Genomic DNA, 72,089 nt, shown 5'->3' with positions numbered 1-72,089 from the left:
AATTACCACTACATATGCATAATGGGATACATGTAATTCAGTATAGTAATATAGATTGTTGTAAACACCACAAGCAACAGGAATACAGCATATTTAGACAACATACAGTGAAAACCATCTAAAGGGGCGCTAGGCAACATGGACTCCTTGTGGTTTCCCAAAACAACTCATTCATGAAAATAAATGTTTGCCCTTCTCCATCACAGTTCATTATGTTTTTCAACCTAGCTGATCAGAACATTGGCAGATACAAATGTGATCATACATACTATGGTACACAATAGCAAAGTTACTTAGGGCAAGTTTATTTTTGGAAGGCAATCCTCCTGTTGCGATGTTCCTCTAGGGATGTCAGACCATGTTTTGCAACTGGGGTTTTCTGCCCATAGACAGCGGAAGCGAGTCATCTATACTGACTCATTACAGCAATTTGTGACAGTTATTAATTAACTCGAAAATGTTGCCTAATGCCTCTTGAAATCCAAGTATATTAATGATATTAAAGTTCCACTTACCAGCAGAACTGTGTGAAGAGGTACTGGGGCGCTGCAATGCAGCCTTCGGTTGTTCCCTCAAAAAATCTTGCTCTTCCTTCAGCGCATTGACCTCTTCCTGGAGTTTCTTGAGTTTGGTTTGGGCTGTTAGAGCATCCACTTGAGTTTCAACATCTCCTGTGTAATGAAAACAAAAAGTACAGTATTATAAGTGTACATCTGAATACATATTTTTTATTGTTTTCCCAATTTCTGTCTTTTAGTCTTGCATGTTGTGCTTGTTTGTTGCCCATTCATGGATTTGTGACCTGTATTCTACTTTACACTGCTGTTACATCATTTGAACAGAAGATGGTAGTATAAACCCTGACATAAGTTTGCTGTAGCCAGCAGAGAGGAACAGAAAGAAGAATGTGAATAAACACTAACAACTAGGCTATTCAACACAGTGTTGAGGACTCTGCTTTATGCCAGTGTGCAACATTTTTGTTTCTTATTTGACCACCTCTGTAATGCATTTATAAAATAATTAAGTTCTTTCCTAGAAAAAAGCATTTTGTCAAACTGTAAAAGCACTTAGAGTTGTGCAATTGCATGAACTGTGCTATAAAAAATACAGTTGCATCACATTCCATGCACTTATGATTGAATGGTAAGCATCACAACAGTAGTAAAGTAGCCAAAATAAACTGTTGATTGACAGGTCATGGACAGCGGAAAAGACAGCTGCTAGCCAAGGGAAAAAAGATGTACAAAATACAAAAACATTGTCCATACTTCTCAGAGATCAGAGCTGACCAGTGACGAATGCAACCACACAGGGGTCTTACAAGTATTGTTAAAAAAAGGAAAGAAAAAAAAAACAGTCTACATATAATAGATAAAATTACACTACATTCACGGGAGATAAGTGGGATAACGGCCAGCGAGGTCGACCGGTTAGATGGTTAATGTCTTGTCGCCGGAGTTCTGATCTAGAGCCCCCACCTCGCCATTGCCATTAACTTCATCGAACCAGACACCCCGCCGGCCGTTATCCCTTACCTAATTCAGCTGTGCATGCTCCCTCGCCAAGTAAAAACCTGTATTTTGTCCCATATATGCACTACCTTGTGTAAGATCCTCAGGTTCATCAAGAGGTACTGCTGCTTCAGCTCTTTTGCGTTTTGGACGCATGGTGCCATGGCTGTAATACAGTAACACACAAAACAATACCCTTCAATAAAATGACCAAGTCAAAATCTTTAAATAGTAGACGTAGCTTCTTGGTTATACACGGTGAAGCTAATGAAAACATGAAGGGGGGGGGGGGCAATTACTCATTAGTTGTACAATTAAATGAATATACTGTGACAAGATACTGAAATTGTATGAAATGTGACTAGTATCTTTAACACATTGGTTTACTGTATGCTTACATAGCTGCTACTGCTAGCTAAGTCCGCTAGGTTGATATAGCTAACTTGAACAGGCTGGCTAACCATTATTGGTTACCATCTTATTGTCTGTTTTTCGGTTGTTAGCACAAAATGTTTTTTTAACAAGACATTTTACATGGGTTTCGGATCCTTCAATTGTTCTAAGGCAGAATACAAACAGAATTATTGAGTCGAATTCAAAACGTGGCTTCATTACATCCGTACTTCGTAGAAAGTTTTCCTCCTTACCTTTTCGGAACTTCACTGAACTGGTGCCGACTTGCTTCCTGCGCACGCTCTGTGGTTCTTTGTTTGCTCGTCGAATGACCAGTGCATGGTAGAAAACCAAACATTTGGCAAGAGTGACAATGTCCCTCACCAGAAGGCTCGTGGACGTTCTTAGAAAGAGCAATAAAAAAATTATTCGCTGGATGCAGAAACAGAAATTATTAGCCAGAAAAAAACGATGCCGTTTGTGTGGACGGAAAATGAAACTGAAAAGGAGTAACGTCAAAGACGGATATAAATGGTAAGACTTAAGGTTACTATTGCATTACAGCATGATTTAGGTAGGCGTACGTTTTACTGCATTACAGTAAGGCTGTTTACAACTTTTTTGTGTGCCTAGGGTATGTCGAAGACATAAGAAATTCATCTCGAAATCAGTGAGAGACAAATCCATCTTCTCAAGATCACACATGAAATTATCTGCTTGGCTAACATTCATGCTCAGGTAGGTGATCCTTTAAAGTTTCAAAGCACAAACCAAGCAGGGAATCACTCAATATTGAGCCCTACCTCTCAGAAAAGTAAACCCTTAGATATTAGGCTAAATTTTATCTTTTCATGGGACAGTACCGAAGATTTGACTCTTTGGTACAATCAAAAGGAGTCAGTGGGGGAGTGGGGGGGGGGTAGTAATGTGAGACACCCCCTATATCTAGGTATTGCAACAAATATGTGATCATAACCATATTTTTTTCAACCCCTTCCCATTCCCCCATTGCCAAAAAGGGGAAAAAATGGTCCTGGTGCTGTTGTAAGCATGGTTTTTTTTTTTTTGCACAATTAGGTCTTAAACATATTTAAGTGAAATATTACATTAAATGGTTTTATTGTTAGTCATATACATTGTAGGAAAGCCAAGTAATTACATCAGGAAGACAACCTGGGTGAAAACACCCTTCACAGAGATGAGGAGTGCAGCCACTGAGGTCACCTATAAGTGTCTTACCAGCCCTTCCAATATTAGATTTGCAATGTGTGGTTGTTAATCTGGCTGTTAGGATCTAAACATGTTGTTATCATAGTTTTAAAGTCGAAAAAGTAAGTTTATCAGCTATTCTTCTATACTGTGATGTAAATATCCGATATAGGCTATATACCTTTTTGTAAATAGCCCACTGTGTTGAATGTTTATCATGTAAATTGTAGCCTACATGTGAATAGTGGCAATAAAAGGCATTCTATTCTATTCTATTCTATTCTATTGAGGATGCCCCAGAAGTGTTCAGTGGGGTTTTAGACATTTAAGTAGCCTATGTGCTAGCTCCCATCTCATCTCACCTCATTATCTCTAGCCGCTTTATCCTTCTACAGGGCCGCAGGCAAGCTGGAGCCTATGCCAGCTGACTATGGGCGAAAGGCGGGGTACACCCTGGCAGTAAGCAAACCATTTAATTGGATGAAGTAATGGACCCTTTTTAAATTGACCTCAAAGTTGAAAGTGGGCTTAAAGGGTACATGGGCTTAATGGGTACACTTCCCTTACTTGATTCCTTGCGAAATATGCAGCCTACAATAAAAATGAAAAAAGTGTATTTGTGCTAAATATGTCTTGAAGCTGACTTTGGCTTTTTGGCTTTTTTTAGGTTTTCACAGGGCCTCAGACAACGGCAGATTGATCTGATTGATGAAAATGTTGCCCTGAGTAGCCGTAGACTGACAAAGATGTCAGCAAAACTGAGAGGTGTGTGCACCAGTTCAGTTAGGCGTTTGGAAAGGAGGACTGGTAGGAGAATTGGAGGATGAAATAGTTTCGTTGTTATTGATGAAAGTAAATTCTGCCACAAGAGAAAGGTAAGAGTAGGGGTAAATACTGTATCATTCAGTTCAAATGTGTAATGGTACATACTAATTAAACATCTTATTGTATTACCTTTAGGTACAGTATGTATTTAAAACATTGTAATATCTAGACTTTTGTAACAGTGTGTTTCCAAATTTCTAGTATGGACGTGGACGCTTTGGTGCAAGCTGGAGGAGGCGCGGATGGGTGTTTAGCTTACTGGAGGTGAAAGGCCAGCGTAGACGCCCTGTGTTGAAGTTTGTGAAACGCAGAACACAGCATCGCCTCATGCCTATTATTCAACGTTATGTGAGTCCTGGGAGCGACGTCCTTTCAGATTCTTGGCCTGCATATAGACGACTTCAACAAAATGGATACATTCACTATCAAGTGAACCACCGCCATTTTTTCATACATCCCACAACAGGTGCACACACACAACACATTGAAAGAGCATGGCGAAATATAAAAAATGATGTGTATCACTTCAGGGCCAACATGACTGAGCAGAAACTTAAAGAATGTTTGTCGTTTATTGAGTGGGATTATTGGTTGGCCAAGAAAAACAAAAATGGAGCTCTTGGCCAGCTCATCGAAGACATTAGATACACATATAGAGTGTGAATCAGAGAGTGTATCAGTATTACCTTCTGTACTTTCTTTTGATTTAATTATTTTTTTTACCATGTCTAAATGTGGGCGGCACGGTGGTGTAGTGGTTAGCGCTGTCGCCTCACAGCAAGAAGGTCCTGGGTTCGAGCCCCGGGGCCGGCGAGGGCCTTTCTGTGTGGAGTTTGCATGTTCTCCCCGTGTCCGCGTGGGTTTCCTCCGGGTACTCCGGTTTCCCCCACAGTCCAAAGACATGCAGGTTAGGTTAACTGGTGACTCTAAATTGACCGTAGGTGTGAATGTGAGTGTGAATGGTTGTCTGTGTCTATGTGTCAGCCCTGTGATGACCTGGCGACTTGTCCAGGGTGTACCCCGCCTTTCGCCCGTAGTCAGCTGGGATAGGCTCCAGCTTGCCTGCGACCCTGTAGAAGGATAAAGCGGCTAGAGATAATGAGATGAGATGAGATGAGATGTCTAAATGTTTGTATTACAGGTCCACCAGGGCTAATTTCATCTGTAACAAGTCACCCATGTACCTGTTTGTGTAATTGGGACAGGTTTCCTGAAAGACAATTTGGCAACTGTGTGTGCGCGCGCGCGCGCGTGTGTGTTATATTTCGAAATTTGAGTAAAAGGGTTGCGTATGTGTTCAGGCATACATGTGTGTGTGTGTGTGTGTGTGTGTGTTGCTGTGTATAAAGTTATATGGGTTACAAATATATTTTATGCAGCTGCAGCAATCTATCAGTATGTGGTGTGATCCATGCTTGTTACTGGACTCCAGCAAGATCCTGATGTGTTCCATATGTATTTCTCACAAGTACTGGTTTAGATTGATAGGGCTATAATTGATGTTTTGGTAGGTTTACACTAAACATTTTAAAATGTTCAATTACTTACTATTAATAAAGTAATAAAGGTTGTACTCAACATGTGTTTGTGTGTTGGATGTCAGTGCACGGTAACTATTTCAGATCAGAGGTGTAATAACTAAGTAATTGAGTGGAAATAAGTGATAATGCATTTTACGGCCCTGACGCTGTGTATTTTCCTGGAAATTACCTCCTTGTTTTTTCAGGTAATTAAACAAAAACAACACTAAAAATGTCATAAGGATAATTGATGGGTTTATCAACACAGCTAGGTAATTAAGTAGGAAGAGGCAATAGTGCATTTTACAGCTCTGATACCATGTAGTTTCCATGAAATTACTAAACTTGTTCCAGTGTAGTTACAGGCAAATAATGTATTTTTTTTTTACCATCTTACTACTACAATGACTTGATTTGTCTCTTTCTTGGTAATAACTAAGTAATTGAGTGGAAACAAGTGATAATGCATATTACGGCCCTGATGCTGTGTATTTTCCTGGAAATTACCTCCTTGTTTTTCAGGTAAGTAAACAAAAACAACAAGTAAATCCTGGACTCATCATTTCAATAACTACAGATTAATTTCAAATAATTACCATTTTATTATACTTGAAATGAAAGCTGTTTACATTGCTATTACCTAGAAACTGCAGAGTAGTTGCACTGGAAATTGCATGGAAATTACTCGATATAAGCAGTTACAAAGAATATTACCATGAAATTACATCAAAATTACCATAGAATTACCACCTTATTAGCGATCCGTAATGTAAAGTGTTACCGACTGTTCAATAAAGGAAGAATTAACAGCACGAATCCAAGCAAATTTGTGTGCTTTTGGAAGATTGCGTCATCGAGTTTTTGACTTGCATGACCTAACCTATACCACTAAAGTAAAGGTCTACAATCAGTGCCTTATGCCGCTACTAATGTATGGCAGTGAAACATGGACTTTGAACCATCAACAAGTTAGGCAACTCCGTACAGTTCAACAGCGTCATTTAAGGAGAATACTGAAGATAAAATGGGACCATTATATCAGCAACAAAGAAGTCCTCGCAATAGCATGTGTGGAAGACATAGAAATATTATTGGTAAGAAGTCGACTACACTGGCTAGGCCATGTGTCCAGAATGGAGGATGATTGTCCAGTGAAATCCTTACTATATGGTGAATTAACTGAAGGAAAACGTCCTGTTGGTCGTCCAAAGCTCAGATATAAAGACACGTGTAAAAGTGTGTTGAAATGTGGTGATGTTCTCGACCAATGGAAGACAAAAGTAGAGAATCGAACTGAATGGAGAAAGATGATTCGTCAAATATGTGACAAAGTCAACGAGAAACAGGGTTTCTGCAGGCTTGAACAAGTTCAATTTAAGACTTAAGACCTTTTTAAGACCATTACAGGTTAAAGTTAAGACTTATGCCGCACAAAAAAAAGAAAGAAAGAAAATTGGGAGAGCCTGAATTACTTTCAAAATAACAAAATTTATTATCATTCACCAATGAACTCATTACATCCCTAAGGTGCGCTCTTGCATTAATGAGGAACAGAAACATAACAGGAAGTGGAACATTATGGCATTAGATCATTGACAAACCGACTAAAATGGGGGTGGGGTGGGGCGTCAGAGAGGGAGAAAGGGATGTTAGGAAAGAGTTTGAAAAAGTTTGAAAACCACTGCATTACGCTAGATCATTAACAAATTGATTAAATGGAGAGAGAGAGAGAGAGAGAGAGAACTACATTGCCGCAGCGGAACGTTTGGGCAATGTTAGAATCGGGAAACATGGCCTGAAAAAGCTCCCCAATCTTGTCATTGCTTTTATGAGGCATTCGATACCGTACGGTTTGTGTGTTGTAACGTTACAGTTCGCATGGAGTTAGCTGATACACCGTCTCGAGATGTGCTTGGACCTGACAACGGTGAACAAAACTGAGTGATGGCATGCAATTGTTGCAGACTTTTATGGGCAGCCTGGTGCTTCTCCGCTTTCACGTGCGATTCCAGTGTCTTTACACCCAGGACACCAAGAAAACCTAAAATCAGCCATTTCAGATCATTGCAAACGACAAAATCACATAATGAATTGGGAAGAGGCCAGAGTCATTCACGCTGAAGAAAATAGATACCAGTGTTGGATTTTAGAGGCAGTGGAGATACGCAAGCGGGCACAAAGGACGATAAACCAGGATGAGGGAGTGTACGCACTGTCGCACACCTGGAGCGCCGTCCTGGGGGAGTGACCTGACAGCAGGAGGCGTGAACTACCTGTCAAATCGGACAGGACGTTCACGCCTCCGTAACGTAACATCAGCTGATAAGGCATGTCACCACCTGACATCTGGTGATAGTTCTGAGGAAGGCAGAAGATTCACGCTGAAACTGTCAACAAGGTAACAATCTTAAAATCCTTGTCTAAGAAACTAACTTAAAAATATTAAAATTGTTCAATTCTTGCGACCTAGTACAGAAGGAGGAAATGACATGAGAAGAAGAAGAAACCTTTATTTGTCACATGCACACTTCAAGTACAGTGAAATTCATCCTCTGCATTTAACCCATCTGAAGCGGTGAGCACACACACCCAGAGCACCGGGCAGCCACACTAGAGCGCCCAGGGAGCAGTCAGGGGTTAAGTACCTTGCTCAAGGGCACCTTAGCCCACGTTAACCTAACCGCATGTCTTTGGACTGTGGGGGAAACTGGAGCACCCAGAGGAAACCCACACAGACACAGGGAGAACATGCAAACTCCACACAGAAAGGCCCTCGCCGGCCGCTGGGTTTGAACCCAGAACCTTCTTGCTGTGAGGCGACCATGCCACCCTGAGAACAACAGATTTACATAATAATGAGTCCCAGGGTGGGTTATTAAATAAATAGAAATTACATTTCTATTTCACTTAATTTATTCTCAGCAGTAAGTCAGGTTGTTCACCTCAGATAGTACTTTGTGATGTTTTGGAAAGTCTGATATTTTTCGATTCAGACTTTCTTATGTTTAACCTCAAACTTTGCATAAAAACTGATCACATTACAGGGAAAGATTTCAGTGTTTCACAAGTGCATAGTGTATTGGAGCATGAAATGCATACTGGCAGCAGACTATATTTTTTTTTAAAAATCTGAAAAATATATCGACTGTATGGCCAAAATTTGTGGATACTTAACCTTCTTCCCCAAACTGTTGGCACAAAGGTAGAAGCACACAATTATTTTAAATATCTTTGTATGCTGTAGCATTAGCCTTCACTGGAACTAAGAGGCCCAAACATATTTTAGTATGACAATGCTCCTGTGCACAAAGTGAGCCCCATGAAGACATGGTTTGCCAAGGTTGGTGTGGAAGAACTTGAGTATCCTGCAGTGAGCCCTGACCTCAACCCCACTGAACATCTTTGGTATAAACTTTAACACTGACTACATCCCAGGTCTCCTCACCGAACATCAGTGTCTGACCTCACTAATGCTCTTGTGGCTGAATGGGAAAATCCCCACAGCTATGCCGCAAAATCCTGTGGAAAGCCTCCCCAGAAGAGTGGAGATTATTATAATAGTAACAGGGGACTAAATGTGGAATGGGATGTTCGAAAAGCACATATGGGCCAGTGTTGTATTCGAGTCACTAAACTTCGAGTCCGAGTCCAGTCTCGACTACCCACTGTTCAAGTCTGAGTCAAGTCCAAGTCATTAAAAAAATTTCGTGTCGAGTCCAAGTCGAGTCCACTATTGTTCTGAGTTGAGTCTGAATCGAGTCCAAGAACAAGACTCCAACCGCACTATTTGACGGTGGCTGTTTTAGCGCCATTAACATTAGTTTGTTCCTGAACATGACGTATGAACATGTGAATGTGCATTCTCTTTGTCAGGGAGTGCGAAGTATTCTGTTAGAGATAGTTGGGAAATGGACGTAATTGCAGAAGGTGTGTTTATTAATACAGGTGAAGACAGGTGAACAATCCAGAACGGCAGGCAAAATCATAAAACAGTGAAACAGGCAAAAGGTCGAGTGAGGCACAAACAGGCTATCATAGAGTTGGCAGAATCAAAGACGAGAAACAGGAAATCAGGGATCAGGAAACTAAAGGAAATAAGGCTTGGTAATGTGTCAGCAATGCAACTCAATACTTCGTAAAGTAACTGTGTTTTCACCGTTTTTATATAGGCATGGTGATTGTGCCTTAATCCTGTGCAGGTGTGAGTCGTTTATGGTGCGCATGAGAGTCCGCTTGGCGCGCACGCTGTCTGGAGCGCACCCGAGAGTCTATCTAATGCATGCGCCAAGGCACGCAGGTGTGACACTCTTGCATGAAGTTAGTATAAAAATTAATGTATACAGTGGTGCTTGAAAGTTTTTGAACCCTTTAGAATTTTCTATATTTCTGCATAAATATGACCTAAAATATCATCAGATTTTCACACAAGTCCTAAAAGTAGATAAAGAGAACCAATGAGACAAAAATATTATACTTGGTCATTTATTCCATGATATCATCTTGGAATTAGAGGTCTGCGCGGGACAGACTTTTCAGTCCCGCTCCCGCCCACTCCCGCCCGCTCCCGCATTGTGCAGTCCCGCTCCCGCCCGCTCCCGCATTGTGCAGTCCCGCTCCCGCCCGCTCCCGCATTGTGCAGTCCCGCTCCTGCCTGCTCCCGCAAAGAATTATGATTTTCAGTCCCGCTCCCGCCTGCCATATTTTGTCCCACTCCCGCCCGCAAATCCCGCATGATGCAGACGTTCGCGTTATTTCTCACGAAAGTTCTTGTCATTGGCTTGGGGAATTAAACATGCTGAGCTTAGCTGAGCTCTCCACTGACCGATCCTTCACCTAGCGCACGTAGCGAGGGTGCACGTTGCCAGGCGGCATGCACAGCTGAGGCTTTACAGAGATACCCAACACACCTACCAAAATCTACAGTGGATATTAAAAATATTGTACATTGCACATAGCTTATATGTCACTCCTCACATTTACATTCTAGGAAATACAAGTAGGCCTCATCTCATCTCATTATCTCTAGCCGCTTTATCCTTCTACAGGGTCGCAGGCAAGCTGAAGCCTATCCCAGCTGACTACGGGCGAAAGGCGGGGTACACCCTGGACAAGTCGCCAGGTCATCACAGGGCTGACACATAGACACAGACAACCATTCACACTCACATTCACACCTACGGTCAATTTAGAGTCACCAGTTAACCTAACCTGCATGTCTTTGGACTGTGCGGGAAACCGGAGCACCCGGAGGAAACCCACGCGGACACGGGGAGAACATGCAAACTCCACACAGAAAGGCCCTCGCCGGCCCCGGGGCTTGAACCCAGGACCTTCTTGCTGTGAGGCGACAGCGCTAACCACTACACCACCGTGCCGACAAGTAGGCCTATAAGAAATTAATATAATTTAAAGACACAGCGTGATGGTGCCCCGCCCCCTACTTTGAGTGGATTTGAGCATAAATATCTACAGCTTACGTTCAGGGGTGCGTTTCCCAAACAACCAACCACGAGCGAGAACAACTTCCACGAGTGAGAACAACTTCCAAATGTCTGATTTCAGGACTCTTGACTTTTTAATGGTAAATGTACCTCTTTTTAAAGCAGCACTTGCTTCTGAAGCACTGTGAGCTTCACTAGAGGAGCTCTGCTCTTCTGCCATGATCGGAGATCTCATACACGGAAGAGCGGAAAGGAATCGGAAACGTACGCGAGATTAGACCACATCCGCAAATTTAGGCATCTTAAAATGTTTTTATTAATGCCAAATAAAATATCCAGCACAAATTATATATGATAGACATAAATTAATAATTTATAAATTTTATTTTAAACACGTTTTTAGTTAGCGGGACTGCAGCTTATCACCTCCCCCTCCCACCCGCTCCCGCATTGTGCACTCCCCCTCCCGCCCGCGATGAGCTTTCAAAATTTGTCCCGCGCTGCACTACTTTGTGTCGGGTCCCGCGGGAGTGCAGGGCTCTACTTGGAATTAAAAAATTCAGCACCAGGTCATGATGGCATAAAGAGCATTTTAATCAAAGAAACTATTAATTATATCATTCAACCTTTAACCCACATTCTTTCCTTATTGTTACAATCTGGACTTGTTCCCCTTGATCTCAAAATTGCAAAAGTTATTCCTATTTTCAAAACAGGTGATGCCAAGGACTTCGGTAATTATTGACCTATATCCATCCTGCCCTGCATTTCTAAAATTTTGGAGAAATTAGTTTTTTCAAGAATATCTAAGCATTTAGCTGAAAATAACATCCTATATGCACACCAATATGGATTTCGAAAAAAAAATCAACAGAGCATGCATTACTTCAGCTAACAAACATTATTTCAACCGCCATGGATGAAAGAAAGTTTGTCCTTGGGGTCTTTTTAGACTTAAGTAAAGCTTTCGAAACTGTCAACCACAGTATTTTGATTTCCAAATTAAATAGATATGGAGTAGAGGATATTGCCCTAATGTGGTTTAAAAATTACTTAACAAACAGGGAACAATATGTATCTCTAAATGGATACTCTTCCACCAAATCCAGAATCATACACAGAGTTCCTCTGGGTTCAATTCTTGGCCCTTTATTATTTTTGATTTATATAAATGATTTAGCCAAATCTTGCAAACATCTTCTTCCCATATTATTTGCTGATGACAATCTTATTGCAACACATAATGACTTCAATCATTTGATTAATAGTGTGAATGATCTCATCTCATTATCTGTAGCCGCTTTATCCTGTTCTACAGGGTCGCAGGCAAGCTGGAGCCTATCCCAGCTGACTACGGGCGAAAGGCGGGGTACACCCTGGACAAGTCGCCAGGTCATCACAGGGCTGACACATAGACACAGACAACCATTCACACTCACATTCACACCTACGGTCAATTTAGAGTCACCAGTTAACCTAACCTGCATGTCTTTGGACTGTGGGGGAAACCAGAGCACCCGGAGGAAACCCACACGGGGAGAACATGCAAATTCCACACAGAAAGGCCCTCGCCGACCATGGGGCTCGAACTCGGACCTTCTTGCTGTGAGGCAACAGCGCTAACCACTACACCACCATGCCACCCAGTGTGAATGATGAATTATCTAATATTTCTAAATGGTTCCAACTCAATAAATTAACACTTAATGTAAAGAAATGCAACTTCGTAATCTTTTGCAACACAAATAAGTCTTACCCAAAAGAGCTAGCTAAATTATATATTAACGATTCTGAAATATTGCAAGTAAAAGGTACTAAATTTCTGGGAATTATAGTTGATGAAAGACTTAAGTGGTCAAATCATATCGACCTTGTTTGCAAAAGGTCTACGAAGATGCTGGGCATATTAAGAAAGGTCTGTCCATTAATACATCCCTCAGCCCACCTAATTCTGTACTACAGTTTCTTGTTTCCTTATATGAATTACTGCAATATTGTTTGGGCAGCCTCTTACCCTACTCATCTTAACAAATTATGTATTATTCAGAAGAAGTTCCGAAAGTTCATTTCATATTCTAACAGATATACTCCATCTGCACCACTTTTTGAAAAATATTCTTTATTGCCAATTCAAAAACTGAATATGTACCAAATATGTTTATTCATTCACAAGTTTATTTACAAAAACCAAGATCTCCCTGACACGTTCCAAAATTTCTTTATCTACACATCAGATGTCCATTCATATCGCACAAGATATAGTAATAATAATAATTTATACTTACCCTTTTCTAGTACATCACACCATCACAACATATCTTATAGAGACCCTAAGCTATGGAATGAACTACCGTACCTCTCCCATTAAGATCCATATCTTCCCTCTCACTCTTCAAAAAGCAGCTTAAAATACATTTTACCTTTTCATGAATCCTCCAGTCATCGCATCTACTCTCTGCCCTCTCCATTGCGTCACTTCTTCACTTTTATTTATTTTTGTTTTGTTTTTTGTGTGTCTTTTTGTGTGTCCTTTTTCCATGATTATTATCCCTCTTTGATGTCTCTTTTCATTATGTACCTTGTCTCCTTATTATTCACTTACATTGTTTTCTTTTGTATCTTGTTTCTATATTTTCCCTTTTACAGTGACTATTTTGTACATTGTCTCCTTACTTTTTAAAGTTAATTTGTTAGCCATCATCATAATGATTGATGCTGATTATTGATGGGGTGGAACTCTTGTACAAGCCCTTCGGGCTTCGTTCCCTCCTTGCACCATTGTTCTTATGAGTGCTAAATAAATAAACCTAAACCTATTTATTGAGGAAAATGATCCAATATTACATATCTGTGAGTGGCAAAAGTATGTGAACCTTTGCTTTCAGTATCTGGTGTGACCCCCTTGTGCAGCAATAACCGCAACTAAACGTTTCCGGTAACTGTTGATCAGTCCTGCACACCGGCTTGGAGGAATTTTAGCCCATTCCTCCGTACAGAACAGGTTCAACTCTGGGATGTTGGTGGGTTTCCTCACATGAACTGCTCGCTTCAAGTCCTTCCACAACATTTTGATTGGATTAAGGTCAGGACTTTGACTTGGCCATTCCAAAACATTAACTTTATTCTTCTCGAACCATTCTCTGGTAGAACGACTTGTGGTCATTGTCTTGCTGCGTGACCCACCTTCTCTTGAGATTCAGTTCATGGACAGATGTCCTGACATTTTCCTTTAGAATTCGCTGGTATAATTCAGAATTCATTGTTCCATCAATGATGACAAGCCATCCTGGCCCAGATGCAGCAAAACAGGCCCAAACCATGATACTACCACCACCATGTTTCACAGATGGGATAAGGTTCTTATGCTGGAATGCAGTGTTTTCCTTTCTCAAAACATAACACTTCTCATTTAAACCAAAAAGTTCTATTTTGGTCTCATCTGTCTGCAAAACATTTTTCCAATAGCCTTCTGGCTTGTCCACGTGATCTTTAGCAAACTTCAGCAACGAGCAGCAATGTTCTTTTTGGGGAGCAGTGGCTTTCTCCTTGCAACCCTGCCATGCACACCACTGTTGTTAAGTGTTCTCCTGATGGTGGAGTTATGAACATTAACATTAGCCAATGTGAGAAAGGCCTTCAGTTGCTTAGAAGTTACCCTGGGGTCCTTTGTGACCTCGCCGACTATTACACGCCTTGCTCTTGGAGTGATCTTTGTTGGTCGACCACTCCTGGGGAGGGTAACAACGGTCTTGAGCTTCCTCCATTTGTACACAATCTGTCTGACTGTGGATTGGTGGAGTCCAAACTCTTTAGAGATGGTTTTGTAACCTTTTCCAGCCTGATGAGCATCAACAACGCTTTTTCTGAGGTCCTCAAAAACCTCCTTTGTTCGTGCCATGATACACTTCCACAAACATGTGTTGTGAAGATCAGACTTTGATAGATACCTGTTCTTTAAATAAAACAGGGTGTCCACTCACACCTGATTGTCATCCCATTGATTGAAAACACCTGACTCTAATTTCACCTTCAAATTAACTGCTAATCCTAGAGGTTCACACACTTTTGTCACTCACAGATATGTAATATTGGATCATTTTCCTCAATAAATAAATGACCAAGTATTATAATTTTGTCTCATTTGTTTAACTGGGTTCTCTTTATCTACTTTTAGGACTTGTGTGAAAATCTGATGATGTTTTAGGTCATATTTATGCAGAAATATAGAAAATTCTCAAAGGTTCACAAACTTTCAAGCACCACTGTAGGGTGGGTAGGGGGGTGCATAGAATATTTGAGGTTCTGGGTGACTAGAGGAATGGTGAGATGAGTGAATGATTGTTTGAATCGATGAAATATTGTGATGGATGGTCAGATAGATGGAAGGTTCAGACATGCAGATTGAATGCTGGGCTGAATAAATGGGTGGAATGCTGGAATGGACAGACAGCAGTGGGATGTGCAGATGGAGGTATGAATCCGTGGAAGGGTGACATAAATGAATGGTGGGATGCATAGATGGAGAGATGAATGAGGAGTGAAAGAGATTTGTTTTAGAGACCATGTCCACATACACATACTTGTTGTGCTCCCCGGCGGCCGGCGCGCGCTAGCTTAGTAAACTAGTAAATCCAGTAAAGGAAAAACTTGAGACTGAAAGGTTTTAACAGTCATCCAAATGACTGAACATAAACATTGCTACAGTAACATACCAGCTACTGTTGTTGACATTAGCTAGTGCTAACAGCTAGCTGCTAGTGCACTGCTACAACTACACCGACCCTAATAATACAGTTCTTGGTCATTGCCTGGTAACAGCAAATTTATAACAGGCCATGTCTCAACAGACTAAGAAGTTATTTCAATGACATTTAATAACATTTTGTTTATCCTGAGGACCGAAAGTAAATGAAAATGTGAACAAACCTTAGCTGTAATAAGATGGCGACCACCGGCTCCAGGGACGACCCGCTGATGTAGGCATGTTACCCAGCCTGACACAAAATATTTTTAGGCATCCAAACTCTTATACGCTTTCAGATCAATACCTGTGTATGGCGATGGGTTTTTAACGACATAGGTATACAGATCATGTGGGCTGAAGTCAGGTAAAGACGAGGGCTTCGTGTACTTCCGTACGTCAGTGAGCAATCCTGGTGGAAGCAGGTAAACGTCGTTCTCTAAGCCTGCTAACCTCAGTTTTTGCAAATACCTCTCCCTCTGCTCGCCCTGTAAATGCCCTACGTCGCTGGATAGTGAAGGTGTTTTCTGCATCTCGCTCCTTTTTCTTTTATGTTTTTCGTTTGTCGCCTTCCTCGCATTCAAACTGATTCGAGCCGTGCCATCCAAAATGGCAGCATCACATGACTTGGTCACGTGGGTGAAATACCTCAATAGCGGATTCTGTTCCTCTACCAAAGTCTACCCTTGTTCCCAACCCATCATTCATGCAGACTAGCTCTCTATCTTCAATAAACTCTTCTATTACCCTCCCACTATTATCATCCCTATCTCCCCATAGAGTATTGTGGGCATTAAAGTCCCCACACCAAACAGTTCTCCCATTAACCTCCTTCCACATCTCTTCTAATTGCTCCCTCTGTAGGGCTCTGCATGGGTTATAAAAGTTAATTATTTTCAGATTTCCCTCGCTAGACCATATCTCCACCGTAAGGTATTCTAGGTCCTCCCCTCTCTTAACCTCTCTATGTTGGATTCCCTGTTGTATAAAAGTAATGATTCCCCCACCTCGCCCTACTTCCCTATCTTTTCTTATAGCACTGTACCCTTTAATCACAAAGTCCAGCCTTGGTATTAGCCATGTTTCTTGTACACAAATTACGCTTGGCTTTTCCCTTATATTTTCAATATATTTCTTAAACTCCTGACCATTTGAAAGTAGGCTCCTTGCATTCCATTGCAATATTATTAAAACCATTATGTGCAACCACTCCATTCTTGACTTTGAGTTTGCTGGTCCTCTTCAAATATCTTAAACATATCCCTCACTGACTCCCATGAAATCCTTCTTACTCCCAAGTACTTCTCAGCTGCACCAACAATTATTTTAATTCTCTTGACCTGCTTCTGTGTCTGTGCTAAACTGTTGATGACTTCTGCCATGAAGAGAACAAAGTCACTTTTCCTCACTATTAGTGTATCTTCCTTAATTTTGTCACACTTTGTACACTTACTCTCTTTCCTTTCATTCTGTACTGCTTGCTTCGGTGCCACCTCTTTCACCACCCGTATTGGCTGTACTTTCCTTACTGCCTGAGCATAAGACATACCTTCTGTCACTCTGACTCTCTGTACTTCTTGCATCCTCTTACTCACTTCGCATCCACGATACGCTGAGCTATGTTCTCCTCCACAATTGCTACACTTCAGTTGTGCGTCTTTACCACACTTCCCATATTCATGCTCCCCACTACATCTGCTGCACCTCTGTTTCCCCTTACAGACCGCTGCTATGTGTCCAAACTTTTGGCATTTAAAACACCTGAGCGGTGGAGGAACATATACCCTCACGTCGTAACAGAGATATCCAATGAAAACTTTTTCTGACAGTTTATCCTCATCGAATGTCAGCAAAATTGACAAGCTATCCATTAACTCACCATTTCTTTTAGTTTTCAGCCGTTTGGCTTCTTTAACCTTAGCATTACTTATTCCCTCAATCACATCAGCTATCGACTCAGTAAGCGGTATCCCTGAGATGACGCCTCTTACACGTTTCCTGTCAAACACAACAGTACATTTTACTTTGCTGCCATTTATCTCTATGGAATGAATTTGCTGACTAATTCATTCCATACACTTCCACCTCCCCGTTCCTGTCCATTCACAGTCCAGTCGTTGCCATTGCCAACCGCCTCCACTACGCATCCTCCACTCCTCTCAGCCATCCTCCTCCCCAACTCCAACAGTGTACAAGCTGCTTCTTCTGTTTGTTTACAAACGGTGTGTATTACCGCCATCTCCCTTCCTCACTCACAGCGCCGCCATCTTGCTTTCCCCTTTAGGTCAGCTGACAAGTACGTGCATTCATCCCGCCTAGTGAAAGAGATCCCGTGCACTTTCCAGCTGCTTCAGCTGCTGCCTCCTCGTCTTCATCTACTTCTAATAACTGGGTAGGATTTGACATTTGGCTATTACAGATTCTGCTGCTTGTGCTTTTTTTCAGTATGTAATTTTACACACCATTAAGTGCGAAATTGCTTTACATCTGGATACCTTTTTTTTTAAATATCTTTCTCTCAGGGGGAGAAGGTAGAGGGGATGCAGGCCCAGGCTCTGTACCTGTGGCGGGTGAAGAAGGATAACCACTTAAAGGTCCCATGGCATGGTGGTTTGTTGATGCTTTAAACGGGCTCGTGGAGGTTTCCGGATGTTATATCCGCAGCCTTTCTCGAAATGAACCCTCGGCATGTAGATATAGCCTCCTGGGAGAAAGCCACATTTCAGCGCTTTTCCCAGTGCGTCGTTTGCTAATGAGAAGCAGGAGGCGGGGAAGGGTAGAGGGTGGGGGCGGGTCTTATCATTAATATTCATGACATGTAAACGTGTTACCTCTGATTGGCTAACAGCACTGTGACGCTACCTCCAGTGGGTCAGAACAAGCGGATGTGGGTGTCTTACTATGGTGAGAGAGAAGGAACAAACCGCGAAGGGAAAAATACCGCGCGCTGATGTCATTAAGGTGCGACGCGAGGAAATAAAATAAATTCAACAAATGTTTGGGTTTTTACTGAACAAAAAACAAATAAAATGAACAAGTGACTTAAAAAAAAGAAGGTGGGTGTCTTTGTAAAAACTGTTTTGATTGGCTATTATAACAGAGCATGCTGCATGCTTTTTGGTTTTGTAGCGCAGAGTACCTGGCTAACTGCAGGGAGCGGTTAGCTGCACAGCTAATGTAGCCATTGCAAGGCTAACGTGGCACCGATTTTAAAACACGGCAAAACGACTTAACAGTTATACACTTACTTGTTCGCTGTTTGTGGCTGATGTGGCAGGGATGCTTGGTACGGACCCAGGCTTCAGTGACAGTTGATGTGCAAAACCTGCCCTGTACTGTCCCAAGTTGTGGAAACATTCATCAGGAAAATGCTTCCGACAAACATACACTGTCTTAGGTAGACTTGACGGCGTATTATTGAAGTAAATAAAATTAAGCCACTGTGTCTTCAGGGGCTCTCCCGTCGGCAGTAAAAACAGACTCCTTTCTGTGTTGTCACATCCATGTACAGCGCAACTTCCATGTTTGGTGGCAACTTTTGAGCTGGGCGGGCAATCCATACAGTGAGTGGGAATCCGGGGGGGGGGGGGGATCATCTCCCTTGCTGACGTCGGCAAGGGAAGAGCTTCTCAACGCGCCGTTTTGACGCGCCATTCTCAAATATTGGGCATAGTTTGGTTTACACATTATGAAATTTCTAGCCACTGGGGTGACTTAAGAAGGTCAGAGGAACTCATTTTAATGTTAAAAAACCTCAGAAAGTGAAAATTTCATGCCATGGGGCCTTTAAACTTTAACAAGAGTGATGTGATCACTGTACTGGAGCAGCAGGATATGTGGTGGTTTGGTGAAGTACAGGGCCAGAGAGGCTGGTTCCCAAAATCTTACGTCAAGCTCATTTCTGGACCCGAGCGCAAGTCGATGAGGTGTGAGGGTTAAGCAGTTTGTGTATTTGTATGTGTGAGAGGATAATAAGTAGAAGTAAAATAACCTACCAAAAGTTGTTGCATATATAGTGAATTAGACACAGTTTCTGCCTGTATGTGCCTAGGAGATGAGTTAGAAGTGTAGACTGTTAATAGCAAGAGATTAAAGGGAAAATAAGTTAGTTTTATGAGCACTATGAAAACCGATAAGGTTGACTGGAAATGCCAGTGTGTGTTTGCTGCTCTGATAGTGTGAACCATGTGTCTGTCTTAATGATGAGTATATATTTTGTTTCAGTATCGAGTCTGGATCCTCCGATAGTCCACCCACCATGAAGAGGCCCAGCCCTACTCCTAACAAACCCATGGAGCTTGGCGAAAGTACTGTTACACACTTGCAGTGTACAGAAGCAATTCACACACTCGTGCTGTAGATATCACACTGACGGTGCAAAATGAATTTCAGAACATTGAGATCTGTTACTACAGCTGGGTCAAATCCCACTGGGGCTCCAAAATAGAAGAGTGAGAGCTCTGATGTCAGTGTTGTTCACTCAGAATTATCCAAGGTGGATAAATCATGAATTCCTTACCTGGCCCAGTGCGGAACACTACCTCTCTCATTCATATATATAAAATATGCGCTGAATTGATGATTTGCTTGTCCTGGCATCAGGTCTAGCAATTACTCTGTAACCTTTTATAGAGTTTAGTGATTCAGTGCGCACACATCTAGATTTAATTATTAACTCTTTATCCCATAATGACAACCCCTTGTATATCCCATAATGACGACCCCGTGTATATCCCATAATGACGACATATGACGACCCCATGTATGCACCATAATGACGACACATGATGACCCCGTGTATGCACCATAATGACGACACATGACGACCCCGTGTATGCACCATAATGACGACACATGACGACCCCGTGTATATCCCATAGTGACGACATATGATGACCCCATGTATGCACCATAATGACGACACGTGACGACCCCGTGTATGCACCATAATGACGACACGTGACGACCCCGTGTATGCACCATAATGAGGACACGTGACGACCCCGTGTATGCACCATAATGACGACACGTGACGACCCCGTGTATGCACCATAATGACGACCCCGTGTATGCCCCATAATGACAACACATGACGACCCCGTGTATGCACCATAATGACGACCCTGTGTATGCACCATAATGATGACCCCGTGTATGCACCATAATGACGACCCCGTGTATGCACCATAATGACGACACATGACGACCCCGTGTATGCACCATAATGACGACCCTGTGTATGCACCATAATGACGACCCCGTGTATGCACCATAATGACGACCCCGTGTATGCACCATAATGACAACACATGACGACCCCGTGTATGCACCATAATGACGACCCCTTGTATATCCCATAATGGCGACATATGATGACCCCGTGTATATCCCATAATGACGACCCTGTGTATATCCCATTGTAAGACTCCCTACGTGTGGGTGGAGCACTGAGGACGGCAGGACAGAGATCAGGTTTGCAAAACGGCTTTATTGCCACACTTTTCAGTGAACAACGTTATATTGCCTAGACACAGACACACACACACAGCCAGCGTCTAGTCCGGAGATCAGCCCCTCTGCTCTCACTCTCCCTCCTTAAATAGGGCGCGGTCACAGGGAAGACACACACAAACACAGGTTAATTGTTCTCAGGTGTCGTGATTCTGCCACTTACCTTCCCTGACTCCGCCCTCCTGTCACAGACCGGCGCTTGACCACGCCCCCGCTGCCACATACCCCCACCGCCCGACTCAGGCCGGGCGGCCGTCCGGCCTGCAGCCGACTCCCCCCCCCCTTGACGGGAGAGGAAGTCCGCCACGACCATCTGCGCCCCCGGCCTGTGGACCACCTTGAAATTAAAGGGTTGGAGCACCAGATACCAACGGGTGATCCGCGCGTTGGCATCTTTCATGCGGTGGAGCCACTGGAGGGGCGCGTGGTCCGAACAGAGGGTGAAAGGGCGCCCCAGTAGGTAGTACCGGAGGGCGAGAACCGCCCACTTGATGGCCAGACACTCTTTCTCAATGGTGCTGTAGCGCCCCTCACGCACCGACAGCTTCCTGCTGATATACAGGACGACTTATGTACAGCACTGGGCGATCCTCCCCCTCCAGGGACAAAACAGCCCCCAGCCCTCTGTCCGACGCATCGGTCTGCAACACAAAGGGGAGAGAAAAGTCAGGGGAGTGTAGAAGTGGCCCCCCACACAGTGCAGCCTTTACCTCTGAGAAAGCCCGCTGGCACTGCTCCGTCCACTGGACCGGATCTGGTGCCCCCTTTTTAGTGAGATCAGTCAGCGGGCTGGTGACGTCCAAATAATTAGGTATAAACCTACGATAATAGCCAGCCAGCCCCAGGAACTGTCTCACCCCCTTTTTGGTCTTGGGCCCCGGGCAGGCCGCAATTGCTGCTGTCTTATTAATTTGGGGACGCACCTGCCCGTTGCCCAAGTGGAAGCCCAGGCACCGTACTTCCACCCGCCCAATCGCACACTTCTTTGGGTTGGCTGTGAGCCCCGCTCGCCTCAGCGACTTAAGGACGGCCCTCAGATGTTCGAGGTGCCGCTGCCAGTCATTGCTATAGATGATGATGTCATCTAAATATGCTGCCGCATACGTGGCGTGAGGGCGGAGGACTCTGTCCATCAGCCGCTGAAACGTCACGGGCGCCCCAAACAGCCCAAACAGAAGGGTGACGAATTGGTGTAAACCAAACGGTGTGGAAAAGGCCGTTTTTTCTCGGGATAGTGGAGTCAAGGGGATCTGCCAATATCCCTTCGTCAAATCCAGTGTTGAATAAAATCGAGCAGTGCCGAGTCGATCGAGCAGCTCATCAATATGAGGCATTGGGTACGCATCGAATTTAGACACCGCGTTGACTTTTCTATAGTCCACACAGAACCGGACCGACCCGTCGGCCTTGGGTACCAAGACCACCGGGCTGCTCCAGTCACTGTGGGACTCCTCGACGATGCCCATTTCGAGCATGGTCTGAAGTTCTTCCCGAACCACCTTTTTTTTGTGTTCGGGTAGCCTGTAAGGGCGGCTACGCACTACCACCCCCGGGGGTGTCTCTATGTGGTGCTCTATGAGGTTAGTGCGACCGGGCAGGGGCGAGAACACATCCAAAAACTCGGTCTGCAACTGGGCGACCTCCGTGAGTTGGGTCGGGGAGAGGTGGTCTCCACAGGGGACCGGAGAGGCACGTGATGCCAATGTTCCTTTTTGAACCTCCGGCCCCAGCTCCGCCTTCTCCGGAACTACCGACACCAACGCCACGGGGACCTCCTCGTTCCAGAGTTTAAGCAGATTGAGGTGGTAAATCTGTAGCGCCCCACCCCTGTCCGTTCGCCTCACCTCATAGTCAACATCCCCGACTCGCCGTGTGACCTCAAAGGGTCCTTGCCACTTGGCGATCAATTTGGAGCTCGACGTGGGCAACAGTACGAGTACCTTATCTCCCGGAGTGAACTCTCTAAGGCGCGTACCCTTGTTGTACAGGCGGGCTTGCCGTTCCTGGGCCTGCCGCAAATTCTCCTGAGTTAGGTGGGTGAGTGTGTGGAGTTTTGCACGCAGGTCCATAACGTACTGAATTTCATTCTTACTTTGTGAAGGTCCCTCCTCCCAATTTTCCCGCAGCACGTCCAGGATGCCACGCGGCTTACGCCCATATAATAATTCGAACAGGGAGAACCCCGTGGAGGCTTGGGGGACCTCTCGCACTGAGAACAGCAAGGGTTCGAGACACTTATCCCAATTATGTGCGTCCTCACTTACGAATTTTGTAATAATATTTTTGAGGGTGCGGTTGAATCGTTCTACCAAACCGTCCATTTGTGGGTGATACACGCTGGTGCGGATCGGCTTAATCCCCAATAACCCATACAGTTCGCGCAGTGTTCGTGACATAAACGTAGTGCCTTGATCAGTCAGAATCTCTTTCGGGATTCCAACTCGGGAGATGACGCGGAAGAGTGCCTCTGCAATACTGCGTGCTGAGATATTGCGCAGAGGCACGGCTTCCGGGTATCGCGTTGCATAGTCCACCAGAACTAATATAAAGCGGTACCCTCGTGCTGACCGATCTAATGGCCTGACGAGATCCATCCCAATTCTTTCAAACGGGGTCTCGATTAACGGTAGAGGGCGCAAAGGCGCTTTTGGAATGGCCACTGGGTTTACTAACTGGCATTCGCGGCATGCCGTACACCACCTACGGACATCGCCGCGAATCCCCGGCCAATAGAATCGGGCCATTATTCGGGCTAGTGTTTTATCCTGCCCCAAGTGTCCAGCCATGGGATTAAAGTGAGCGGCCTGGAATACCAATTCCCGGCGGCTTTTTGGAATTAAAAGCTGCGTGACTCGCTCTTTAGTTTTAGTGTCCTGCGTCACTCGGTATAATCTATCCTTCATAATCGCGAAGTAGGGGAAGGACGGGGTGGCGTTCGGCGGGAGCGTTTGACCATCGATTACTCTCACTTGGTCAAACGCATGCCGCAGAGTCTCGTCTTGCGACTGCTCTAATGGGAAATCCGCGAGGGATTCCCCAATAGAGAGAGGAGGAGCCGGCGGCTCCTCACTCTGACGCGGAGATGACGTAGACGGCTCTGTGACAGCTGCTCCCGCCAAAGCGACACCGGGACCTCCCCCTGTCAAATGGCAGGACCCACTCTCTACTAGGCGTGTCATTAAACCCCGAAATCCCGGCCAATCAGTCCCCAAAATTAACGAGTGGGTAAGGCGAGGATTAACCGCCACCTTCACTATAAATTTTTCCCCTCTGAAAATAATGTGGACCGACACCAAAGGGTAGCTGTGAACATCCCCGTACACACATAACACCTTCACCCCTTGTGCTCCCCCCAATGCCTCGTTTTGAACCAGGCTTTGGCGAATTGAGGTCTGATTACAACCAGAATCTACCAACGCCTGATATGTAGCCCCTTGGATACTCACCGGTATGCGATATGCTCCGGCCCGATCGAGGGCGGCCTCTGGCGCGTCGGGGATCCGAACCACCGCGCCCACTTCCATTGCTGTGCACTGCTGATGAAGGTGGCCCGGCTCCCCGCAGCGCCAGCAAACCGGCCCGGGCTTTCCCTCTGCACCGGTGATCTGGGGCTCACTCACCTGAGGTGGGGGAGAGACAGACACAGAAGGGAGAAACGGGAGGGCACCGTGGGTGCGGCGGGCCGGCTGGGGTGGAGCCGGCCCCCGCCTCCGCGGTGGGGGAATGGGGTGAGGACGGGACACAGGAGGAGGGGGAGAGAGAGAAGAGGAGAGAAGAGACGATGCCATCTGCTGTCCTGCCGCCGGGACAGCCGCCAGATGATCCTCCGCCAGCTCGACTGCCTGATCCAGCGACGCCGGGCGGTGGCACTGGACCCACTCCGCGGTTCCGTCTGGTAAGCAGGCGACGAACTGTTCCAGTACCACCTGGTCGACGATTCCCTTGGCGTCGCAATGGTTGGCCCTCAGCCACCGCCAGCAGGCGTCCCGGAGCTGCTGGCCGAACGTGAACGGCCGGCCAACTTCCTCCAGTCGCAGCGCGCGGAAGCGCTGGCGCTGTTGCTCTGGGGTGCGCCCCACGCGCTGGAGGACGGCCCGGCGGAGGTCCGCGTAGGCCAGCCGGCGGTCGGCGGGGAGCTGTAGCGCGGCCAGCTGTGCCTCTCCCGTGAGCAGGGGGAGGAGGCGCGCCGCGCACTGCTCCATCGGCCACCCCGAGGCTTCGGCGACCTGTTCGAACAACGTGATGAACGCCTCGGGGTCGTCCTGCGGGCCAATCTTGGTGATGATGAGGGGAGACGGGCCTGCGGCCGGAGCGCTGGTGGACCCCGCCGACGCGAGGAGATGCCGGAACGCCTCGCGGTCTTCCTGCTGGGCCAGCACCAGGGCTTCGAAGCGCTGCTCCTGCTCCTTTCGGAGCGTGACGAGTGCCTGGTGCTGGCTTTGCTGAGCCGTGGCGAGGGCGTGGACCAGATCGGTGAACGGGGAGGACTCCATGGGGCTGCTGATTTGGTGCTCCACGTCCCGGGTTTCGGCACCACTGTAAGACTCCCTACGTGTGGGTGGAGCACTGAGGACGGCAGGACAGAGATCAGGTTTGCAAAACGGCTTTATTGCCACACTTTTCAGTGAACAACGTTATATTGCCTAGACACAGACACACACAGCCAGCGTCTAGTCCGGAGATCAGCCCCTCTGCTCTCACTCTCCCTCCTTAAATAGGGCGCGGTCACTGGGAAGACACACACAAACACAGGTTAATTGTTCTCAGGTGTCGTGATTCTGCCACTTACCTTCCCTGACTCCGCCCTCCTGTCACAGACCGGCGCTTGACCACGCCCCTGCTGCCACACCCATAATGACAACATATGACGACCCTGTGTATATTCCATAATGGCGACATATGACGACCCCGTGTATATCCCATAATGGCGACATATGACGACCCTGTGTATATCCCATAATGACGACATATGACGACCCCGTGTATATCCCATAATGATGACCCCGTGTATATCCCATAATGACGACCCCGTGTATATCCCATAATGACGACCCTGTGTATATCCCATAATGATGACCCCGTGTATATCCCATAATGACGACATATGACGACCTCATGTATGCACCATAATGACGACACATGAGGACCCCGTGTATGCACCATAATGACGACACCTGACCAGGGCTCAAAATTAACTTTTTTTCTTTGTGTCCCCCAGTGGTCCCGAATTCTGTGTTGTATTGTCCCGAATGGAAGCAATAGTGTCCCCATTTTTTTTTCCTCTCTGAAAAAACCAGTGGTTAATATTATCATATGAAGTTACTATTATATTTGTAACTATGCGATTTTGAACCCTTTATATCATTTTTACAATAAGTCACAAGACACAAGCGACACATGTCCTATACATCATCTACTTCAAAATTACAGTTATTGCATTTTCAGTTTATTAAACTTTGGCGATCTCACTGTATGAATAGATACCCGTTTATTTAAAGGGGCCAACTAGTTCATTCAGAAAATGTTTCAACTCCCTACATCTGCAGTACACTTTAGTTGAAAATAAGACCCCTTTTATGTTCATTTCATCTACTTATACCTTGAATATCTGTTGGCACTTATAAGGCCAACTTATAATTTTCACCATTACCGTTATCCATAGCCCTGTGATGACCTGGCGACTTGTCCAGGGTGTACCCCGCCTTTCGCCCGTAGTCAGCTGGGATAGGCTCCAGCTTGCCTGCGACCCTGTAGAACAGGATAAAGCGGCTACAGATAATGAGATGAGACCGTTATCCATTTTTATGAACTTTCCGTTATCCATTTTATGAACTTTCCGTTATCCATTTTATGAACTTTCCGTTATCCATTTTATGAACTTTCGCTGCCGAAACGTGGGTGGAACATCAGCATAGTGCCAGGTCCGAGCCTAGTTGTGCTGCTGACTGACTAAACTTTCTGAACTAGAAAGACACCAAGAAAACTCACTTATTCTGTTGAACGGTATCTTCCGTCAATATCATCCACATCATTCCTGTTGTATTTTATAACGTGTCTAACAGTGTTCATTAAGTTCATTCAGTTGCTAGCATTGCCTGCAGACCAGGCGATGACACTTTGGATCCTGAAGGTCCCGGAGACGTTATGTCTGGGCTTTCAGTTTCTTCCCCGCGGTCGGTCCGCTTCAACCACTTCAGCATTTTTGTTCTGGCAAGAGTCGGCACAGCGTGTGCGCTAGCAATTCCATTCCAAGTCCATATAATGCGGACTCCGGCCGAAGATTCTAGAACAGAATGCGCTGCTGTAGCCTACTGATGCAGGTGCATCGAAAGTGTAGCTACTATGTATTTTTCGCTGTTAACGTTTTAAAATTAACAAATTAGGTGAATGTCTACGTATGTGTTACGGCTTTGTAAATAATATTAATGTAGAACTTTTTTTCTAGATCTATTTTTTTCCCATTGTCCCGGGATTGTCCCAGATATGATAATTTTGTGTCCCGATGACATTTTTTATGGTCCCCGGGACATCGGGACACCGTTAGTTTTGAGCGCTGCACCTGACGACCCCGTGTATGCACCATAATGACGACACGTGACGACCCCGTGTATGCACCATAATGACGACCCTGTGTATATTCCATAATGACAACATATGACAACCCTGTGTATATTCCATAATGGCGACATATGACGACCCTGTGTATATCCCATAATGACAACCCTGTGTATATCCCATAATGACGACATATGATGACCATGTGTATATCCCATAATGACAACCCCGTGTATATCCCATAATGACGACCCTGTGTATATCCCATAATGGCGACATATGACGACCCTGTGTATATCCCATAATGACGACCCCGTGTATATCCCATAATGACGACCCCGTGTATATCCCATAATGGTGACCCCGTGTATATCCCATAATGACGACATATGATGACCCTGTGTATATCCCATAATGACGACCCCGTGTATATCCCATAATGACGACCCTGTGTATATCCCATAATGACGACCCTGTGTATATCCCATAATGACGACATATGACGACCCCATGTATGCACCATAATGACGACACGTGACGACCCCGTGTATGCACCATAATGACGACCCTGTGTATATCCCATAATGACAACATATGACGACCCTGTGTATATTCCATAATGGCGACATATGACGACCCTGTGTATATCCCATAATGACGACATATGATGACCATGTGTATATCCCATAATGACGACCCTGTGTATATCCCATAATGGCGACATATGACGACCCTGTGTATATCCCATAATGACGACATATGATGACCATGTGTATATCCCATAATGACGACCCTGTGTATATCCCATAATGGCGACATATGACGACCCTGTGTATATCCCATAATGACGACCCCGTGTATATCCCATAATGACGACATATGATGACCCTGTGTATATCCCATAATGACGACCCCGTGTATATCCCATAATGACAACCCCGTGTATATCCCATAATTACGACCCCGTGTATATCCCATTAAGACGACCCCGTGTATATCCCATAATGGTGACCCCGTGTATATCCCATAATGATGACATATGATGACCCTGTGTATATCCCATAATGACGACCCCGTGCATATCCCATAATGACGACCCTGTGTATATCCCATAATGATGACCGTGTATATCCCATAATGACGACATATGACGACCCCATGTATGCACCATAATGACAACACGTGACGACCCCGTGTACGCACCGTAATGACGACACGTGACGACCCCGTGTATGCACCATAATGACGACACGTGATGACCCCGTGTATGCACCATAATGACGACCCCGTGTATGCACCATAATGACGACCTCATGTATGCACCATAATGACGACCCCGTGTATGCACCATAATGACGACCCCGTGTATGCACCATAATGACGACCCCGTGTATGCACCATAATGACGACACGTGACGATCCCGTGTACGCACCATAATGACGACCCCGTGTAATGCACCATAATGACGACACATGATGACCCCGTGTACGCACCATAATGATGACCCTGTGTATGCACCATAATGACGACCCCGTGTATATCCCATAATGACGACCCCGTGTATATCCCATAATGACGACCCCGTGTATATCCCATAATGACGACCCCGTGTATATCCCATAATGGTGACCCCGTGTATATCCCATAATGACGACATATGATGACCCTGTGTATATCCCATAATGACGACCCCGTGTATATCCCATAATGACGACCCTGTGTATATCCCATAATGACGACCCTGTGTATATCCCATAATGACGACATATGACGACCCCATGTATGCACCATAATGACAACACGTGACGACCCCGTGTACGCACCATAATGACGACATGTGACGACCCCGTGTATGCACCATAATGACGACATGTGACGACCCCGTGTATGCACCATAATGACGACCCCGTGTATGCACCATAATGATGACCTCATGTATGCACCATAATGACGACCCCGTGTATGCACCATAATGACGACCCCGTGTATGCACCATAATGACGACACGTGACGATCCCGTGTACGCACCATAATGACGACCCCGTGTAATGCACCATAATGACGACACATGATGACCCCGTGTATGCACCATAATGACGACTCCGTGTATGCACCATAATGACGACCCCGTGTGTGCACCATAATGACGACCCTGTGTATGCACCATAATGACGACCCCGTGTATGCACCATAATGATGACACATGATGACCCCGTGTATGCACCACAATGACGACCCCGTGTATGCACCATAATGACGACACATGACGACCCCATGTATGCACCATAATGACGACAACGTGTATGCACCATAATGACGACCCCATGTGTGCACCATAATGACGACCCCGTGTATGCACCATAATGACGACCCCGTGTATGCACCATAATGACAACACGTGACGACCCCGTGTATGCACCATAATGACGACACATGATGACCCAGTGTATGCACTATAATGACGACCCCGTGTATGCACCATAATGACGACCCCGTGTATGCACCATAATGATGACCCCGTGTATGCACCATAATGACGACCCTGTGTATGCACCATAATGACTACATTTGCTGACTTTTTTTTTTCTTGTAAATATGTTCTCAGGGTGAACAGTATATCCATATACAAGGGTGGTTGTAGCAACTCCTTTAAGGGGTAAAGGTTTTTTTTTTTTAATTCTTAATATCAATATGTATCCTCAGAGTACATAGCGATGTACACATATGAAAGCAGCGAGCAGGGTGACCTGACCTTCCAGCAGGGTGATGTTATCACAGTGCTGAAGAAAGAAGGAGATTGGTGGACAGGAACAGTAGGAGGCAAGACGGGTGTTTTCCCATCCAATTACGTCAAGCCCAAGGACTCTGAGGTGAGACTGTCCAATCTCCAGAAGGCTTTAAATACTATGGTACATCTGATCCATCTGGAGCCATAACTCCAAACACTATAAACCTGAAAAATCAGAGGGCTTTCAAAGGCGAACAAAAAAGTTCATCATTTATTGTAATGTTCTGTCTTTATCATTCATGCCACAGAACTTGTAATGAAGTGAAGTAAAAATGTATAATCGGATTTTAAAAAAAGAACACCACTGAAAGTGTCCAATGTTTAAAACGTAATTTGTATGATAACGCTGTTGAAATCTTGTTTCTGAGTGGTCAGAAGTTTTTGATTTAATTTTCTGTAATCGTATGGACAGCTTTTCCGACTGTTAAGTTGCATGTTAATTTAAAAAAAAAAATTCTTATTAACTTCGAGAGAGGGAAAATAGAGGGGTTGGTGTTTATAGCTGTAATGTTGCACAACATTTAGATGGAACTATACTAAATGGATGAAAGTGTTGAATAATTAATGGTTATCTTTGCTGTGGTATAAGAGAAATTATACAAGAGTTACTTGTGGTCTGTTAATTAGATTGGAAAAACGGGCATTCCAGGCGTGCTTATATTTAGTATATCTGCATTGGGAAGTTTCACTGCACTTATCAATCTGCTTGTTTGGGTTTGCCACATAAATTTCAATGTCTAGCAAGTTCTACTGAAACATTCCAGAACAGTTTGCAGTGTCATCAGTGGACATGTCAAACAATTCGTTTTTCTTGATGTGGCAGCGGGGGTGTGGTCAAGCATCGGTCTGTGACCGGAGGGTGGAGTCAGGGAAGGTAAGTGGCAGAATCACTGCACCTGATGTGAATTAATGTGTTTGTGTGTCTTCCCCAGTGACCGTGCCCTATTTAAAGAGGGAGAGCGAGAGCAGAGGGAGCTCTTCCCCAAACCAGACGCTGGTTGTGTGTCTGTGTTTATATTCTGAGTGTTCACTGAAAAGTGTGACAATAAAAAAACGGTTTACCAACCTGAACTCTGTCCTGCCGTCTTGCTCCTTCAGTACACAAAAAAAGGACAGAAAAAGAACAGGAAATTGAACTAAACCATAAAATTAAGCAACTGGAGGAAATTAACGCGACCCACCCATCTCAAGAAACACGAAATGAATTAAGAAATGCAAATCTAAACTAGATGAAATACTTAGTAAACACACCCAATTTATGATCCATCGATTAAGGCAAGAATCCTTTCATCACAGCAATAAATCAGGTAAATATTTAGCAAATCAAATCAGATGCAACAAAGAAAAAGCAACAATTTCAGCCATAAAGAACTCAGCAGGGAAGCTAACCAGCTCACCTGAAGAAATTAACCAAGTTTTCTACAATTTCTACAACAAACTATATTCTTCTGAAATAAACCCTAACCAGGAATCCATTGACTCATTCCTCAATAATATCAATTTACCACAACTAACCGAAAACCAAATAAATAAACTGGAATCACCTATTACTCAAGAGGAACTGTTTTCAGCTCTGGAATGCATGCCTAACAATAAAGCACCAGGACCGGATGGCTTCCCTGCTGAGTTCTACAAACAATTCTGGTCCATTTTGGCTCCACTATTCATCAGGATGATCAATGAATCAAAAGAAAATTCAAAACTACCAGCTAGCACTACCTCAGCAACAATTTCACTCCTCCTCAAGCCCAATAAGGACCCAACAATTCCATCTAGTTATTGACCAATTTCTCTTCTCAACATTGACAATAAAATAATCGCCAAAGCTTTAGCACGTAGGTTAGAAGAGGTCACCCCATCCATTATCCATCCAGACCAAACTGGTTTTATCAAGGGTAGAATCTCAACCTCTAATGCTCACAGATTATTTAACATTATACATTACTCCTCAACCATACAAGAAAATACCATCATAGTAACTCTAGACACAGAAAAAGCATTTGACAGGGTCAACTGGAATTTCCTGTTTTCCACATTGGGGAGGTTTGGTTTTGGGGAGTCCTTCATTAATTGGATCAAAATTCTATACACGTCACCTTCAGCCACAGTAATCACCAATGGACTAATATCAGATAGTTTCACTTTGCACCGGGGGACTAGACAAGGATGCCCACTCTCTCCTTCACTATTTACCATCTTCATTGAACCTTTAGCCGCCGCCATCCGACAGAACTCCCTCATCAAGGGAGTTCAAACTCCAAATTTACATCACAAAATTAGTCTCTATGCTGATGATATCTTACTTTTCTTACAAAATCCCCCAACATCTTTACACGAAACTATTGAACTAATCAACACATTCTCCAACATTTCTGAATATTCTATCAGCTGGAACAAATCTGCAATCCTCCCATTACATTCCAACAGCTGGGATGTGTCGGCCTACTCATCACCTATTGCCCTATGCACCAATCATATAACATACCTGGGGATAAGGGTTTCCCCCAAGCTCTCAGACTTGTTTGGTCTAAATTTCACCCCCCTACTCAATTCAATAACTGATGACCTCCAGCGCTGGATGAACCTTCCACTATCCATCATGGGCAGGATATCAGTTATCAAAATGACAGTTTTGCCCAAAGTTAACTATTTACTTTCAATGATTCCTATTCAGCCTACCCAATCCTGGTTTAAATCACTAGACTCTACAATCATTAAATTCTACTGGAAAAACAAGACACCAAGAATCAAACTGACCACACTTCAAAAACCTAAAATACTAGGTGGTCTAGAGGCGCCACACTTCTACCACTATGCACTGGCCAACCAGCTTCAATACATTTACAAATGGATACATCCCACCTCATCTGAATTCACCTGGTTAGACCTAGAACAAACCATTTGCAAGGATATTCAGATCTCAGACTTACCTTTCTGCAGCCAGTCAGTCAAAAAGCATCCATCTTTCAAAGCTCCAACCATAGCATCAAGTCTGACAGCCTGGTGGAAGTTTTACGACCTCACTAATTCACCTCTGACACTATCAAATCACACCCCTATCTGGAACAATCCTGATTTCACCATCAATAAAAAAACACTCAACTTTCTCACATGGATAGGCAAGGGTATCACTCATCTTCATCATATCATCCAAGACAATAGACTGGTCTCTTTTGCCTATTTGGTCCAGAAGCATGGCATTGAGGGTAAACACTTCTTACAGTATCTTCAAATTAAATCAACTATTCAAGCAAAATGGAATATTCAGATACCTAATTTAGACATCCCCCCACAAATCTTGGAACTGATTAACATACCCTCCCCTCAAAAAATCCTTTCCAAAATATACAAAATTATATCACAATCCGAAAAAACTTTAAGCCTTCCATACCACAATTGGGAATCAGACCTGTCCATTACTCCTGATGCCGGCTTCTGGACCCAAATCTGCAAAAACATCTATCTAATGACTAAAAATGCCAATCTTCAACTAATACAGTACAAGGTACTCCATAGATTTCACTACACTGCATAGAAACTGGCAAGAATGGGTTTTAGCTCCGACACGTGTTCCCACTGCATGCTAAACACCCTGGACACATACTGTACATCCACGCTGTCTGGCATTGCACCCCGATCCATAGGTTCTGGATAAAAGTCACAGATTCACTCACCTCTATCCTTGGCCATCACATCCCAGCAACCCCTTCCCTCTGCATACTAGGAGATACATCTTCAACCAACCTTAACACCACAGACAATAAATTTCTTCTAGTAGCACTAACTGTCGCCAAGAAAACAATCCTCATGAACTGGAATTCAAAGAACTCAATCCACATTACCCATTGGAAAAACCTGCTAGCAGATTATATATTATTGGACAATCATACCTCTCCCAACTTACTCCACACTCAGAATACACACTCCCCTTGGTCATCTTACCTCACCTTTTTACAGACTTGACCTGGCCCTCTGTGCCTGAGATCCAGTCCCAATGCCACACCCAAATATTCCTCCATAATCATTAATACTTAGCCATACATATTAGGAAAGGGAGGATGGAAGCTGGAATCTCTTATCTCTGTTTGTTTATGTACTTCATTTATTAATTTTTCCCTCCACTCCCTCTTCTTCCCACCACTCCCTCCCTCCCTCTGCTACCGTCTTCCCTCCCCCACTTCATCTACTCCTGTTATACCTGGGCATCTGGGATGGCGTGGACAGCCTTACCCTGTCTGGCTGTCAGGTGGGACTGGCATTGGTTGGTGCCATTGGGAGGGTTGATGGATCAGGGCTCCCCTTCGGGTCAGGGTCCCGAGGTCCTCTCAGCGCCCCGCCCACCCCACGCATGCACTCTGATACCTGCCTATTCTTGGTATTGCACAGCGCGCCTTATCCTCTTTTAAATGCTCTACACATTAGGAAGCACACACCATTTGCCCACCTTCAACAAGAACAACATGATAGACTAGGGCAGGAGAGGAGTGCATGTGGGAAACCTCTGCAGGTGCTTCGCTGCACTCCTCACTTCTTTTAATGCAAATACATTTTAGAGGAGGCTTATATCTTTGATTATATAGGGTGCGGGGGGCGTGTAGGCAGAGATCTGGGCAGGTTTTCACCCTGCACGCCCTCTTCTTTTAATGCAGTACACTTTAGAGAAGGCACACATTCTTGTCATATACAGTCATATATAGGATAGGTAGGGCGTGTTGTGCGGAGGTTATGGGGGGCTGGTGTCGGTGTGTGGGGGCCCAGAGCCCTACCTCATGCAGTACCTCCCCCTCCCCTCTGTTGTCCCATCATGACTTAGCTTGGGCAGGGGCGGCTGGCACCATAGCCATGAACAGGTGCTCAGGTAGTCATCGTAATTAACTATTAAAGAACTATTATTTTTAGAATCACTATCTATAAAAAAATTACTAACACAAAGGATTAGCAAATAAAATAATACTCCCCCCCCCCCTTCATTATGATCCAGCTTCTTTCTCCCTGGCCCGACACTAGACCAGCACTGCTTATATACACTCACACACACACATGTGCTCACTATCACAAACTCCGCTCCCCCCCCAACATACACACACTGTCCCTCCACCCATAACTCAAGGCCCAAAACCCCTCCAAATCCCCCCCCACCTACCCTCCTCCATCTCACATGCACATTCATTACCCCTAACCAACCCCACCCAGCCTCCCCTATACAGCAATATAGCTCTTGTTTATCTCTGTCGAATTTGTCTCCATGTGTCCTGTTACATCTCTCTGTCAACATATTAGTAGTACTGTCCAGCCTTTGAAACTGTTATTAATGTTACGTCAGTGTTTCTGTTGTATGTCATGTGCAGAGGTGGAAAGAGTACTAAAATATTATACTCAAGTACAAGTACTGTTACTCTGATGAAATTTTACTTAAGTACAAGTAAAGTTACCAGACAAAAAATCTACTCAAGTAAAAGTAAAAAGTAGATCATTTAAAATGTACTTTGAGTAAAAGTAAAACGTTACTTTTAACAATGGGTGTTTTCTGCCTCCATTGTGTTGTGCAAAAATGAAAAAGAAGCGGAAACAAGGATATATGTACATCTCAACCCAGATGTTTTATTTAAAGGAAGTGTATCAAATTGAATGCTTAGGATAATGCTGCATTAAAACTGAGACAAACAAAAAAGGTCAATACACACAGTCATGTCGTTTACAGTACATCGCCCTGACCACACACAAAGCATTGTACACGAAATATGAAAGTGAAATGTTGCACCGAAATCTCGTAGCTTGCCTGTGTGCACTGTGTTATTGAACAATTCAATTCAAACATTATTTGTTTTGCTTAGTATTCCTTTCTGGCCTGTTGGATGTAGAATGGTAGGAGGACTGATCACGTCAGGTTGGCGAGCTAACTTGCTTGCATGATTAGCCAACTGAATAACAGACTAGTTACCATTATGCTACAGTACCAACAGGTTGCTACTTCAACATTAGCAATGTCATCCACTATTTTTGGAATATAACCAGCCTATTGTCGGTTTTACTATGGAAAGGAAACATTATGATCAAGGGCGCAGATACGTTTTTTGAACTGGGGGGGACAAAAAACTGGGGGGGACAAAGCTGCCAGCAAACCAACCCCAACCCCGATATGCCTGTCAAACTTGTTGTGGGTAATCATAGCAACCAAGCTCGAGCTCGCAACCTGTGCAGTCTGTGCAGCTCAATCAACCGAATATCAGTCTTTGTTTTGTTTTATGTGAGTTGTTGCAACTATGTATGTACTGCTGTGCACATCAATAAACCAAATGGTAATTAGTCTTTTGATTTTTCCATGAGGTTTGCCTTATGCAAAGAAAGACAGCATAGACGTTTTTTCCTCCCTATAAGTGGGGGGGACCGAATGAGGTGAATTTAAATCTGGGTGGGACGAATCCCACCCGTCCCACCCTCTATCTGAGCCCGTGATTATGATGCCAATGACAATACTTACCTCAACATGCTTGCGCAGATTAGACGTCGAATTTTTGTATGCCGCAATGGTTGTCTTCTTGGGCACACACAATCTGCATTGCATAATGAAACTGTCACCCCTTTTCTCTACGAAGCTGAAGTGATCACGTATGTAGGGCCAGGGGTGCACTTCATTACTGAAAGAAATTGCGTTTTCTGCAGGGTCATCCACCACAGGTTCCTCGGTCTCCTCCATGTCTGCAGGGGTGCTTTATCAACACCCGTGGCCCAGGGGCTAGGCCCCTCATAGGCTACCTGTCAACCCTACCCTTACCATTGGCCAGGAAAACACTCTTATTTTATTTGCAATACGTGTCAAGCATTTACAGTGTAAGCGCGTAATTAGCCTAGAAGCCTACGATAGGTTACGTTTGGCTCAGCGTAGCTGCGCAAGGCCCACGCTCACATCGCTCAACACATCCGACCACAGAGGGAGAGAAGAACGCGCGCATTATCATTACAGAGACGGTTCTGATTATTACCACGGACAGGACAGTGATACTGCGTAACTTTCACGCAGGGGCGTGGCCAGAGATAACCACACAAGCACGCGTGCACTAATGTAGACCTATGTGTTGTAAACATAAAACATACACCTACAGACAAGTCCTTTTAAAAAATAAAATACATAAAAATAGCTCGGCGGCATGAAAACAAACATTCACTGCAAGACAAGGTGCCCTAGAATCGCCATCAGTTTTTAATATCTATATGGACTTTGTTGTCAGGATTGCACAGCATGAGATATCAAAACTGTACCCAGATACAGGCTTCAAGTTCAGATATTGCATTCCAAATGAGGTATCCACAAGAGAAATGCATACGAAAGCACGAGCATCAGGAGAGGGTTGCATAACAGAGATTCTATACGCAGATGATCAGGCCATACTCACTGGATCCATCGAGGAGCTTCAGAATATTCTTCAGTTGTATGATAAGACCTACACCCGCTTTGGTTTACAAATATCATATGTCAAAACAGAAACAATGGCTTTTAACGTCAATGAGGATATCAAATGTAAACCAAGTATCATTTCCCTTGGAGGCACTAATATTAAAAACGTCCGCACCTTTAAATATCTTGGTTATAATGTCAGCAACTGTGATGAATCCTCACACTTCCTGCATGCTAGGATAAGTGCTGCATTCATGAAATGGAATGAACTGAAACACGTTCTCACCGACCACCGAATACTACTAAAAACCCGTATAAAGTTCCTAGTGGTATGCGTTCGATCTCGTCTCCTGTACAGCACACAGGCATGGCAACTATCATCCAGTGAAATTCACAAAATTGAGGTAGTGTGGCACGGCTTCCTAAGGAAAATGATTAAAGGTGGATATAAACAAAAGAATGCCCCTGACCAAAAGAACACTACAAATGAAGATACAGACTGGAGCTACAAGATGTCCAATGCTGACCTCCGGAAACTGACAGGAACCCAGGATATAAAACTATCCTGCTACGTACAACAACTAAAATATATTGCTCACGTTTGCCGGATGGGCAATAACCAAGTGCAAAAGCAGCTCCTGTTTGACAAAAATGGTTACAAATGGACGAAATGGGAAAATCTGCTGGGCATAGACACCCAACAGATAAGACGTATGATGATGGACAAATCAAACTTTGAGCAACTGGTGCAACTGCTGCAGCAGAAGCACCCCTAGAGAGTTTAACTTTTGACAGGGGAACATGATGATGATGATGATGGTACTTGGCTCGGCAGCCACATGAAACGTAAACACCATGGACAGCGGCCAAACTCATAACTCTACAGACCGAAATACACGAAACCAAGTCCTACTAGGGTCTATTTTACCGATCTATGTTCAAGCATCATGCAAGTCTTCCTTCTCCTTGAATAAGACCGTGCATTCAACTGCCTTTTTGACATGACTGCATCGAAATACCACTTGCAACAATATTTCACGCACTCCATCAAGAAAAAAGTTAAACATGATGAACACGGGCATACTGTTTTGAGCATATGATTTTTTAAAAAGAAACTACCTACATCAAAGTCCTTCAATAAACCCATCCTTTAGCACAAATGAGCTTAACCTAGTTCAAAGCATGATGCTAGCAGTAGCTGCATAAGGCAAAATCATGTGGGCCTTTAGTCAACAACAAGCCACGGCGGGCAAACATTAATAATCAAGTGTCCTTACCTTAAAACGCTGTCTTGACCACAGAACTTCAAGTATTTCACTTAAATCCGCACGGGTTAACAACACACCCAACACAGCTAGCGAGAAATGTGGATCTGCGCTAGCTTTGTATTGCTATTCCCCTCAGTATGCTTACTCTGTCTGCTGCCCGAACTGTGAAAATTATAGCCTACAATCTTTTCATCAATTTCTTCAGTAGATGCCGTTTTAGACATTTTATTATCCCCATCGAAATATGCTATTATACTAACAGGATTATAACTCAAATCACACGACACGTATTCAAATCACAACTGATTTATTTTACTGTTGGACAGATCATAGCATATCTAGCCTAGCTACACATAGCCTAGCTGCTGGTAGCATACCTGTCAACCCTCCTGTTTTTCCCGGGGAAATCCCTTATTTTGACTTATTTCCCGCTGTCTTCCCGTTTTTTTATTTTCCCGAAAATATCCCGTATTTTCACATTATATAAAAGTCCCGTATTTTCACAATATAAAAAAGTCGGTAGGTCCAGAATTCATGACGCGCCTCTGACAGGAGTTTACAGCAGGAAGTCGGGCCATGAATTCACGTCCCCGCCCTCTCAGGCATCAGTAATTACATAACTACGTCCGGAGGCGAGGCTGAACAAGTGATTAGGTCCAGTGTTGCCAGATTGGGCGGTTTCCCACCCAAGTTGGGCGGTTTCAAGTGCATTTTGGCGGGTTTTGAACATATTTTGGGCTGGAAAACGTCAGCAGTATCTGGCAACACTGATTAGGTCTGAGATGAAAATGGCGATGCTAATAGCTAAGAAAAACATTAGCCTCTCTTTCTTTGATGATTTCAACAAGTGCGTGGCTGGAATGTTCCCAGACTCTTCCATCGCAAAGAAATTTTCCACGGGGAAAACGAAAGCCTCCCAAATAATCAAAGGTAAGCTACACATGTTTACATTAAGTATGTCCTGGCTAAGACCTCATAAATAGCCTAGTGTAAACTAATTGGTGTATTAACTGTTTTATCCACTCATTGTCTATTTTATTTTCTATCTGAAACTTACCCATTTTAAATCACTCGTGGTTTAATATCTTATATTATTCTTTATCTCTTTATTACTCTATCTATCTATCTATCTATCTATCTATCTATCTATCTATCTATCTATCTATCTATCTATCTATCTATCTATCTATCTAGTGTTCCGAGGCCATGACTATGTTAAAACCATAATAAATTGCAATGGAATTGAATTTATTGACTGGTTATATAATGACCTTTCTTATTTTAACAATAAGATACGTATTTTAGCCCTTAATTTGGGAAATAACTGGTACCACTGAAAGCAAATAAAAATAAATGTATAGTTTATTCACAAATGCACTCTATAAACCATAAGCATATGGAGTTTGGGTCTTGGCTATCACCAACATGCACCAGAGTACAGGAAATCACAAATACTAGATAGAAAATTGCCCTCCATTCAACTACACACCCACTTTTGGTGAAGGGTATGACTTTCCGAAATTTTCCCTTATTTTCAGTTAAAAATCTGGGAAATATCCCTTTTTTTTCAAACCTCAAAGTTGACAGGTATGGCTGGTAGGCTGATAACTGATAAGTAGCTGATATTCTGAACAGATTGGTGATCCTTACCTTAAAGTCTGTGACTTTAGGCAATGATTCTATCATTACCTGCATCTCTCTCTTTTTTCCTTTTATGTGCCCCGCTAACATGTGAACGCTTCATCTTTCAAAGCCTCTAAATGTGTGTCTCTGTAGTCTGCAGTCTTTGGCGCACTTTCGCGCGTGACGTTACATTTTGTTCCATTTTCTTCTGGTACAGTTGTGGGTGTTCGTTTCGCGAACCACATCCACCATGTCTCTTACAGCAGGCTACTGTGCGCTCATTTATTTCTAACCTTATTTCTATCCGTACATTAATGTAGGCTTACGGTTCCGACAGTTTATTATTTTATTAATATTACAAGGCCCCTGATTTGCTGTGGCCCCAGGGGCGTGAAACCCCCCCCCCCCCCCCCCCCTTAAAGCGCCAGTGCATGTCCGCCATCGTCTGTGTGAGACTCGCGCGCGCGACAACTGTCCTTCCCGTGATTCATTTCCAGAACGCATTTCCCCTTCTCCGTTTTAGCCTTTTTTATTTTTTATTAATTTTTTTTTTTACTCAGTAACGGTTGTGATGTAAAATGTACCGAAGTACACTACTTAAAAGAAAACATACTTAAGTAAAAGTAAAAGTACACTCTTTAAAAATTGCTTGAAAAAGTATAAGTACACAAAAAAGCTACTCAAGTACAGTAACGCGAGTAATGTAATTTGTTACTTTCCACCTCTGGTCATGTGTATGTATTAATTTGTTTCATTGATACTTTGTATTTGTTTATATTTGTTAGCAAATAAAAAAAAAGAAGAAAAAAAAGAAGTCTTGCTCTTGCCCCATGCAACAGGTAAAACAGCAGTGTTGGAGCATTTTAAGAGATGTAATTTCCCAACATCACGGGAACTTTCAGTTCGTGAAGCAAGATCTTCTGCAAACTCCAGCTGACTGGGGAGTTCATATTTTCTGATAAAGGTAATTCAGAATTAGTCTATATTGTTAAGCACAACAGCATTGTTTCATTGGATTACCCCGTTACATCTCTCTTTGTTATCCATCACTAATGCTCCGTACTTGGTTTATGAAAACCCTTTAGTCGGCGCTTCAAAGAAGAAACTGGCAGAATATCAGGCAGCTAAGGTAGCTCTGCAACATTTATCAGAACTCTTTAACTGCAGTTTTGAGGCTGAAGCTGACAAAAACTACAAAAGTTTTCTGAAGGAACGTCTAGATGCTCTTCATCTCGAAAATCCTTTGCACAGATGCGAAGTAAAGGAAGGAATCAGTGAAGAAGCAGAGGGTCCCAGTACAAGTGGAGATAATTTACACTGTGAGTTTGTCATAAACAGTCTGGTTGAATGGGATTTAAACTATGAATTTGTTCTTTGCAATAAAGTTGAACGTGTGATTGCAGCATCCTGCACGACAGCCATTAGCAAGAACTTTTGTCTTCAACCAAAGGACAGCATCAGTCCACAGTGTGATGCAAGTCTTCCAGAGATACCCAACAAATCTCCCAAGATGGATAATACGGGTATACAGTGGTTTGTTTTACATGTACAGACCATCTGCTAGTAGAATAACAGCCAGTAGGAGATGACATTTTACACAAAACATGTAAAGCAGTGATTACTTTTCCCAACTGACCTTTATGTGTGTGTTTTACAGCCATCAACACACTTCTAGTATTGTTTAATCTCAAGCCTCCATCTGTAACAGTCAAGAATGTCAGGACTGAGAAGGTTTTCAGCTGTCATGTGGACATAAACTTAGAAAACTTCACGTTTCAAAACAAAAATGAATACACTGCCAAGAAAGATGCCATTCGTAAAACCTATGTCTTACTTGGGACTGCATTGGGAATTTCCAAATCAAAATTAGGTAATTTGCTGCATCACATTTACTGTACTGATGTCAGGGGCTGTTGATATCAATGAGCAGCCCCCTCCCTTCAAACCCTCAACCCCATCCCCATCCCTGCCCTTTTTCAAAGATAAAATGTTAATGTTTGCTCCCCATCATTCTTCTTATGCCATCTATTGGACCTTATGATATAATGCATTGCTCAAAGCTGACTGATTAATTGTCGACCTATTGATAGGTTGTTGCTTCCCATCTGCTTCACAGACTATTGCTATCATATTATTATCAGAATATGGTTAGCATATATCTGTATTTTGTCTGTCTCCCTCTAAGAGGAAAACAATGCTTCCATGCTGGTGAAACAAGATTTTCCCCAGAACTCTCTCACCCTTCCTAAGGAAGTGTTTGAAAACAACAAGTGTTCCATTACTGATATAACCTACAGTTTCGTCTATGATGGAAAAGGTTAGTTTGGCTGCTATGTTCATCACAAAATTTATAACAATACATGGCACATTATTACAGTAAGACACAAACCCTGATACATGTTGGAGTAAGAAAATTCAGACAGCAGAGGAGCTAGCTTTAGCGTTGCACAGTTATGTTTATCTTTTTGCTTTGTGTAATTGTGTGTTGTGTTATTTCCCATACTGGCATGTGTATTTATATTATTTACCTTCTCTTTTTTTATTGGAACACCCACTGCATAGATTTTTGTGGATGGGGAAAAATTGATTCACTAACTTTTTTTTTTCTCTATAGGCTCCACTGAGGCAGAAGCAAAGCAGGATGCCCTGCAGAAAGCCCTGGACATGCTAACTTTGCTCTTTGGGTTCAAGTCTTTGCCAAAGTGTCGCACAGTTGAGGAAACAGAGGTTCAGATTAATAAGTTACTGACAACAAAAGATCAAAAAGACCTCATTTATTCACTCAAATGCAACCTATATAAAAGCTCAGTTGAGCTCCTGTTCAAAGATTATACCATGGAGAGCACACACGAAAAGAAGAAAAAAGAAAATATTAATCATCTCAGTAAACGCATTCTGGGTCTGCTAGCAGTGGAGCCAGGTACGAATCACAAATTATAAACCAAATTATAATCTAATGATGAGTTTCTAAAGCATTGCATTCTAACCCCTGTGCTTTTACTCAGAAAAGATTTGCATAAATAAATAAATAAATAAATAAATAAGGAAATTATCCTGATTTAATAAATCTCTTAAGGTGCAAAATGATTGACTAACAAGGTCTACTGAGATTTGCATCTTTCAAAGGAGCAAAATAACATTCCCATTTTGCATGTCTGCTATGTTTATACCAGTGTTGTAGTCGAGTCACTAAACCTCGAGTCCCCAAGGCCATTATTAAAAAATGTTCTGTTTCCGGTCCACCGGCCGGGTGAGTGCCGTTTGTGCGGTTGAAATTTTTTTTTTTAACGCCGGTTTTTCGACATTTTTTTGGGGTTCGTAAATCTAAAATCGAACTTGACATTTACGCATTCCCAGGGCTTTCCACTAAGGCTCATACTAGCCAGCCATGACAAATAAGTAGCCAGCCGGGGGGAGTAAACACAAAATAAACTCCTGTGCACGCAGTTCCCAGGATTAAATGTATTTTACACAGACCATTTATTTATTCACTTTACTCAAATACAAAGTAAAATGGCAGTAAATCTTCTTTCTTTTCTTGCGTATTGCATCATGAGGCGTTCCTGGCTTGTAAATCTCTTATTTTCGGTGCATGACACATTCACGCAACTGAGCATGCTATGAGTCAACAACGACAACGGTCTGCAGTGGGGCTACACAAACACTCAGCGAACATTTCTCCATGTGTGTATGAAAATACACTCCAACGACTCAGTTAGGTTTCATTTACAACCAATGGTGTCTTTTGATGCCAGCACGTAATTGAACGAGAGAAGACTGGTTTACCGGAGACAAAATAAGCGTTATCTCTGCTTCTGTTCCCTCCGACACACTACTGCCTCTGCCGAGTGCGCGCGCACACACTGCATGTCGGGGCCGCGGATGGGTTACTCTCCCTTACTCTGCGCATGCGCCATGCGGCACAAAAAAATGGCAGCCACCATGAAGGAAGGTGATCCGGAGTTTTCAAACATTTGCTTAAGTGTGAAATCGCAAAATGGTATTCTAGCGAACAACAAAATAGTAAAGATTCAGAAAAACAAATCATTCAGTGATCATTTTAATAGTGTAATTTCATCTGAACTAGGCCTAACGGTCGATTTAGAACTACAAAAAGTCCGTGTGTCAGACTTTTTAAGTACCTTTGTAAAAGTTTTGCAAATGTTGCAGTCAGCATTTAAAATGTTAACTTAAAGTTTTTGTACAAAGTTTCAGTTGATTAAACTGTCATTTTATTAAATGTGTCTGCTTTTGTAATAAAAAAGTACTGAAAGAAAAAGCAAACACAGCATTGCGATTTCTTATCCATCCATATATATATATATATATATATATATATATATATATATATATATATATTAAAAAAAATCCCTCCCTCCCGACTGAAAATTTTTTTGCTCACCCGGTGGACAGGAAACGGATTTTTTTTAAGGATGGCCCAATGTTCAAGTCCGAGTCAAGTCAGTCAATAAAGAAAATTTCAAGTCGATTTCGAGTCGAGTCCACTACTGATCAGAGTTGAGTCAGAAACAAGCCCCGCCCACTATCAACAGGGCAAATAACATGAGAGAGGGTTAACACTAGCCAGTTCATTGGTCAGCAAGCCCCGCTGTCAACAGAGCAATGAACATAGCGTGTCACTCACTTCTCTGGGTTTGGTCTTGCCAAATGACGATTCAAGTTCATGGTTGTCCCCGTCGTCTCCTCGATAGTTCTTCTACATATGGAACACATATCAGTGCATTTTTTCCCACTGCATGAGAAGTCTGTATCAGCAAAGCGGACAATCCTAGGGGCTTCTCTTCAGGCATTTTAGCGCCATTAACGTTAGTTTGTTCCTGAACATGACGTATGAACAGGCGAATGTGCATTCTCTTTCACAACATTAGTATAAAAATGAATGTAGATATAAATATCTTATGCCTAATTATTACAGCATATTTCAAAAATTAAAGAAAAAATCAGAGTCCTCGTCTCCAATTTACGAGTCCGAATGCAGTTAATGCACTAGTCTGAGTCATCAGTGCTCAAGTCCAAGTCAAGTCACGAGTCCTTAAAATCAGGGCATGAGTCAGACTCAAGACCGAGTCCTGGACTGGAGTACTACAAGCCTGGTTTATACCCTGCAAAACAAATGACAAAAATAACAAAACAATACAATGGCATCTACTGTGGCACTCGCGGTTACGGCGGGGAACACGGACACTCAACCCAGGGTTGAGTGGAAAAATTAAGTGCTGTTTTATTTTTGGGAAAAAAAAGCAAGGTAAGTGTGAGGGGTGAGAAAATTGTATCTGGTGCAGCGGTGGAGGGCTGACTACATCTGGGCCTTTCGTTGCTCTACTGCTGAAAGCAGGAGCAGTGGTGATTGCTGGTGAGAGTGCTGATTTCTCCGTTGTCTTCCTCTTTGTCCTCGGCGTTGGTGTCGGCATTGGCGAGATGACCTGTGCAGGGAGAGGAGGGAGGAATCAGTAACTATGCTCTAAGAAAACCCAAAATAATCTGTGTTTGTGGTTGCTCAAGTCCCTCCAGCCATGTGCAATCAGCGGGCTCCTCCCTGCAGCCACGCTGCTTTCAAGAGTCCAAAACAGTGGTGTTGAAGTGTCACTGTTTCTTCAGCACCATGGGAGCGGTAAAGTGAGGAGCGATGTTCTGCTTGGGCTGCCGTCACAGTATGAAAATAATTAAAATGAGCACCCACAGTCTGATATTTTCTACCTGAGCTAATGTCTTCGTTTTGTTTTACATATTTGAACCATAATCACACCTCTTACACGAACAAAATCCATTTTTAATTTTCCTTGTAAATGGAACACACGTTTATTATTTTGCACTTGTATCACATTTTGTACAGTTTTTTCCATCTACCTCGCCACTTCTAATCAGCATTACCTGATGTGTAAATATATGAAGAAAATAGAGCCATTATTTTGTCATATGCTTTATAGTAGTGAAATTCTTTTCATTAGCTCACCGGCCATAGCCGATGAGCTATTGCCATCACACGATGTCCGGCGTCCGTCCATCCACAATTCACAAAAATCGCTACTCCTCCCTGAGTTTTCACTGGATTTTGATTCTGATTGTTTTGTTTGGAAGATCTAAATCACTCTGCACAAAAGTTACTCCCTACTTTTGTGATTTCTCATAAACAAGTTGCTAATTAGCCCGGTTAATGAACTTGCAGGAAAATTGCTACTCCTCCCTGAGTTTCCAATGGATTTTGATTCTGATTGTTTTGTTTGGAAGATCTAATTGTTCTCATGAAGAACAACTTGGCTAATTCTAAATAAGTCTGGTTTCTCATGGCAGGGCCGTGTGAGTTACTGCATTACTGACACCCTGGTTGGTTGACTGAATACGTACCTTGTTAGGAAGTTGGGGTTAGAGCTCAGGGTCAGCCATAATACAGCACCACTGCAGCAGAGCAGGTTATGGGCCTCGTTTGAGGACCCACCAATGACAGATTGCTGGCACTCGGGCTTGAACTTATGACCTTCCAATCAGTGGCCCATTTATTTATTTATTTATTTATTTACATTTTTTTTTTTTACTTATTTCAAGCATTAAATTTTCTTATTCTATTTGCAGATAATTTTATTTCTTTCTAGAATTAAACAGTATAGTGAGAATTTTTAATAGAACAAGACTATTTTAAGCTTGAAATTAGTAAAAAAAAAAAAAAAGCCAAGAAAGACTTAATAATCCTAGTTATGATTTTTTTAAAGAATCGTATAATAGGAAATCATTTGAAAAACTGTCTAGATTCAAGGTATTGCCACTTGCTAAAATAAATAAATACTAAATCATGGCCAGAGTATAAGGACGTTTTCATATACTTTACCAATTCATTTATTATTTTGCAGAACCAAATAGTGTATCTTTAAGAAACTGTCTTGATGAGTGGTTTAAACGGAAGAATCTGGAGCAGCCTGTGTTTGAGAACACCGAGGAGGTTCATGGATCAAAAGTCACATTTTCTGTCACAGTTTCCTGCTCGAATCCAAGTGAGGACAATGCAATTAATACACTCAAAATGACAAGAAATATGATGTGCTGTCTCTCACACGTCTCTCTCTCTTTCAGACTGGGAAAGCAGCATGGAAGTTGCAGAAGAAAAGTTGGTCGATGAACTCAAGAAAAGGTTAAATTATCTGACTGATGAAGGCAAAGAATAGTATGAGATTTGGTACAGATTTTTTTTTCATACTACGTCTAACTGTTCTTGTGTGAATGATCATTTTCAAAGATGACAGTAATTTATAATGGAGGCTTAACTTTATCATGGGCATCATGGGTCATTACTAAAGATACTTTTTAATTATTATCAATCACCAGCAAGTTGGATGATGTATTTCAGTCTGGGGTGGGTTTCCTGAAATGTTTCTAATGCTACAGTAAGTAAGTCATTCTATGTTGCTAAGCTAAGCTCATTCATAAAGTTCTTGAACTAGAATTTCCTGAAAAAGCTTCAACGTTTCAACTAACATAGTACTAAACTTGTTCATAAATCTACAGCAGCTTACAGTATTTTACAGCTTTTCATGATTCTACTAGTGAGCCAACATCACCATCCGGGCATATCAAAATAGCGCAAATTTTTAAACTTATCTGGTGATTTTGTCAATATCTTGAATTCTGTTGGTCGTTCAGACATCAGATGATGATACAAAGTCAATGAAATGTAGTAGTTTAAGCCAAACTATTACTTTTATCACCGTTGTATTTTAAAGTGGGCTCTGTAAGCCTCTATCGTTTGCATTTGGAATTTTTTTCCCCATGTCAAAAACCCCATAATAAAAAATCTGGCCTTCTGCAGTGAGTTTTAGACAGATAGCAAACAGGTTTGTCTTTATATCTGCCAAATTTCATGTGGCATGGAACAATATTTCTGGAGATATGAAATCCTAAACATGATTTAGCAGATGTCTTTTTAATTAGAAAACATGATCTTATTTTCAGGGACGTAAAAAAAACAAATGCGATGCTACAATTCAGCCAAAATACATTACAGACATTAAAGGGGAACTCCAGTATTTTTTAACCTGGGGTCATCTTTCCCATCTTTTTGGGTTCAAATTTTTACAGACCAAAATCAGACCAGTATTGAGTTAGAACACTATAAATGTAAACTGTCTACACATTGTAACTCTAGGGTGGTACAGTGGTGTAGTGGTTAGCACTGTCGCCTCACAGCAAGAAGGTTCTGGGTTTGAGCCCAGTGGCCGACGGGGGCCTTTCTGTGTGGAGTTTGCATGTTGTCTGTGTAGGTTTCCTCCGGGTGCTCCGATTTCTCCCACAGTCCAAAGGCATGCAGGTTAGGCTAATTGGTGACTCTAAATTGAGTGTAGGTTTGAATAGTTGTTTGTCTCTATGTGTCAGCCCTGCGATGATCTGGTGACTTGTCCAGGGTGTACCCCGCCTCTTGCCCATGGTCAGCTGGGATAGGCTCCAGCTTGCCTGCAACCCTGCACAGGATAAGTGGCTACAGATGATGGATGGATTGTAACTCTATGGGGAAAACATCTACATCAAAGTAAACTGATTGTTTTCACCACTAACAGGCTTGGAGCACCCCATTTGGTGCCTGTGATCGATTACACTGGTCAACAATTTTTCCAGAAGTTCTCTGCCTCAGAGATGAAATTGGCTGCTTGTTATGTAATTTGGTGTGTTGAATTCAAATATGACAATTAAAACAGCTGATTGGCAACGGCTTCTAAGATATTTAGGATTTTACATTTTATACTTATGTACATTGTGCAGATAGTAATGTTTTAAGTAAAAATTGTAAACCTAGGTTTCTTCATGTGTTTATGGTTGGTTTACATGATATTTCACCTGTTCTCTTTATGTAACACTAGAAAATCAGCAAAAAGTTTATCCATCCATCCATCCATTATCTGTAGCTGCTTATCCTGCTCTACAGGGTCGCAGGCCAGCTGGAGCCTATCCCAGCTGACTATGGGCAAGAGGTGGGGTACACCCTGGACAAGTCGCCAGGTGCAAAAAGTTTATATAAATAAAATGTATTATGAACCAAATGGCAAAAAAACAATTTTGTATAAGTACTGAATAGGTTTAGTCCTTATTCAGTGTGTACTCCGTGCTTTTTGGCAGCTTGTCTCTTGTCAAGCAAAGACTTAATCTCAAGTGCATAGCACTGTATGATTTTTTTTTTTAGCTGATTATAGGGCAATTTATTCAGCAGAGTGATGTAAGTTGACTTATGATTGCATCATCAGTGACTTCTAGAAATAACCTGATATCATGTATGACGCAATCTGAAGCTGGTATTGCATCATTCATTGTTTTACCAAAAAAGTAAGTACTATCCAAACCCAATCATAGATTTATTCACAGAGCCAACCTTGAAAACTAAAGTCAATGAACAATTTTAAATTTAATTTTCATTCTCAGCGACCAAGAATTAGTAAAGTTTGACTATATTTCGGAAGCATTTTGGCTGTAGACCAGTGTTACCATTCGAGAGCTGTTTTTTGATGTTTACAAAAGAAGTCATTCAGAATTTGTGAAGTAGTAATCCTCAAATATTTGACAATATGGATGAGGCATCTGAATCTGATGGCCGTCCCTATTTATTTGAGACAGAAAACAGCTCCTGTGCTATAATCAACTACAGGCCCTGAGTGGGTTGCTACATCAGTGACCAGAAGAAAAGCAACTAGTATAATCAACAATAAACACAATATAATTTGGACAAAAATAAACACTTATTTAAACCTCATAGTTTACTAGTTAGCGAGGTCAATGAGTCAGTAGTGAGAGCAACCCTTTCTGGCTTTGATAGGATGTCTTTAAGTAAAGAAGCATTAATTTCATATAGGGCGTCTGTCCTTGTGGTGATTGTCTTCTGAAAAGGTACATTATATTGGGGCTCAAGGTAATTCATTAAGTGTTTACTGCACTTTTTTGAGGACACTGTTAGCCATAGAGCTAGTGCTAAAGCTTTGGCCAAGAAGAATCTCCTGCTCAAGAGTCTCTGAAATGATTGTCATCTGTTCAGTTTCAGTAAATTGTAAGTTCCCACCCCCAATGCCACTCTAACCAATCAATAAATTTTCAATGTATTTTAATGAACAATTTTTTTTTATTGAATATATGGCTCCATTTCTGGAATGATTTATGTTGTGTTGTACGGTAATGGACTTTGATCAGTGTAAAATGTATTTCATAAAGTTGCAAGATTAAAAAAAATGCAATTGTTAAACATTCATTCACACATTTATTGTGTCATCAATTGTGTGATCAATCATTACTGTTATTTGTGAGTCCCTGATACTCGAGGACTCATGACAATCTCTAGTTGTTATATGTGTAGGGACAGCCACAGTCCCCGTCTCGAACTGCAAATCACATCAACTAACTCCCACAATGACCTACGTCACGTTGTCCATGATCACCTACGTCACGTCACCCTGACTCTATAAGTGACCTGGTCACCCTCAATTCGCTCTGTCTCTTTGTTGATCTTCGCGTCATACAGACATATAGAGATACCCCCATTCATCGGACCATCCGAAATCACAACGTCTGCCTTGCAAGAAAGAAGACTCAGCGCGTTTTCGTATATACCACTGGCCACGGTAAAGAGTACCTAAGTTGTGTCGTCTCACTCAATTGAGTTACAACCGGTTTATTTGTTTATTATAAGTGACGTTACGACTGCAGCCCAAGCAGTTAATTAAAAGTTAGAAGCAACCGAATTCCTTCTGACTTAATCGCTGTGCACATTATTGATCAGAGACTTTTCCTCACGAACGACGAAGCTTCGGATCAAGGACTTCTCTGTGCCTTCACAGGAGCGACCCACGAGCCTTCTGTGAACCTCCGCGAGCACCAGAAACTCCGCGAAACTTCGGGACATCTCTGCATTCCTGCATAGGAGCAAGATACTGGAAGTAAGGCTGGCATTTGGGCAAACTAGTCTTAGGAATTAGCTTTATGAAGTAGTGTGAATTTAAACTCAGAAACTGTTTAATTGTGCACACTGTAGACATTTAGAGTGTCGAGTTGATCATTGTTGTTCTACATTGTTCTCTCCGTTGTTTTAATAGATAAGTTGTTGCATGCTCTTCTCTATCCTCTCTAACACCCCTTAATTTCATTATTACACATACTTTGACCTCATCAAGATTTCAGTGGATTTGGTAATAAGGTAGTGGAATTAGCAACCACGACGAATTCCTTTGTCTCAAGAAAACCACGAGGTGATTTTTCCCTTCCCCCCACCACCTTAGATAACATTCCAATCTCTGATTTATTTACCTTGCGTGTCCTCGCGCACATCTCCAAATTTTACAGCGCATCCTCACGCATACATTCTGTCCGCGCATCTCCCGTGCGCATACTCAAACTCTCTCTCTCCTCTCGCTCTCCCTCTCATACACACACACACACACACACACACACACACACACGCTCACACACACATGCACACACGCTCATCGAGTGTACTACCTCACTGTTTGTGCCTTGTCTATATATTGCTGCTGACCATATTGAATGTATTCAACTGCTATTACCCATTTAGTATCGTTGTTATAATAAATTCAATTATTCTGTTAAACTGTGCTTGTCCGTTTTGCTGCTGTATCCTTGAAGTCACACAATCTCAAAGAACTCCAAATTGCCTTCACCCAAGTGTATATGAATGCTATTGGCTGTAGTGTCTATGTAATACGGTAAGTAATACATTATTGCTGCATCAGTAGTGATCATAATAATTTGGAATATACGGTACCATAATTTAGCTGTTTGGTAATTTATTATTAAACACCAAAATTAATGGCATTATTAATGAGACTGATTTAATGAGACTGATCACTTAAGACCAATTGCACCCACATATTTATTGGTGCCTCATGTGAGGAGATTGGTTTGTTGACTTCTTGAATATTGTTGCAACAACAGATAAATTATCAGTTTGATTAAGCAACTGCCAAGGTATATCCCCAGGTGTGTTAAACGGTTAATAGTAGCGTGATAACCATATCACAAAATACTAATAACCTATTAATAACTTAGGATAAGAGATAGCATTTCCAAACAAAAACAAACTTTATTAATTGATTAATTAATTATGTAGTTAATATTAATTAATAATTATTAATTAATTCACTCATTGATTGATTAATTACCTAATATCCAACCTAAGTAAAATGGCATCCCCTCGTGTCTCAGAGGCTGCAGACAATGCTCAAGACGTGTCTCTCTTTGATGTCATCGCAGACCTCATTCACTGCTCTGCCTCCGAAAAAGCAAACATTAGGAAGATAAGTAAGGGTGAATGCCAAAATAACATAGATAACTCAATAAAACATATGAGAGATCCAAAAAGAACAACTATTAGTGTCGAAGAGGCACTAGGTAGGCTATTCCTGTTACACTTCCAAGATACTGATTTAGAAATCAGATACCTCTGCGGAGAGGTTGACAGGCTGACCACCAGCAACGCCGAGCTGGCAGCCAATAAAAATGATTTATATATGGAGCGTGAGCTCTTGAAAAACTCCCTTGATGATTGCGCCAAAAGGCTAGAGAAAGCCGAAAAGGCTGCCAAGAGGGCTGCCAAGGAGCAGACCCCCCAAGAAGGGCGCAAGGGGTGTGAAAGACCCCCAGCAATGCGCCGAAGCTCAGGGCGGGAAGAGGCGTCCGAGCTGGACACCGTGGATTACCTGGTCGAGGACCAGACATCCCGCCAAACTCCATCAACTCGCTACACAACTCCTTCGTCGTTTAGCCAGGGTGGAGCCATACTGCGCTCATCCCGAGCCCAGGCCCATAGCACACCCAGGTCAGTGCGCTACAGTATCCCTGATCCATCTTCGGATTAATCAGACTACGAATCTAGTGCGAAACGGGAACAATACCAGAGTAGCTCAGATAGTGAGTACTCAGGAGAGCCAAGGAGGCCGCACAAGGACATACACCAAGCCCTTTGCATACGGCAAATTGACCTACTTGCCAAAAAGATGTTGAGCGATTCAATCCTGACAATAAAAGAACAAATGTAAATGATTATTTGCGAGAAATTGACCGATGCCTGATGGACCTGCCGAAAGCCACAACGTGAGAGAAACTTAAACTGATCTGGAAGACCTCCAGTAGCAGCGTTCATGCCTTTTTAGAGATGCTACCCCCAGATGTTCGCGATAGCTATTCGAAACTTCGCAATTACATGAGGGAAGAATATGCGCTGTACACGGATGAAACCTCTGCGACATTGTGTGCAATACAAATTAAACAGAAACGGTCTGAGGTGCCTCATGAATATTATAGATGGCTACTTACTGCCTATTTCCAGGGTAGTAGCGCACCAGGCTTGGAAGAAGACAGAGGCTTCAAATCCCTCTTCTTACATAACCTCCACCCAAGCGTGCGGACTCAAGTCACACTGACGTGTCGACAAGGTTTCTACTCGATGAGGGAAATTAGGCAACTAGCCCAAATGACCTGGGAGAGCATTGTCAAAACCACAGACAGAAATGATGATGAACCCAGGGTCCTTAGTCTCCAGGGTGCAGACAGGCCCCCGCTAGCCTTAGAAGGAGGTGAAGCTCCACCAGGGGGACCCACCTGGAGAAATCCCGGTCCGAACCGCCCCTTGCCGAGCCATCACCAGGGTGAGTGGAAGAATCGGCAAGGTAAGGCCAGGAGAGACTGAGGGCAAGGCCACAGTGACCATGGCAACCGCTCATCATATGAAAAGAGTCATAAGGAACAAGGTGGTTGGCAGCAAGATAGTCATCCCCGCTCTGGCCAGAGACGGCAGGAGCGCGCCGACCGTAGCTCTACACGTAGGGGTAGAGGTGACCAACACAGTGACTCAGACCAACCTGGTAAGCTCCGCTCAGAGCTGGATTCTTTGAAAGCCCAGTTGGCTGAGGTTAAAGGACTGTTACAGAAGAGGTCAGACCCCTCAACAGATAAAACAAAAGAGCCCAAGAAAGATGACAAAGGCCACCCGCAGGCATGACTAGGCCAGGAACCACGAGTATATCTCATGAAATGGGGAGGAGATCCCTGTGAAACAGCAGGCGATGGTCAGGATGTAGGGCCCCCCCTGGTGGTGAAGGCAAACACACAAAACGCACCTCTGATGCAGTTCTTAGGCGATCTAGTTAGAAGGGGCAATGCTAAGCGCATTTACACCCCCGTGGTGGTCGAGGGTACAATCACCCTCCAAGCCCTTCTAGATACTGGATCGGAGATCACGCTCATGTGCGCTAAAGTCTTCGCCACCATCTCTCAGACACGGCTCTCACAAGGTGACCCAATCCCAACCAAGCCCTGCAACATAAACTTGGTCAACTTTACGCAAAACAAAGCCCCAGTAACACAAATGGCATGGTTGGAACTCGCATTCCAAGGCATGTCAATCATACATCCCACTTACATCTGCTCTGTGGGTACGGAAAAACTACTGATTGGCCAAGACCTACTCGACAGGTTGGCGCCACTCATTGATTGTCGTCGCAGTCAAGTGTGGGCCCAAATCACGACTCTACAGCCGTTGGATCCCACAAAACATGCACAAGCCCGTTGCGATGAGATTAGTGAAGACACCGACCAACCAAGCGCCACGGGAGACCAAATTTCCGATGAACTTCAGTTCATGTCTTTGTACACCAAGTCTGGTGTCAAAACACCCGACATCGCGAGTCCCCCTAGTGGCCACAATTCTTTGGAAAACCACGCCTCTTTCCTTTGTTCCTTGAGTAACTCAACCTCAGCTATGTACTGCCCTATCCTATCAGGTGAAGTGCGAGTCAATGGGACCACGATCCTCAATGCAGCTATGATGCTTTGGTCTGAGAAGTCAGCCATCAGCCAGACTTTGTTTGACATGCGGTGTCAAAGCCATTCCTGCCCTGTATTCGTGCAGAAAAGCCACCGACTTCTCTCTGCCGAACAACCCCAAACCTCTGTTAAGGCTGTTGGCGTCTGTGCCGTGACCATGACAATTGGAACAAGAGAGTTCCTCCATTTCTTGAGCATGGTCCCTCAACTCTCCAATTCACTCTTCATTGGGGCAGACATTCTGGTTAGGCTAGGAGCCCAGATAGACATGGTAAACCAGGTAATCTGGACTCAAGCCAACGTCAAAAACCACCCACTCCTCACTGACCCCGAACGCATGCGCTCTGGACAAAACATCCCTCAGGCATGCCAGGTAGCTAGTGAGTTTGACGTTGTTATTCCTGCTAGGATGGCCGGTTTTCCCCTTAAGTTGGTCATTCTGAGAGATCAAGAGCTTCCAACTTCAGAGGCTTTCTTCCAACCTCTGCCTCTATTTCTGGAACTTAACCTAACAGTTTGTGGCACTCCTCTGCTTGAACTAAACCATCGTTCATCTTACATTCTGGTGCAAAACTTGACCAACACTCCTCTCACTGTGCCTGCTTGCCGCCCCCTAGGTCTGCTGATAGACAGATCATTCCATGACTTTGAACTAACAATTCCAGTCATAGGCGAACTGCCTCTTTCTTTGGTCGGACTAGAAAACAGTAGAAACACTTTCTTCACCATCCCCAATAACATGATTTGTATCGAGCAACACGACATGCTGCGCGATGACCAAGTCTTCATGGCCAAAGCTGACACAGCAGAGGACATGATGGTATATGCCCTCTCCTCTCAGCCGAGTGAAAACACCCCTGCGTCAGATGCTGTAGATTCTCCATTAGGCGAACCATACCCAGGTTTCGAACTGGAGGTCCAACAACAGCTTACTAAGGCTGATAGCCTAACCTTGGACACTCAGAAACAACAACTCCGCCAATTGTTTTATGATTTCAAAGACATTTGGTCATGGGATTCTAATGACTGCAGAGTCACAGACCTCCACACCATACGAATCCCCACTGACCCGGATGCACCACCAACGTTTGTGCGCCAGTACAAAATCCCTTTAGCAGCTTATGACTCTATCCAAGAGATCATAGACACTTTGCTGGAGAAGCAGATCATTCGAGAATGTAATTCCACATACAATTCTCCCTTGTGGCCCGTACTGAAGCCTAATGGCAAATGGCGCCTCACCATTGACTACAGGCAGCTGAATAAGCAAGTCCCCTCGTCAAGGTGGCCAATGATCCATTTAGACCAGGAACTTGCCAAGGTGAGAGACGCTAAGTTTTTCTCCACCGCCGACGTGGCCAGTGGATTCTGGACGATGAAAGTCGATCCTAAAGACCAGTATAAACTAGCATTCTCCTTTGCAAATCGGCAATTTACCTGGAACTGGTGCCCTTTTGGGTACTCCAACTCACCAGCTGAATTCAACATATTCTTACACAAGGCCATGAATGATGCTGCTGCTCACGGAAACTTGATTTATGTGGACGACATCCTGATCAGATCGCAAACGTTCAAAGCTCATTTAATCGAAATTCAACATGTCCTTACTCAGCTTGCTAATGCTGGAGCCAAGCTCTCCATTACCAAGGGCCAGTGGTGTCACACAAAAGTTGAATATGTTGGCCTGCTCGTGGGGCGGGCGGCACGGTGGTGTAGTGGTTAGCGCTGTCGCCTCACAGCAAGAAGGTCCGGGTTCGAGCCCCGTGGCCGGCGAGGGCCTTTCTGTGTGGAGTTTGCATGTTCTCCCCGTGTCCGCGTGGGTTTCCTCCGGGTGCTCCGGTTTCCCCCACAGTCCAAAGACATGCAGGTTAGGTTAACTGGTGACTCTAAATTGACTGTGAGTGTGAATGGTTGTCTGTGTCTATGTGTCAGCCCTGTGATGACCTGGCGACTTGTCCAGGGTGTACCCCGCCTTTTGCCCGTAGTCAGCTGGGATAGGTTCCAGCTTGCCTGCGACCCTGTAGAAGGATAAAGCGGCTAGAGATAATGAATGAATGAATGAATGAATGAATGCTCGTGGGGCCTGATGGTATCGAACCCCAGTCAGGGAGAGTCCAAGCCATCCAAGACATTAAAGCCCCCACCAATGTGTCAGAGCTTAGGAGCTTTCTAGGTATCGGCAATTACTCTAGGCAGTTTATTGAGGACTACGCAGAAATTGCAAGACCACTCGCAGAGCTTCTCCAAAAGGATAAGGAATTTCAGTGGGACAGTCCTCAAGAACATGCTTTCAGAGAAATGAAGCAGAAATTGTGCTCCGCCCCCTGTCTCGCTTATCCAGACAAGGACAAAGCATTTTACCTTGAGGCCAGCTTCTCCACTCACTGCTTAAGTGCTGCCTTATCACAGCAATATGACAAAGACAGGCGAGTCGTCACATACGCTAGCCATTCACTTAGTAGTGTAGAGCTTAAATTCTCAAACTGCGAGAAAGCCCTGCTAACTACTGTTTGGGCCGTTGAACATTTCCGCAGCTACATTGGTGGTCAGAAAGTTGTAATAGAGACATGTCACCAACCTGTCTCTTTCTTAAACAGTCAGAGGCTAAGAGAAGGAAGGGTGTCCAATAGTCGCATCGCGGCATGGATGATGGCATTACAGGGCTACGACATTGAGGTGAAGTACGCCCAGAACCATAAAATGGCATTGGGCCAAGGCTTAGCCGACTGCCAGCATTGCGATTGCGAGCAGGAGGCAGGAGAGAATCCTGCCCTCATAACTACACCTTCCCTTCCGTCAGACCACCACTCGCCAAGGCAGGAGCTATGGACGGCCCCCCATGGGAGTTCCAAGATGGATGGCTCCCTGAGAAACCGTGTCATGTCGTGAACGCCATTACCCGCCAACAGGCTAGAGAAGGGTGTGAAGACCCTGAACCCCAGTCGTTAACCGTCCGTTTAGGTAGACAACCAGGCGACGCAGATCTGGTAACTATGCAGGATAGGGACCCAACTATCAGCCAGATTCGCAACTTTGTCACAGACCCAAGGGCATCCTCTATATCAGAAGGGGCGCTACAACAATCAAAGGACCTAAAACACCTCCATAACCTCCAGCACTGCCTGAAGCTTGAGAAAGGGCTCCTGGTGTATGTGCCTCGTGGCCAAGAACCACCCCGCTGGGTTGTTCCTATGGACCATAGAGGAGTTATGCTGCAGTATGCTCATGACAGTCCATGTGGAGGCCATAGAAGCGCTAGGACCACCTACAAGACCCTTCAGCCGATAGTCTATTGGCCTTTCATGATTAAAGACATAACCGAGTATGTCAAGGGATGCCTGGTCTGTTGTCAATTTCGCCCATCCAAACTGCTAAATAGAGCTCCACTGCAAAGTCGAGGAATTACCTTCCCCTGGTCCAACCTCCAAACGGACTGGATCGGTCCGGTCCCAAAATCTTCCCGAGGTAACAAATACCTCCTTACCATCACATGTGCTTTCACAAAATGGATAGAATGTCTACTAGCTCCCAACAATACCGCAAAGACCACTGCTCTCCTTCTCATGAACCATGTGTTCAGCCGCTGGGGCCTCCCTCTATCCATCGACTCAGACAAAGGCACCCATTTCACTGCTGGTGTAATGGCTGCACTGTGGAACATGTTAGGTGTTGAGGCGAAATTCCATATCGCGCATCACCCTCAATTCTCTGGTCAGGTTGAACGAGCCAATCAAACCATTGTGAGCATGCTGCGGAAGTATGTCACCCACCATGGTAAAGACTGGGATGTGAAATTTCCTTTGGTGCTAATGGCCATTAGGTCCACCCCTCATCACACCACTGGAGTTGCGCACTTTGAGATGATGACTGGGCAGGAGATGGTTCTCCCACTGCATCTCCTGTACAGACCAGAGGACATGAGCGTCGCAACTGCATACACCGCACATCAATATGTCGCCGACCTACAACGCCACCTACAGTCAACCTTTGCATGGGCCCAAAAGAATCTCGAAACGAGCATAAAAGGACAAAAGGCCTACTATGACCAAAAAGCCTCCCATCACGAATATCAAATAGGTGACAAAGTCCTATACTTCAACTTTACCAAGCCGGTAGGAGTCTCAAAGAAGTTCCTACCACATTGGTCAGGACCTTTCGAGATCGTGGGAAAACTGTCCCCCGTCGCATATTGCATTAGGACATCCAGGCCTAATCAAACGCCCTCATATTGATGGGTCCATAGCAATCAAATCAAGCCTTTTGAACAATCCTCACTCCAAAAAGGGGGTGGACGATAGTTAGGCCCATCCTGTCCACCTAGCTTGTACGCCTCACTCACCCATAAGCGTACACTAACATTCCCAGTCACATTTACCAACCCAATAAAGTAATAACCCTTCTGTATGTTACAGAATGGACTCCCTCAGGATCCTGTGCATCCTCCTCACCCTACAACTGAGTCAGTCAAGTGAGGTGGTGGAGCCTGGCCCCCCAGTTGGCATCATCCTGCAGGAGGCTCCTGGGCTCCTTCTTATGAACTGCTGCATTCACACTCAGAGTATACGCCCGACTAGACCCATGGGATGTATACCGTAAACACCCTCAAGTCACTACCACATGATAGCGGACCAAATGGCGAGATCTGGAATACAGTTGAACATGCTAAACGCACAACTATCCACATGCTGGAGCAGTTACAAAAATTCTTAGTCACCGAGGAAGAGCTGAGTGGCAAAACACGTCAGAAAAGGTTCCTCGAGGGTTTACTTACTGCTGCATCTGCCATTGGGTCCTTGTTCTCTGTTGGTTTCTCTGCAGCCAACTCAGTCAGTCTGAGTGCGGTGAAAAGAGAAGTTAGCATTCTGAAAGAGGAAATGCCAGAGATCCGAGAGAAACTGCTTTCTCAACAGGAGGAGCTGCAGGGCTTAGGCAAAACCCTGCAGGGAACTATACTAACAGTTAACATGCATTCTACTCTAGTCAATAACACTGTGCATGCCATAGACAAGTTGGCTGAAATAATCAAGAGCGAGATCAAATACATCCGGGTAGTAAGGGATTTGATGCAAGACCTGCTTAGGGAAATTGGCAGCTCAATCAGTACCCTGAGTAGTGGTAAAATCCCACCGTATCTGATATCCCTTAGCATGGTAGATAAAATACTAAAATCTGCTACTACTACTAATGTGTACTCATCGCAAATACACCTGGCCTATAGTCTTGGCAGTGCTATCCCCATTTTTGTGAATCCACAAGACTTAGAGATAGGATTCATGCTGAACCTACCCATCATTGAGAAAAACAACATATATAGACTCAAGTCTGTCCTCAACGTGGGTTTCTGGAAAAACAATGTCCGTATACGCATACAGACACCACCCATGGTAGCATTCCATGATGACAGCCCCTCTGTCTACTTTATTCCCAACCTAGAGATGTGCACCTCCACTAAAGACAACCACTGGGTCTGCCCAAGCAACCCATTCATTAGAGACACTACAGATCGCCTGTGTGGTTTGAGGGCAAAAGCGCCCGAACAAAAGTGTGTAGGTCAAATGTCTGCAAAGGACGAGGATATGGAAACTAGAGTAGAGAGAGCTGGTAATTGGTGTGTTGTTAACACTCCACAAACTGAAGTCTTGATGTCATACGATCAGCACGACACAGCCACCAGAATGAAAATCCCAAACCAAACGGTGTTCCTTAGTGTACCACAGGGAGCCACCATTCATGTAGGTGATATCACCCTACACCATCTTAGTACTGACAGGTACGATTCTGAGATTGAAATGATAGACGCATTTCAAGGTTATGATCTTGAGATCAATGACACCCTCCAACAGCAACTACTGGTTGAAGGGACCAAAATGGTGAAATTTAGTTTAGGCCAGACTGGAATTTCGACTATGGTCTCCCGCTACCAGGCCAGAGAGTCATCTGATCTAGGATCTACTATAAGTCTGATTGCTTTGGGACTTCTCCTCAGTGGCTGGGTCTTAACCGCTGGCATCGCATACATGCTACACAAATACATAAGAACACTACACGCCAAGCTGGATAAGATAGTCTGCATCCCTGACAGCTTTAGCCGCAGTAGCGCACACTTTCTGGCCAGACCACCCACTGCTATTACCTTTCCAGAAGATTAGGCTTACTAACCCAAGCACTAATACTTCTTTTCTTTCCTTCATTCCTTCTCTTCTCTTGTTTTTATGCATAGGAAATGAAGTAACTATGTAGTGTTTAATGTTTTTTTTTTTTTTATAGATGTGATTTTGACCTAGTTAGATAGTGATTATATGCCCAAATGCTTACAGCCTGATATTGGCCCAAATGCTTATGCCTCCAACTGTCTTACTAGGACTCATGAGTTTACACAGGTTTCACAGGACACCATGGACTGTACAGAGGATGCTACCTCAAGGACTATGGACATGTGGACTGTACTGTACTGTGCTCTCAGTGCTATGACTCAGTCATACCCCTGAGACCAAAAGGGGTAATGTAGGGACAGCCACAGTCCCTGTCTAGAACTGCAAATCACATCAACTAACTCCCACGATGACCTACGTCACGTCGTCCATGATCACCTACGTCACGTCACCCCGACTCTATAAGTGACCCGGTCACCCTCAATTCGCTCTCTCTCTCTGTTGATCTTTGCATCATACAGACATATAGAGATACCCCCGTTCATCGGACCATCCGAAATCACGATGTCTGCCTTGCAAGAAAGAAGACTCAGCGCGCTTTCGTATATACCACCGGCCACGGTAAAGAGTACCTAAGTTGCGTCGTCTCACTCAATTGAGTTACAACCGGTTTATTTGTTTATTATTAGTGACGTTACGACTGCAGCCCAAGCAGTTAATTAAAAGTTAGAAGTGACCGGATTCCTTCTGACTTAATCGCTGTGCACATTATTGGTCAGAGACTTTTCCTCACGAACGACGAAGCTTCGGATCAAGGACTTCTCTGCGCCTTCACAGGAGCGACCCACGAGCCTTCTGTGAACCTCCGCGAGCACCAGAAACTCCGCGAAACTTCGGGACATCTCTGCATTCCTGCATAGGAGCAAGATACTGGAAGTAAGGCTGGCATTTGGGCAAACTAGTCTTAGGAATTAGCTTTATGAAGTAGTGTGAATTTAAACTCAGAAACTGTTTAATTGTGCACAATGTAGACATTTAGAGTGTCGAGTTGATCATTGTTGTTCTACATTGTTCTCTCCGTTGTTTTAATAGATAAGTTGTTGCATGCTCTTCTCTATCCTCTCTAACACCCCTTAATTTCATTATTACACACACTTTGACCTCATCAAGATTTCAGTGGATTTGGTAATAAGGTACTGGAATTAGCAACCACGACGAATTCCTTTGTCTCAAGAAAACCACGAGGTGATTTTCCCTTCCCCCCACCACCTTAGATAACATTCCAATCTCTGATTTATTTACCTTGCGTGTCCTCGCGCACATCTCCAAATTTTACAGCACATCCTCACGCATACATTCTGTCCGCGCATCTCCCGTGCGCATACTCAAACTCACTCTCTCTCTCCTCTCGCTCTCCCTCTCATACACACACATGCTCACACACACATGCACACACGCTCATCGAGTGTACTACCTCACTGTTTGTGCCTTGTCTATATATTGCTGCTGACCATATTGAATGTATTCAACTGCTATTACTCATTTAGTATCGTTGTTATAATAAATTCAATTATTCTGTTAAACTGTGCTTGGCCGTTTTGCTGCTGTATCCTTGAAGTCACACAATCTCAAAGAACTCCAAATTGCCTTCACCCAAGTGTATATGAATGCTATTGGCTGTAGTGTCTATGTAATATGGCAAGTAATACATTATTGCTGCATCAGTAGTGATCATAATAATTTGGAATATACCATAATTTAGCTGTTTGGTAATTTATTATTAAACACCAAAATTAATGGTATTATTAATGAGACTGATCACTTAAGACCAATTGCACCCACACATGCTTGTTGATTTTGTTCTGGAGGATTTTGTCAGGTTGAGCAGGGAATTGAACCCAGGTCGCTGGTGTAGAAACCCAGCAAACACCCACTAGGCTAAGCAGAGGAATGACTCAAGTGCAGAGGAGTGAGATCAAAGCTACAGTTCAATAAAGTTTATTGCCCAAGCTCAGAAGTCCAGCAAAATCCACAGCTTGTGAAAAAACAAAATCCACCAAGGTAAATCCAAACAAACAGGAGATACAAACTGTGGGTGGTAAAAAAGAGCAACTGGACTTGCTTGAAAATTCTTGAAGACATTTCACCTCTCATCCGAAAGGCTTCTTCAGTTCTGTCTGACTGGTAGGAAACATCAGGTATCCTCTCATGGATGAAAAGCTCATCTAAGGTGTCACTGAGTCATCCTGTTGGTGTGGGTCTACTGGGGCTGGTTATGAACGGCCTCGAGAGTCGTTAAGATGATCAATGGATTGCCCGTTAGGGTGATCAATGGAATGCTGATTCTCTCTGTCCTCCTGTGAGTCACTGAAAACAGCTGGGTTTTGGTGTGCATTCAGTTGTCTGGGAAGTGTGCCAAGGACTGCATTGTAGGTGGCTGATAAATGATGTCAGTGCAGTCCTTGGCACACTTCCCAGACAACTGAATGCACACCAAAACCCAGCTGTTTTCAGTGACTCACAGGAGGACAGAGAGAATCAGCATTCCATTGATCACCCTAACGGGCAATCCACTGATCATCCTAACGACTCTCGAGGCCATTCACAACCAGCCCCCAGTAGACCCACACCAACAGGATGACTCAGTGACTACGTTTACATGCACATCCAAATCGAGCTGCTGTCGGTAATCGAGCTGAAGGTCCCAGCAGGGTGCCAGAGAAATCCAATCGTACATGCACACAATGAAATCGGGCTATTGTGTGAGGTGCATTGTGCACCCGAGCCACAGGTTGTGCTACACGCCCCATCGTGTTGGTACACTTCCGGTTGTCATCATGAAGAAGAGCTATTCAAGAGTGTAAACAAAGTTATCAGTTCCGTGTTCTCCATTGCGCGTTTTTCTCCCGTCCATGAATTTTAATATATTCAACTCCTTAAGCTGAATGAGCATGAACTCTGTCTCCTCATTGCTCCAGAAGTGCACGTTTCTGCTTGCCTGTGGCAGTGGGGGCGTGGTCAAGCGCCGGTCTGTGACAGGAGGGCGGAGCCAGGGAAGGTGAGTGGCAGAATCACTACACCTGACGGTAATTAACCTATGTTTGTGTGTCTTCCCAGTAACCGCGCCCTATTTAAGGAGGCAGAGGGAGAGCAGAGGGGAAAGCTCATCCCGGGACTAGAACACAGCGCGCGTGCGTGTGTGTTTCTCTCAAGAATAAAAGTAGGCTGTTAAACTGAAAAGTCTGACAATAAAAAGCCTATTAGTACCAGAAGCTTTGTCCTGCCGTCCTCTGTGCTCCACCCACACTTCAGAGAGCTCTACATCGCCATTTTCTCTTCTTCGTTTGTTCCTCCTGACCTCTTCTGCTGCTCGCTACTATTGTTGTCATACCGACCGAGGCTGTTGTGTTTCCCGCTTGTGGTCTCGTCACTCGTCACTTCCGGAAGGGGCAGTAAGTAGCTCGACAGGGTATACATGCACTAAGTAGCTCAGCAGAAATCGCATAATCTAGGTCGTGTAGCTCGATTCCGAGAAATCAAGTTCGGTTCAATTTCAGCCGAATTAAGGTGTATACATGGCATTTTGAACTTCGATTTCAGTCGAGCAATGGCAGAAATTCAATTCTCTCTATGTGCATGTAAACGCAGTGAGTAACACCTTAGATGAGCTTTTCATCCATGAGAGGAGAAATACCTGATGCTCCCAACCAGTCAGACAGAACTGAAGAAGCCTTTCGGATGAGAGGTGAAACGTCTTCAAGAATCTTCAAGCAAGTCCAGTTGCTCTCTTTTACCACCCACAGTTTACCATGACCTGGATGACTGAGAATCTTCACAGACAAACAGGAGATACAAGAAAAAAAAAATCCCAAAGTTCCGAGAGTTAAAAAATCCAAAACCAAGGAAGAGAAAGCAAAAATCCAAACGCTCAGAAGATACAAAAAGGCAAAGTTCCAAGTAACAAAAAATAGTCAAAATGTTCCAAAAGAGCAAACTACCAAAAGACAAAGGGCTAAGGCACACAGTACCAAAGTGACTCAACATAAAACAACACAAAGACTCAGTGACTAGAAAGACAAAATGGGGTAGTATAAATACCCAAAGTAATTGAACACATGACCAGGTCATAATTGGCAATTAAGACTAGGTGGGGCACAAGGCACATGAAAAACAAAGAAGCACACGGCTGTCAAAACAAAAACACAAATCCCCTAGCTGTCAAAACAAACATGACATGACAAAGATATAATAGCGGCCTCTAGAGGCCAAGATAGTCCCAAAGCCTAACAGGACCTCCCCCTCAAGGAGCGTCTCCTGACGTTCCCAGGGCGATCAGGATGGGCCAAATGGAAGTCCCAACAAAGTTCTTTGTCTAAAATGTCCTGAGCAGGGACCCAACAGCGCTCCTCAGGTCCATAGCCCTCCCAGTCAACTAGGTACTGGAGACCGCCACGGACCCGGTGGGAATCCAGCAGGCGGCGCACGGTGAACACAGTCTGTCCACGGAGGATGCGGGGAGGCGGGGGACTCCTAGGAGCAGGGGCATAAGGGGATGACAGTACGGGCCGCAACAGGGACACGGGGAATGTGGGATTGATTCTCAGTGACCAGGGTAACTGGAGCCGGTAGGCAACAGGGTTCACTCTGTGCACTACCTTGAAGGGACCAACATAAGGGGAAAGTTTGAGGTTCTCCACCCGTAGAGGAAGGTCTTTGGCAGACAACCAAACCCGCTGTCCAGGGTGAAAACTGTGGGCAGGCCGTCTATGGCGGTTGGCCTGAGTCTGGTTGGCCCTGGAAGTATGGATGAGCATCCTCCGGACCTTGTTCCAGGTCTTATGACACCGTCTCAGGAAATGATTGACCGAGGGCACCCCAGTGTCCTCCTCCTGTTCAGGAAACAAAGGTGGCTGGAACCCGAACTGGCATTGGAATGGAGACAACCTGGTGACCGATAACTGAAGGGTGTTATGGGCGTACTCCGCCCATGGCAACCAGGTGCTCCACAACATCGGGTTGTCCATCGCCAGGCCTCGCAGGGTGGTTTCCAGGTCCTGGTTGAGCCTCTCAGTCTGGCCATTAGACTGGGGATGGAACCCAGAGGAGAGGCTGGCAGTGGCCCCGATCAGCTTGCAGAACGCCCGCCACACTCGGGAGGAGAACTGGGGCCCTCGGTCGGAGACGATGTCCTGTGGGAGTCCGAAGACTCGGAAGACATGGGTGAACATTAGTTTGGCAGTCTCAAGGGCAGAAGGGAGCTTGCATAGAGATATGAAACGACAGGCCTTTAAGAACCTGTCGACTATAACTAGAATGACAGCATTACCTTGTGAATCTGGAAGGCCCATGATGAAGTCGACCACCACATGAGACCAGGGACGCCGAGGAATGGGCAGAGGATGCAGGAGGCCCCTGGGGATGCTGCCGTGGGTTCTTGCTTCTGGTGCACACTTCACAGGACAGGACAAATGACCTCACTTCTTTCTCCATGCCTGGCCACCAGAAGCATCTCTTCAAGAAGTCCAGGGTCCTCCGAGCTCCCGGGTGAGCAGTGAGAGGGGACGAATGACCCCACTGGAGAACCTTGGCCCAGGCTTGACGTGGAACATACAAGAGACCAGGTGGCCCCATCCCAGGACCGGGGTCCTGGCGTTGAGCTTGTTGGACAGCCTCCTCAACACCCCAGCAGACAGGGGCCACAATTCAGGACACAGGGATAATAGGCCCAACTTCACTCTCCCTGTTAGTGGAAGAGAACTGTCTGGAAAGAACATCAGGTTTGGTGTTCTTCGAGCCGGGGCAGTACGACAGGGTGAAATCGAACCGACTGAAAAACAAGGCCCACCTAGCCTGTCGAAGATTAAGTCTCTTGGCTTGCTGGAGGTACTCCAGGTTTTTGTGGTCTGTCCAAACCAGGAATGGATGTTGAGCTCCCTCCAGCCAGTGCCTCCACTCCTCAAGGGCCAGTTTGACAGCAAGCAGTTCTCGATCACCCACATCATAACGGGACTCCGCAGGACTCAGACGGTGGGAGAAGTATGCACAGGGGTGCAACCTTCCATCCGAGTGTGGAGAGAGGACAGCGCTGACGCCACTGTCCGAAGCGTCCATGTCGACAATGAAGGGTTGCGATGTGTCAGGGAGGACCAGAATGGGTGCAGTACAGAAACGGTGCTTGAGGTCCTTGAAAGCCCTCTCTGCCTGAGGAGACCAGACAAAAGACCCACCTGTCCTTTTGGTGAGGTCAGATGATATGGGCACTGCTACCGAACTGAAGTTTCTGACAAACTTGTGGTAGAAGTTAGCAAATCCTAAAAACCGCTGAACTTCTTTCACGGACTTGGGAGTGGGCCAGTCCCGGACGGCCAGGGTCTTGGCTGGATCCATCTGAAGTTGTCCCATCCGTACAATAAAGCCCAGAAAGGAGACCTCTGGGACATGAAATTCACATTTCTGGGCTTTCACAAACAGGTTGCTCTTTAGCAGCCTCTGAAGAACCTGACGGACATGGTGTCGGTGCTCATGCAAGGTCTTGGAGAATATTAAAATGTCGTTGAGGTAAACAAAAGCATATTTGTTGATCATCTCCCTCAGGACATCATTGATAAGGGCCTGAAAGACTGCTGGTACATTGGTAAGTCCAAAGGGCATCACTTGGTACTCAATGTCCCGATGGGGTGTTAAAGGCAGTCTTCCATTCATCTCCCTGTAAGATATGAATGAGGTGGTATGCGTTTCGTAAATCCAACTTCGTGAAGACTATAGCACCTTGGAGCAGGTCGAATGCGGTGGACATCAGCGGAAGGGGATAGCGGTTGCGCACTGTGATCTTATTCAGGCTCCTGTAGTCAATACACGGTCGCAGTCCCCCATCCTTCTTGCCAACAAAGAAGAAGCCTGCACCAGCAGGTGAGGTGGAGGGGCGGATGAATCCCGAGGCCAGGGCATCCTTGATGTATTCATCCATGGCCTTGCGATCTGGCTGAGAAAGGGAAAACAGCCTGCCCCGAGGAGGGGTAGCACCGGGGAGCAAGTCTATGGCACAGTCATAGGCATGGTGAGGAGGAAGAATGGCAGCCCTACTCTTGCTAAAAACTTCCCTCAAATCCCAGTACTCTGTGGGAACTTGAGATAACTCGGTGAGGTCAGGGGGCTCAGCAGGAAACACAGGAGAACTAGAGAGCAGACAAGAGGCATGGCATGTAGGGCCCCATTCCACAACCTGGCTTGTTGCCCAGTCTATGTGAGGGTTGTGGCGGGTGAGCCAAGGAAAGCCTAGAATCACTGGGAACTCTGGTGAATGAATCAGGTGCAGGGATATTTCTTCTCTGTGACCTTGAGACTGGAGAAAAACTGGAGAAGTTACTTGGGTGACTCTCCCATCACCTAAAGCTTGGCCATCCAGAGCAGACACAGACAACGGAGCTTCAAGGGGTACAGTAGGGACATTGATTCTTCGGGCAAAGTGAACATCCATAAAATTTCCAGCAGCCCCGGAGTCTAACAATGCTTGGCAAGAGTGGACGGACTCACCCCAGGAGATGGAGACAGGGATGTAGACTCCTTGGCCAGGAAGTTTGGGAGAGAGGGTAGTCCCCATCACAACCCTCCCTTGGCTGGACGGGACAGTCCTTTTCCCCCAAGAGCTCAGGACATGACGCTCGGAAATAGCCAGCCTTGCCACAGTAGATGCAGCACTTGTCCCTCCTCCTGCGCTCCCTCTCAGATGTGGAGAGACGAGTACGGCCAACTTGCATGTGCTCCGGACAAACACTGGATGAGGTGGACGGACTCCAGGTTGAAGCAGTGAGGTAAGGGAAGCTCAGGTCTTGGCTACGCTCTCTAATCCTGTTATCAAGGCGAATGGCATGCGAGATCAGAGTTTCAAGGTCACTTGGGCAACCTATCGAGGCCAGACCGTCTTTGATGGAGTCCGTCAGACCATGGTGGAAAGCTGAAACCAGGGCAGTCTCATTCCAGCCACTGACTGCTGCGAGTGTCCGGAACAAGATGCCGTAGTCCGCGACACTTCCTCCCTGCTGGGTGGACATGAGCTTCCTGGCTGCATCCTTGCTGATGTCCGACTGATCGAAAACATGAAGCATCTCCTCCGAAAACATCTTGAAATTGGAACAATTGGGTCCCTGTCTCTGCCAGATGGCTGTTGCCCAAGCTCGTGCCTTATCAGCTAACAATATTATTACATATGCAATCTTGCTGCGGTCAGTAGTGTAGGTGGTAGGCTGGAGCTCGAAGGCGAGTTGACACTGGGTAAGGAACTCCCGGCACTCACCATGGTTGCCGTCATACCTCTGTGGTGCAGGAAGGCGGGGTTCATGAGGTGAGGGAGGGAGCATGGCAGGGGGCACTGGAGCTGGAGCAGATGGTGGAGCAGGAGCAGAGGGAGGATCAGGAGGAGCAGGAGATGGGGGCAGAGGAGTCAGCCGTGCAAGGGCCTTCCCAATTTGCTGAAGCAGTGTATCGTGGCGAGCAAGGGTCTCTTGTTGGCTTACAAGTGCTTGTCCATGAATGTCCATGGTAGCCCCAAAGCTTGTTAAAGCGGCCATTATCCTCTGAAGGACAGCTGAAGAAGCCTCTGCTGAGTCAGTCATGACGGAGTCTTTCTGTTAGGTTGAGCGGGGAATTAAACCCGGGTCGCTGGTGTAGAAACCCAGCAAACACCCACTAGGCTAAGTGGAGGAATGACTCAAGTGCAGAGGAGTGAGATCAAAGCTACAGTTCAATAAAGTTTATTGCCCAAGCTCAGAAGTCCAGCAAAATCCACAGCTTGTGAAAAAACAAAATCCACCAAGGTAAATCCAAACAAACAGGAGATACAAGAAAAAAAAAATCCCAAAGTTCCAAGAGTTAAAAAATCCAAAACCAAGGAAGAGAAAGCAAAAATCCAAACGCTCAGAAGATACAAAAAGGCAAAGTTCCAAGTAACAAAAAATAGTCAAAATGTCCCAAAAGAGCAAACTACCAAAGACAAAGGGCTAAGGCACGCAGTACCAAAGTGACTCACCATAAAACAACACAAAGACTCAGTGACTAGAAAGACAAAATGGGGTAGTATAAATACCCAAAGTAATTGAACACATGACCAGGTCATAATTGGCAATTAAGACTAGGTGGGGCACAAGGCACATGAAAAACAAAGAAGCACATGGCTATCAAAACAAAAACACAAACCCCCTAGCTGTCAAAACAAACATGACATGACAAAGATATAATAGCAGCCTCTAGAGGCCAAGATAGTCCCAAAGCCTAACAGTTTTAGTGGCTATTCTTTAAAATGAAAACCTTTACCCTCGATGCTTGTTGATCTTTTTATTGACATACAGTATAATTAACATCTTTAAAACTGCTTACCATCACCATTATCATCATCATCATCATCATCATCTGAAAAACAGCCAGAATAAGAAATATGCTAATCCTACAAGGAAGCTGAATACTCTGATCTTGGTACATGTCTTGATTGGAAAAAATTCACTTTGATTGATAGAGAAAATGTAATGCCTTTCACAGAACAGGGCCACTTTTGTTGTCTTGGATTCATAGCTACAGATGGGTTGAGTGTTATAGTCAAGACCAAGTCATGACCAAGACCAAAGTGTATTAAGAGAAGGTAAGATATTTCATTACTGAAGGTGGTACAGTGGTGTAGTGGTTAGCACTGTCACCTCACAGCAAGAAGGTTCTGGGTTCGAGCCCAGTGGCTGACGGGGGCCTTTCCGTGTGGAGTTTGCATGTTCTCCCTGTGTCTGTGTGGGTTTCCTCTGGGTGCTCTGGTTTCCCCCACAGTCCAAAGACATGGAGCTTAGGGAAATTGGTGGCTCTAAATTGACTGTAGGTGTGAATGTGAATGGTTGTTTATCTCTGTGTGTCAGCCCTGCGATGACCTGGCGACTTGTCCAGGGTGTACCCCGCCTCTCACCCATAGTCAGCTGGGATAGGCTCCAGCTCACCTGCAACCCTGTAGAACAGGATAAGCAGCTACAGATAATGGATGGATGAATAATAATGGATAGAATAAAAAAACTAGAATTAAATGAGGACAATTGCTCACAAAAGACAGCCACAAACAACAAGAATTGGTCGTGGCACTACATCAACTAGTGGTGTACACAAACTAGTGATGTAGAGCCCTATAAAGTGACACAGTGAAGTGAGGTAGCAGTCAGTGTTCTGAAACATAAGTTATGGAACTGTAAACCATAAGAGTGCAACATGTGATAATGTACATGATAATAGTGCATAAAAAACCAATAATGATATGTCAATGGGGGGAAAAGACAATATACAAAATATATACATATGTGAGCT

At 44.3% G+C, this 72,089-nt stretch overlaps 2 long non-coding RNA genes across 2 annotated transcripts; both read left to right on the top strand.

Moving 5' to 3' along the window:
• Window positions 1-42,063: 42,063 nt before the first annotated feature.
• Window positions 42,064-42,508, top strand: LOC132866712 (uncharacterized). Its single transcript, XR_009650616.1, has 3 exons — window positions 42,064-42,104; window positions 42,189-42,308; window positions 42,443-42,508. It is a non-coding gene; the product is annotated as an uncharacterized LOC132866712 (long non-coding RNA).
• A 541-nt stretch (window positions 42,509-43,049) lies between these two features.
• LOC132866711 (uncharacterized) lies at window positions 43,050-47,682 on the top strand. Its single transcript, XR_009650615.1, has 3 exons — window positions 43,050-43,102; window positions 43,400-43,705; window positions 47,652-47,682. It is a non-coding gene; the product is annotated as an uncharacterized LOC132866711 (long non-coding RNA).
• Window positions 47,683-72,089: the final 24,407 nt, after the last annotated feature.

The sequence above is a fragment of the Neoarius graeffei genome, chromosome 18, assembly GCF_027579695.1.
Source record: "Neoarius graeffei isolate fNeoGra1 chromosome 18, fNeoGra1.pri, whole genome shotgun sequence".
Classification (NCBI taxonomy): domain Eukaryota; kingdom Metazoa; phylum Chordata; class Actinopteri; order Siluriformes; family Ariidae; genus Neoarius; species Neoarius graeffei.
The sequence above is the reverse complement of the archived record's forward strand: the minus strand, read 5'-3'. Positions and strand labels throughout refer to the sequence as shown.